This window comes from Pyrus communis, chromosome 14, assembly GCF_041283825.1.
Source record: "Pyrus communis isolate YQ-2024b chromosome 14, ASM4128382v1, whole genome shotgun sequence".
NCBI lineage: Eukaryota > Viridiplantae > Streptophyta > Magnoliopsida > Rosales > Rosaceae > Pyrus > Pyrus communis.
Genome location: NC_142578.1, coordinates 24,668,143 through 24,728,830, shown reverse-complemented (window position 1 = coordinate 24,728,830; position 60,688 = coordinate 24,668,143). Strand labels below are relative to the sequence as shown.

At 35.8% G+C, this 60,688-nt stretch overlaps 5 protein-coding genes and 1 long non-coding RNA gene across 12 annotated transcripts; 4 read left to right on the top strand and 2 right to left on the bottom strand.

The window, feature by feature from the left end:
- The first annotated feature begins 7,204 nt into the window (after positions 1-7,204).
- On the top strand, positions 7,205-8,375 carry LOC137713345 (FBD-associated F-box protein At5g56380-like). The gene is made up of 4 exons (XM_088684034.1): positions 7,205-7,451; positions 7,545-7,823; positions 7,994-8,250; positions 8,337-8,375. The coding sequence occupies exons 1-4, from the start codon at positions 7,205-7,207 to the stop codon at positions 8,373-8,375; spliced, it is 822 nt and encodes a 273-aa protein (XP_088540160.1).
- A 3,162-nt stretch (positions 8,376-11,537) lies between these two features.
- On the top strand, positions 11,538-14,769 carry LOC137713471 (F-box/LRR-repeat protein At4g14103). Of its 2 annotated transcripts, XM_068452771.2 has the most exons (5): positions 11,559-11,697; positions 12,065-12,136; positions 12,389-13,449; positions 13,814-13,993; positions 14,362-14,769. In XM_068452771.2, exons 3-5 carry the CDS (start codon positions 12,430-12,432, stop codon positions 14,656-14,658), a joined length of 1,497 nt encoding a protein of 498 aa, XP_068308872.2. In that variant the 5' UTR covers positions 11,559-11,697; positions 12,065-12,136; positions 12,389-12,429; the 3' UTR covers positions 14,659-14,769. The 2 variants fall into 2 exon arrangements, with proteins under 2 accessions (XP_068308871.2, XP_068308872.2); XM_068452770.2 differs by lacking the exon at positions 12,065-12,136 and having other exon boundaries at positions 11,538-11,697.
- A 5,688-nt stretch (positions 14,770-20,457) lies between these two features.
- On the top strand, positions 20,458-25,843 carry LOC137713486 (E3 ubiquitin-protein ligase RGLG1). Of its 5 annotated transcripts, none has more exons than XM_088684691.1 (14): positions 20,977-21,169; positions 21,280-21,432; positions 22,623-22,818; positions 22,939-23,023; positions 23,107-23,247; positions 23,338-23,451; positions 23,555-23,652; positions 23,806-23,852; positions 23,933-24,038; positions 24,142-24,269; positions 24,487-24,541; positions 25,143-25,199; positions 25,279-25,374; positions 25,549-25,843. In XM_088684691.1, the coding sequence occupies exons 3-13, from the start codon at positions 22,684-22,686 to the stop codon at positions 25,360-25,362; spliced, it is 1,050 nt and encodes a 349-aa protein (XP_088540817.1). In that variant the 5' UTR covers positions 20,977-21,169; positions 21,280-21,432; positions 22,623-22,683; the 3' UTR covers positions 25,363-25,374; positions 25,549-25,843. The 5 variants fall into 5 exon arrangements, with proteins under 5 accessions (XP_088540816.1, XP_088540817.1, XP_088540815.1 ...); XM_088684689.1 differs by lacking the exon at positions 20,977-21,169 and adding an exon at positions 21,702-22,001 and having other exon boundaries at positions 21,293-21,432; positions 23,356-23,451; XM_088684688.1 differs by lacking the exon at positions 20,977-21,169 and adding an exon at positions 21,702-22,001 and having other exon boundaries at positions 21,293-21,432; positions 23,818-23,852.
- Positions 25,844-29,228: 3,385 nt separating this feature from the next.
- LOC137713346 (UPF0481 protein At3g47200-like) lies at positions 29,229-30,686 on the bottom strand. The gene has a single exon (XM_068452637.2). The coding sequence runs from the start codon at positions 30,684-30,686 to the stop codon at positions 29,229-29,231; it is 1,458 nt and encodes a 485-aa protein (XP_068308738.2).
- Positions 30,687-50,099: 19,413 nt separating this feature from the next.
- Positions 50,100-51,831, top strand: LOC137713974 (uncharacterized). 2 transcript variants are annotated; one of them, XR_011065348.2, is made up of 3 exons: positions 50,100-50,423; positions 50,808-50,952; positions 51,532-51,831. It is a non-coding gene; the product is annotated as an uncharacterized LOC137713974 (long non-coding RNA). The 2 variants fall into 2 exon arrangements; XR_015955848.1 differs by lacking the exon at positions 51,532-51,831 and having other exon boundaries at positions 50,808-51,261.
- A 43-nt stretch (positions 51,832-51,874) lies between these two features.
- On the bottom strand, positions 51,875-54,272 carry LOC137712864 (UPF0481 protein At3g47200). Its single transcript, XM_068452041.2, has 2 exons — positions 52,354-54,272; positions 51,875-52,192 (listed from the first exon to the last, which is right to left on the bottom strand). The coding sequence occupies exon 1, from the start codon at positions 54,089-54,091 to the stop codon at positions 52,721-52,723; it is 1,371 nt and encodes a 456-aa protein (XP_068308142.2). The 5' UTR covers positions 54,092-54,272; the 3' UTR covers positions 51,875-52,192; positions 52,354-52,720.
- Between the last annotated feature and the right edge of the window lie 6,416 nt (positions 54,273-60,688).

Here is a 60,688-nt window from a genome sequence, read left to right as displayed (position 1 = left end):
CATATTTTACGGTCTCTTAACCATGCGTCCACCCTTAAGAGAAATTAGGTGGCAACTGGGATCGACACATGCTGTAGTCTCACCCCACTTTGAGTCTTTAACTGTAGAAAAAAGCAAAAGAATTTTACTAATTAAAAAGCTAATAACACAACTTTCTCTTTTCAAAATTTTAAAAGATAATTATCTTCTCTCATTGTCATTTACCTTTTTACCATTTATTTGTTTGGTTAATTGTCTTGGACGTATCGAACTCTTATATATCAAAATCCTGACTCATTTTGTCACCTTATTCATTACTTAAGATTCTTTTTCTTCTCAACTTCGCAACGTTCTTATAACTAAACTTTTGACGTTTCATGTGTTTTGCAAGTTTGAAATGAGGCGTTTGGTGTTGAATAATCCTTGAGGTAAGCAAATATATCCCTATCAAATTAGTCCTAAGTACTTGATTTCATGAATCTTGTTTACCAATTTATTTTTAGTAATATCAAAAGATTTGAAATTTCATTTAGGAGTGTTCAAATTTTGAATCAATTCCCACAAACCTACAAATCAAATGTAATTCAATGTTATCTATTTTTTATTGGTTTGTATAGGCTTAAATCCCTACATTTGAAAATTGACATGATTAGATTAGATGATCGATTTCTTGTGAAGATCCAATCAACTGTGGAACCATTTTGTTCAATCTCAAAAACCCTACGCTATTTGCTCAGAAGACATGATGCAAAATCATCTCCAATATTACAAAAAGCAAAAACCCTATCCTTGCAATTAGATGGTGCAGAGAAAACCCCTAAACTACAATAAAGTAGTTAAAGGTCTCGTTTGGGAGCATTTCTCCTTGACGCTTCTGTTAGAAGTGCTTTTATTATAAATATAAATATATAAAGAATTATTGAAAAACTAAGCACTTGGAACTGCTTCCTCAAGAGCAGGTGATTCTTCAAAAACCACTAAAGAGTCGGTGATAGGAGCATATTTAGGCGACTTACTTAGCTTGTTTTCGTGCATTTATATTGTTAATTCATAGTTGTTTTAGTAGTTTAAGCCATTTTCGTGTGTTTTTAGGTTCATATGGCTAAGGAAGCAAAAAGATGCATTTTGGAGCAAAATTGGACTTGGAATGGATAGCTTATGTTTGGAGCAAAGGGAATGGACGAAATTGAAGGATTCCTAATCCATTGCAGCCACATGCACTCCCATTCTTTAATCCATTGCAGCCACATGCACCCATAATCATTCACACCTTGCAGCCACATGCATTCACTCTTCATAAATCAGCCACATGCACATTCAATCATTCACACCAAAACCTTGCACATGCTTTCCCATTTCATTATTCATTCACTTTGCAACCCACATGCACCCTAGATTCTAATCAGCCACTCCACATTCATTTCCAACCTAATCCACATGCATTCATCATCATAACCTAGCTGTCATTGCACATGCATTCACCCTTTAATCCATTGCAGCCACATGCACCCCCATTTTCTCCCAAAACATTGCGCATGCATTTTCAGCTTTCCACCAAGTTCCTAGCTGTCATGTTCCCTCTTCTTCACCTATAAATAAGCATCCATTGCAGCCACAATTCATTCATTCTTCCATTCACTCTTCCATATTCAGAAATTCATCCATTTCCCCAAAACTCACCTTAGACCTTGTGCTACAACAAAGAGGAAGAGAAGCGGGCCTAAACGTTCATACAATTCAAGTTTGAGTTGTTGGAATGTTTAGGTGTTTCTTTTCCTTTGAATTCAATGTTTAATTTCAATTCCCTTTGTTTTGTACGTATGAGGAACTAAAACCCCCTTGGCTAGGGGGGGATTCGAAATATATGTTTATGCTTGCATTATAATTTGATTACTTCTAATTGCGTTTCATAAGTTGTGAATTCAATTTGTTTAACTATTTGATAGATAACTTATTTATGTATGTTTATTGAGAATGCACGCTTAATTTTCATGCATGAATATGACGCTAGAATATAAGTGAGTTTCGCCTAATCGTTACAAACTTATATTCACAAGTAGTGGAGGTTGCTTATAAACAATCGCGTTAAATGAATTCTTGGCAAGAGTTTCATGCAGTTCATAGTAACGAATGCTTCGTCAATGCTTATGGTTTTCAAAGAACGTAATGATTCTTGCTTGTATCTCTATTATGCAGTTCATATAGGGAACTTGTGGGGAATGTTTTGGGTTGTCGTATGCAATCATCCAATTCAATAACGTTAGGAAAATCTGAGGGTTAATTAGTGCAATTCACGGTTAACTTGGGGTGTTGAGAATTAATGGTTTATTGAAAAGCAATTGGAAATCGTTTTATTATGCAAGTATAACATGTATGGAGATGAACCCCTTAGCTAGCCTTCATTCCATTCAATTCTATCACACATTCACATTTACATTTTGCTTTAATTTACAATCTGTACATTTAGTTTAAATTCGTCAAAACCTAAATCCCCCTTTACTTTATTGTCCAATTTAGTTAGAAAGTATCTTAGTTTGTGTTTATAAGAGTTTTGATTAAATTTATTTCCCAATTTCGTCCAAATTCATCAAAGTGCTCAAAACTGCCCAGAAAGTGTTTTTAAGGCAGTTTTGAGTGTTTTGGGTGATGTTTGAGTCTTTTGGTTTGTTTTAGTGTTTTAAAGTTTAGTTTTGCATTCTTTGAGTCTAGTATAGTGTTTTATATTGTGTTTTTACGTTTTTGAGTCAAATCCAAGTGATTAACAATCTCTCCTAATCCCCGGTCCAGAACGATCCCTACTTACATACTTACTACAATTTGACAAAAAGAGGGTTTAATTTGTGTGCGTATAAATCTCGCATCAGTCGGAAGGTAGTTTTCTACCCAAAACGAAGTTAGAAGTGCTTTTGGCATCATAAAACAATTTTAGTCATTCCATAACAAAATCCCAAACAAGCCCAAAATCTTGTTGCAAAAATGCGTGTTGTACATACATTTCTTATAACATTTCAAACGAAAATTCATTTTAATTTGCTTTTCCGGCATTCTTCTTACCTTATCACTCTCATATGGGTGTTAAATTGAAATCATTTGAATATTTTCTTTATTGGGTAAAATTTAGTTTTGATTTTGAAAACAAAAAATTGTAAGTAAACCCTAATATAAACAGAATCAACATGAAATTATTTTAAAAGAATTACTTAGATCAGGAACACCCTGCTCAATCAAATTTCATAAAAAAAAAAAAAAAAAAAAAAGAAGGAAAAAAAGAGCTAACTCAACGCAGCAAATTAGCACTTGAAACAATAATCAGAATCAAACTTGACAACAAAACAAAATTTACACTGAAAATTAATAAAAAATCGAACAAAATTAAAAGCACATTAAATCGCTGCGTTTGGTTACTGAGAAACCAAATTGAAAGAGAAATTAACTTTCCCTTCCAGTAGTTTTTCCGTGAGAGTCAAACAGTGCGCTTTGCATTCGAGTGAGAGTTAGGGATTCGAGATCTTACTTGACTGCGGGAACGGATATGTGGTCGCAAATTTCCGTCTTCTCCTTCTTGGACGAAAATGCACCTGCAAAACAATTAACATCTTAGATTAAGGCCAAGAGCCTCACGCACCCATGATGAATGGGGATGGGCTTTGGCCGAAGAACCTCCGATGTCAAAGTTAGAATTTGAGAGAGAAAGTGTTTAGAGAAATTTGGGGAATTTTAGAAGAGAATTGGACTTATGTTTTTGGGAGAAATGGGAGCTATGTGGCCGGCCCCTATTTGGAGAAAAGGGGTCCGGCCACTTATGGTGGTTTTTTTGGTGTAATTGCAAGATATTATGTCAAAATAATATCTTGCAATCAATTAGAAAATTAATCAATTAATTTAGGTAATTAATCCTAATTTGAATGAATAATTGAGGGTTACCTTGTGGGGAGGATTTGATGATGATGGATGAAATGGGTTTTGAATAAATACCTATTTTGATCACTTTTGACCTTGATTGAGTCGTGATTGTCCGCTGCTTGGGCATGGGAGTTCCAGTGTGGCTCGAGGGTAATTTTGTCATTTTACTAATTTTCCTAATTATTTTTTATTGCACAGGATCGGCCGGAGAATCACGTCGAAAGAGAAAAATGGGTTTGGAAGGTTGAGCGACAGAAAGGGCAGGATTCCAAGCACGGCAAAAGTGAAATGATGAAAGGGTTTTGGAGTGGAGTATCTATGAAATCTAGCTAAAATTTGACCCTTAATTTCAAAAATATCATATATAGCCAAGAATGAACTTCAAAACACTTAAATGCCCTCATCTTGTATGAGCTCCTAGAATTTTTCTCTCCGTACCCAATCATGCAGATGCGGTTTTTTCTATTCCTTCAATTTTTTTCATGTTCTTTTTCATTTTTAGGGTTTTGATTATTTCCATATATATCAATCCAATAAGTAGAAAAAAAAAATTGAAAAAGAACATGTCTAATTCAAAAAAATTGAATTAGACATGTGGAAATAATCAAAAGCCTGAAAATGAATTAGACAAGTTGATTGCACGATCTCTTTTTCAATTTAAATGCCCTCATCTTGTATGAGCAATCAACTTGTCTAATTCATTTATTAATTGACAACACCTACAACTGTATATTCTTGCATAATAATCAATTGATATTTTTTGAAAATTTCATGGACCTGCAACCTCTGCGTATTTTCAAAATAGAAATTTTCATGTCTTCTTTTGGATGGAAATCTCTATTATACGGTTCTACGGTATTATGCATACATAATATTAATTTGGGGAACACACACTTTTGCATCAATCTAATTGTTGTTTCGATTGCTCCCCATAAATTCTAATAAATCTATTTCTACTACAATATACTTATAATGCGTTCTGGTTTCACAATGGTGCAGTCGACATGCATTCATGGTGTTTGGCTTGTTCGACCAAGCATGCAATATCCCCGTGTGCCACTCCCCTCCTCATGAACAACGATGAATAAAATTTAAGACTGTTGGCTTTTAGTTTTAGTTGTAATTAGGTTTTAATTTTGAGGGCAATTGGATATATTTAAGTAGAATTTTGGATACATTAGAAATTCTTTATAAAAACTGATATTTATGAATTCAAAAGGCTAAATTTTGGTTATTAATGATAAGAACTCTTTGGAATGTGTGAGGGTTTAATTAGAGTGAGTCCGAAAAACTTTTCAGTAGGTTAGGAACACGACTCGATACATTTTTTACAATCTCATGACCATGCGTCTACCCTTTAGAGAAATGAGGTGGAAACTGGGACCAACACATCTCATCCCTCTTTGAGTCCTTGACTGCAGAAAAAAAAAAATAACTAGCAAAAGAATTTTACTAATTAAAACGCTAATTTTCCCTTTTTAAAATTTTAAAAGAATAAGTATCTTCTCTCATTGTCATTTACCTTTTTACCTTTTATTTGTTTGGTTAATTGTCTTGGACGTATCGAACTCTTATATATCATAATCCTAACTCATTTTGTCACCTTATTCATTACTAAAGATTCTTGTTCTTCTCAGCTTCGCAACGTTCTTCTGACTAAACTTCTGACGTTTCCTGTGTTTTGCATGTTTGAAATGAGGCGCTCGGTGTTGAATAATCCTTGAGGTAAGCATATATATCCCTATCAAATTAGTTCTAATTACTTGATTTCATGAATCTTGTTTACCAATTTATTTTTAGTAATATCGGAAGATTTGAAATTTCATTTAGGAGTGTTCAAAATTTGAATCAATTCACGCAAACCCACAAATCAAATGCAATTCAATCTTATCTATTTTTATCGGTTTCTATAGGTTTAAATCCCTACATTTGAAAATCAACATGATTAGATCAGATGATCGATTTCTTGTGAAGATCCAATCAAATATTTCCTTGTTCGTTTTAGGAAATGTGTTTTTGCTCTTATAAGTCTTTTATTTTTATTTTTTATAAGTCTTTCAAATATTTTCTCAGTATAACGATAGCGACTAGGGTTGGTGAGTTAGATAGTTATTTGTTAAGAGAGGGGAAATCAGTGAGGATCGAACCTGCACTAGGGTACTTAGGCATGATTGTTTTTCCATCATTGCAGTAAAACGTCATCTGCAATCTTTGAAATTGAATAAACTTGAATTATTAAGTCTTTGTGTGATTATGGTATGTTTACTTAACATGAATGACAAAAAGTAAAAAATCGGGGAACTTAAGAATATGGGAAGTAAGGAAAAGGGAAGTAAGAAACCTACGCTTACCAATGATGGTCTATAATTCTAGCATTTATAGCCTATGCCCATGCTCATGACATTTCGTTTTACCTTATTATCATTTTTGTTGATCTTTCTGTCTTTGTGGGTTTTAGTGTCATCCCCTGCGTGTATTTATTTTTTTATATTTTGTTGTGCTATTATTATTAATAAAAAAGGGTGGGGGAGGGACGGACGTGGGGTTTCTAGGTGATGGTCGTTACCCCTTCGAGAAAAGATAAGTGCCTCACACACAACCATTGCCAAAAAGCTAACGCCTTATCTTTCTCCATTTCACTTAAAAAAAGATCAGATAATCTAGAGATGTTTAGCCAACAAGAACGATGAGAGAAGAATCAGGAAACTTAGGATTTAGGAATATAGGAAGTAAGGAAAGAGAGTCGAATCAACTAGTTTCCCTATTTTTTAACATACGAATCTACACTAAGGGGTAGGGGAGTGGACAAAGCCTCAAAATGAACTAGTCATAATAATGTGTTGGACTTTACATTTGACGAGAATTGAATTTAGGAGTTGGTTGAGTTCATTTTAGCTTCGTTTTTAGCCAAAACCAAACACTAAACTGAAATTACTATTGAGTTTGGTTCAGTTTGATAAAAGGGAAAACCGAACAGTTTCAATTCCGTTTTTTTTCGATTCTGTCCACTTCAGTTTCGGTTTTTCCAATTTTTTTTTTTTTTTTAAATTAAAAGTTGGAGAGAAAATGAAGAGAAAAAAAATCTAAGGAATTAAGAATTGGGCTTGGATTGAAATATCAACTATAGGATAGGCTTGGATTGAAATCAGGCCGACAGCTAGCTAACTTCGAATTGGGCTTGAGAAATGAATACTCTACACAAATAAATATACAAAATATAAAACAACTAAAATTTTCTGAACGCTAGCTAACTTCGAATTGTTTCATGTATTGCTTCTTGTAGGTAAGGTTACTGTTACACAAACAAAGGAACCAAAGTATCATGGAACTCATCACTAAGTCATTGGCAACTGCAAGTACTAGTTCTCCAGCTCAAGGAGCTTTTAATACTGGGAGATTAATGGACAGATTCAGTAATCTTCAAGAGGAAATGGTACATCATATTCTATCCTTCCTCGCTCAAAGAGACCTCGCTCGAGTGGGCTGTGTGTCCAATAGATGTAGACAGTTTCAGCTGTCAACTCCATCATGGAATTTCGACGCAATGCCTTATGCTCATTTTACGTGGGGTAGATTGAGGTTGTTGAATTATTTTGACAGGTTCTTGATCCAACGCGGGAATAATCATATACAACGCTTTCGTATTTGTTGGGTCTTTACAGGCCACTTGGTAGGCAACTGTGATGATTATTTTCGAGTCATCACTTGGATCCATAATGCTGCAAGGTGTAACGTTGAAGTGCTTGATCTTGACTTCCATATCCATGACGACAGGATAATAGAAGTAGAATTGCCAATCTGCCTCTTTCGTTGCCAATCTTTGAAGTCACTAATGTTGGACTTGAAGTTTAGCATTCTTAAAACCCCATCCCTGGCTTGTTCCACCACTCTCCGAAGCTTGAAGTTGAAAAATCTTACGATCAACGAGGAGTTTTGCAAATGTATCTCATGTTCCTGTAAATGCCTCAAGGAATTATGGCTTGAACTTGTTCATGGGTCACAAATTATCACCACCGAAAGCTCGTCTTTGGAATCGTTGCATATTCATCCTGCTATTTTTACTAAGGTTCTCAATATGTTGGCTGTGACATCTTATATCTTAGCATCTCAGGTGAAAAGCTCGAAGACATGCATTTGGAGTGGAAAGCTGTGTCCAGCAACCATTTGATAAATATAGACGCTCCAAAACTTAAACATTTTAAATGGTTTGGGAAGTTGGCAAGAATCCAAAATATGAGGAACTCTTTGTGTTTAGAAGAAGCTGTGTTTTGTCTCCGTGCTAGGGTTCATGATATTGACAAAGTAATGGGGATCCTTTCCAGTATTCGCAGAGTTAATGCTCTTGTTCTAAATGATGATACCTCAATGGTACATAAAATATATATATGGGATTTTGAGGCCCTTCTCCTTTATCTGTCTCATATACATGTTGCCTTATGAATTATAATTTGCAGGCTCGACTATTCAGGAGGGAGCAGACAGGGCGGCCCTGAGAATTTAGGGGCCCTAGGCAAGTCTTCGAAGTGGAGCTCTAAAATTCTTTGATCTCCGGTTCTTTGTATATTGATTTGTATAACAAAGAATTCGCTAAATGCATAAAAAATTCTATTTTCACATCAAATATCATTAAAAATTAATATCAAAAGAAGATAAATATACAAATATTACTTAAACATTACACGATTCACGTTTTTAGACACAAATATACTAAATGTTTGCAGTCAAGAGTCTAAGATTGAGAGTGAAGAATAATAAAATTTGATGATCAAGAGAGTAAATAACAATAAAACTTGATTGATGAGTATAATAAATTCAACACCAATTGTTTCTCTTGTGTTTTTTTTTTGCTTCTTCTAAAATCAACATCACACTAACGAATTGAATATTAAAATAATCCATTGAATAAAAAGTTATTGAAAAGAAAAATAGAAATTCAAAGTTTTGATTACCTTAAAGTACAATCTTTAAGACCATATAATAATTGGTTTAACAATTCAATAGAAATGGAGAGAATGGGAAGTTGGTTTAAACATTCGATAGAAATGGAGAGAATAAGAAGTTGAAAGAAAAAAAAATTGCAAAGAGACTTGAGTTTTATAACTTTATATGCATTTGGACAGATGGATTGTCAGTAAATTTGAAAAACAAGAAAACTCTAGAGACTGAAAGGCACCTTCATGTTTCGAACTCAACCACCCCAAAGAAAAATGAAGCCAACATTTCCACTACACTAACAAATGAATTATAATATTTCTTACTTATTTATTTATTTATATGTTAATTACAAGATATAAAATATTTTTGAGGGCCCTTCCGAAGTGGGGACCCTAAGCGGGCGCCTACTTGGGCTACTCTCAGGCCGGCCCTGGGAGCAGGATTCAGTGCCAGAACTATTTCATCACCTTTCTCACTTCCGTACATATACACGTCTGAGTAATTTCTTAGTCCGCAGAATGGCTTCTCTTCTTAGAGGAATGCCTAATCTGAAAACTTTGGACGTAAAGTATGTGGCAACTTTCCGACCCTTGCTTCTTAGGATAGTGGAAGTTACCATGGTAAGTAAAACTAAGTTTACTCACATTTACATTCACCTCTCTCTCTCTCTCTAAGAAATTCTCATTTGGTTTGCATGCATGTTAACTTTCTTCAGCAAGCGGGTTTAGTAGGAGATTCTGGAAATCCTAAAACCTGGCTTGTATTAATTATCAGCTTGAAGAGGTAACAACTGAGCTTTCTTATGGGGGCAATGAATTGGAGTTTGCAAGGTATATCTTTGAGGAAGCCAAGAATTTGAAGAAAATGGTCATACTTTATTTACCCAATCAATCAACTCTTATGAGGACGGTAAATGAAGGGGAGATGAATTCTGCAACAGTTGTCTTTAAGGAAAAGCAGGGAATGCCTGAACTCCACCGTTTCGTTCTGCGTTAGCTGGGTTGAGTAAAGTGATCGGTAGAGATGCTTGGTTTAAATCTCATTTCAGAAGGATTTATTTATGATTTAATGTTGAAACCTAAGTCTTGATGTTGATATGTTGAATAACATTTTCTGTTCGTTGAAATTACTCAACTCTTGATGTATATTGGTCTTTGGGCTTCAACCCTCCTGTCACTTAAGAAAAAAGAAAATTAATGAAAAAAGTTTAAAAACTTTGAGTTTTAACGAAAATGACAAAAATGTACCGTAAGTAAATAATACAGGATTGACTTTTTAGAGTAAAAATATGATTTTTCGTTAAAATGAATAGTACCGATAACTTTTCGTTAAAACTCTCTTAAGAAAAAGAGTTTTCATAGTACCGATAACTTTTCGTTAAAAGTGTTTTAAGAAAAAGAGTTTTCATATGCCACTACTTTGGAACGGAAGCAAAGCACCAAAAGAATTGCAAGACCCAATTAGATAATGACAAGTGGATAGTTTAGGAATTTTACCTTTATCTGAGCTTTTGGTGCTTGTTTTTATGTTTTTTTCATTTATACTACGTATTAATAGAACACCCTTTGTTAATAAAAAAACCAATGAAAATATCATACACAAAATGTCATGGATATTAAAGTAATTTTGTACAAAAATTTACTTTTTTTTTCTTCCTTCACCCATATATCATCAAAGCATGCCTCTTACTTTAAAAAAAAAATAAAATTTTAGACTTGGTAACAAAACTTTTTTGTTTTGTTTTTTTTTTTTTTTTTTTTTTGATGAAGAAACTTTTTGGTTTTGCAGCACTCAGTTTTTAGATTGTAGTTCATTTTTATATATGTTGACTTGTTCAAATTTTCAACAATAGAACCATTATCAGAGAGTAGGCTAGCTTCTAGGAAAGTTGAAGCAACCCAAAAGTAGTATTCATGATGTGTAATGACAAGTGTAACGTTAGGAAGATTAAATTTTGGAAACTAAATGATATGAAAGTTGACGATTGGATTATTACATAAGTGTTGATTAACGTGCTTATTTCTTATTGGTGACACATTATTTAGTTTGCAAATTTAATATACCTAACATTACTCTAATGCAAAACCAATTATGCTATGCATTTCTAGATCCTTTTTGCTACAAAGTGATGGATTTTCAATTTTTTTTTTCTGTTAATGATGAATTCTCAAATGTAAATCTTCATTATTTGAAAGGTAGGAGAAACAATAGAAAAGTCACATCATAATTTGAAGAAACAAATAAGATTTTTGGTTGACCTTACGTATTAGCACTTGAGAGTGTAAGGTGTGAGAATATTATGAAAAAAATATATGAGGTATATTAAGATAAATTTTTAATTAAAAAAATAAATGTGAGGCCTATTATGTAAAAGAATGTAGTCAATTTGAATTTCAGATAATTTTAATAGATTTTTTTAAGTGCCAAGTTCTCTTATGTCTAAAGGCTATAGGGTGTGAAAAAAAAAATCAGAGGGGAACGGATTCTTAACCAAATCTATCAATCCCTCACTTATTAGTGTTCTAGCAAGTTTTTGTTGTCCTCGCCACACGTAAACATGTGTAGATTTTTTTAAAAATTTTAATTAACTACAGTTGAATTTAAAATAATTTAAAATTCTTTAAAATTCTAATTTGACTACAATTTTCAAGTCTTTTTAATTCTTATTTTAAAATTCTAATTTTAAAGTCTATTAATAAATTCTATCAAATTCTAATTTTACCGAAAATGTTAAGTGTATTCGACAATACGCGAACATTTTAAGGTTTTACTTTCGAGCAAAACACTAAAATCAGATCGGCTGGCGGGCCGCTGAGAGAGACGCCATTCTCCGCCGTCTGGACACCACTCTTCGCCGTCTGGACGCCACCGGATGTGTAGGTACGAATTGATTTCCGATCCTTCAACCCCCAAAATTGCATGCCATTTCTGATTCCATTTATCCGTTTTCCCTTTCGAAATTCTTCATCTTTACTCATCCGAAGCTATTAAGTACTTCGATCAGGTTTTTTATTCTTTTAATGTCTATTTTTTTTTTTTTTACAAATTTTTGTTGGTAATTGTTAATATTGGGAGATGTTGAATTCGAATGGGGAAAAGATGCAGTCTTTTGCTGAGAATTTTCTGGGTTCGTTAACCTACAGCAAACCCATGAGGGTTAGTTGCAGATAATTCATATTTTCATAAAATATATGTATATATAAATTTTTATATATAAAGTTTAACTCTTTGATATTGAATGTAACAGATGGTATGTAGGTCGTTTCCTAATGTATTGCAGTTTAGTTGTCGTAGCGGGTCTCATATTTACCACTCAAAGGTACAATTTGAAAATTGATAAAATTATGTTCATGTTAGAAATAAATGTAGAGTTTAAATTAGCTGACGGAGTGGTGAAAATAAATGATGCCTATGCACCTTGGTGCGAGTTTGATTCCCACTTATCCTCTCCCCTAACAACTAACTATTTAACCCACTAACGCTATTGTTCGTAAAATAAAATGGTCTTAGTTTTGTACTGTTGATGTCGTGTATTTACGTAGTTGTGTTCTCATGTTCTTAATCCTTGCAGGTCTAAGTTATTATTAGAAAAGCGAGAGGAAAACAAGTATCATGGAACATAAGAGTAAGTTATTGGCAACTACAAGTTCAGAGGCTCAAGGAGCTTGTCCTGAGCGCACGAACGATAGATTTAGTAGTATGCCAGATGAAGTTGCACATCGAATTCTTTCATTACTCTCTATATTGGATCTCATTCGGTTTGGCAATGTATCCAAAAGATGCAGAGAACTTCATCTATCAACACCCTCTTTGAACTTTGATGAATTTAACAACTGGAATAAATCATCTTACAGTAAGCAATTTAAGCTGTTGAATTCTTTGGATAGGTTCTTGGTTCTTCGTAGGGACAGTAAAATACAACAGTTTCGTATTCGTTGGAGTCTCGCTTATGGAAAAGGTGCAAGTCTCTATAACGAGCTTTACCGAGTGGTCACATGGATTCATATGGCAGTAAGGTGCAACGTTGAAGTACTTGATCTTGAGTTGGGGATACCTGAGACGACTGAACTAGAGTTACCATCTTGCATCTTTCTTTGTGGATCTTTGAGGTCTCTATCAGTGCACTGCAATAAAATTCTTACAGTGCCCTCCTCGGTTCACTCCACCAATCTCCAATACTTAAAGTTGAGAAATGTTACAATAGATGAGGGGTTTTGCAAATGGATCTCGTGTTCTTGCAAATCGATTAAGGAATTACACCTTGAACATGTCCGAGTAGAAAATATCACCATTGAAAGCTCGTCCTTGGAATCATTTAGTTTTGTGTTTTCCTCTCACAGTGACCTCTGTCATCTTAGTATCTCATGTGAGAAACTTGAAGCTATGCGTATAAACTGGAGATTTGATTCGCCTAGCAGCAGATCCTTCAAAGTTTTTGCTCCAAATCTTAAGTATTTGAAATGGACTGGGAGTTTGTTGAATAACCAAAATCTTGGGAATTTTATGTGCTTAGAAACGGCTGAAATTTTTCTGAACCATGAGGGAGATAACAATGACTTTGGCAATGTACTTGAGCTTCTTTGCAGTATCCGCAGGGTTAAAGTCCTTATTCTTAGCGGAGAGACAGCCAAGGTAAAACTTTAGAGAGATTATTTTTTAGCTAAAACATGATGGTTTGCACTATGAATTTGTGTAGATTATGTCATTTTTGGATCTTTGAAAGGATGTTGCAAGGAATGTATCTTCACTATGATTCTATGCCATGGAGATAGTAGGGATGTTTAGTTTATGTTTCTGAAACTTAAGAAACCAAAACCAAGCGTGGCATAGTGGAATGAAAATTTATACTGGTGCGGAAAGTTTTATTTTTGAAATCAGTGCATGAATTCTGGAAATGGGTCGCCCTTGGCTCAAGCCGCTCAACTTTGTTTGTCTTTTTTACTTATAGTGTATGTTCTATTTCAAGACTCTGCCTCTCATCTTTATAATATTGCAGGCTCTGTTGAGGGAAGGTTCTATGCCTGCACCGTTTGATGATATATCGTACCTGGGTGTGCATATTGAGAGCTTGGTTGATGACATAGTCCCAACAATGGTCTCTCTTCTGAGAGGAATGCCCAATTTGAAAACTTTGTATGTAAAGTGTGACCCACCCTCACTCATCCAGAAACCTAAAGTAAGTTCAACTCTTTCTCTCTCTCTCTCTCTCTCTCCCCCCAACGTAGTTTACTATGTGATGTGTCCCAGCAATGGTAACTAAAATTAGTTGTTCCAAGGGTTTAGGATATTGGTCCATCAAAAAAATATTGATCTCGGTCTCTTCTAAGATTGTTTCTGTGCTCTAAGTAATGGTATCTTTAGAGCTTCAATTATTGTTTCCAGGGCGATGTTTAACCCTGTTATGCACTAGTATACTCATATGTAGGTAGTGCAGTTCAAAGGAATGTCAAGTTATATACTCAATATCTTTGTCACGCCTCATCTCGGGTTGGGGATGTAACAATCTATAATAAATTTTAATTTATTTGCTCGTTTCCTTTCCAGGCATGTGGATTTAATAGGGAATTCTGGAAATCTCAAAACTTGGCTTTTATCGATCAGCTGAAGGAGGCAACAATAGAGCTTCCTAGCGGGAACAATGGAATGGAATTAGTGAGGTATATGCTCGAGGATGGTAAGAATTTGAAGGAAATGGTCATACTTCATTCACCCGAGCAGTCAACTCTTTTTCAGGTGGTAAATGAAAGTAAGCGGAAATCTGCTGCCAGAGTTGTCTTTCAGGAATACAAAGCAAATGAAAAGAGGGAATTAGGCAGGTTTAATATTTATGTAAAGAAATAATGTGTTGCGACTTCAAAACCGTAGTCCGGATGTTGATGGATGCAGTTCGGTTGTAGTACTTACTGCCTTGTGCTTGTTAAGCTTAATAAGTACTAAGATTTTTTGTTACTAGTCCATGTATGTTATTGTATAATATTGCGGTTATCTTTTACCAGGTTAACAATAGTTTTTTGGTTTCAACCGAGACCTATTGGTTGGCGATTAGGGGCGGAAACTCTCATACAGGCGATTGAGGAGAGAAAAGCCTTGGCCTTTTGTTTTGGGATCTGTTAAAAAAGGATCGATATTACACGAAACGTATCTTTGCTATGGGATTGTAACATGCCGATAATTTGGTATTCTTGAAGTACGAAGTTGTTTTAAAATTGGTTGAAAATAGGGAGGTTTGACAAAACACTTTTGGTACTGTTCATTTTTAACGAAAAATCATATTTATACATTTTTTTAGTACTATTCACTCTACCTTTAAAAATGATTTTTTATTACAAGGGTAGTTTTTTAACTTTTCGTTAGTTTTCCTTCCAAAATATAGGAAGTAATGCCCGTATGCAGGGCGGAGGGTAGATGGGCGGAGGAGAGGGACGAAGAATAGATTGCATTGTTATCTATTGTTCCACTTATCTTCCTTATGTCTCTCATGTCTCTCATGTCTCTGTTCAAGGAAGTTCCCATGCCTGCGCCGGTCGATAACATTTCTTACTTGGGTTTGGGCATAACAAGCTTGAGTGATGATCTAGTCCTAGTCAATGGCGGAGTCAGAATTATTCGGTGAGTGAGTTAAGTTCAAATTATTTTTACAAAATCAAATGCTTAATTTTTTTTTTTTGTTCTCCACAAAGTTATGTAATAAACCTGAAATTAATATTTTAAAGTAAGAACTTCTATAGTTTTTATTCTAGACTTCTAGTCTTTAAAATTTCAAATGAATAAAGTAAGACAGGTATAAAAGTTTTAAGTTATTACTATTAAATTTAGTATTGGTTAAATTGATAAGTTTATTTTATACTTATTAACTCTTATTTCCCTAAAAACAGATTTAAGATTTAAGACTTTTTATTTGATAGGTGGGATGCGACAATTAAAAATCATGATTTATTAAAGGGTAAATTGTCGTTTGACCCTCTGAACTCTTACTCCAGTTGAAATTAACCCGCTGAACTATTTGAAATAAACTAATTAACCCCTTATCATTAGATTATGTCTATTATTCTGCCAAATTCAAGGGCAAATTAATCTTTTTTATCATCGATCTTTACATGTCACTTATAACCACCAATAAAATTATGACATGTGGATGTGTAATGATAATATGAAATGGTCCTTATGTAAATGTTTCGTTTCTTTAAGTTTCTTATTATGCTATAAGTTTTTGAATTATTTCATGTTCATGTGTCATTATTTTATCGGTGGTTATAACAGATAAGTAAGAATTGATGATGAAAAGATACATTTGTCCTTGAATTTGACGGAATAGTGGATGGAGTCAACGTCAAGGGGTTAATTGGCTGATTTTAAATAATTCAAGGAGTTAATTTACCAAAAAAATAATTCACATGATCAATTTCAACTGGGATAATTGTTTAGGACGTCAAACCACAGTTTACTTTTTATAACTGCACATAGCAGTTGAGAAAAAGGGTGTGCAGTCTAGTCCCAGAAACCAGGTAAGGATGAGCTCTTGTAGCTGATGTGCTCTCTTTTATTGGACAGAGGCTTAACAGTTAACAGGGAAGACATGTTTGGGTATTTATTTTTGTGCCTTTTGGTGACAAGTCGCAAAAAGAATTTGAATGCTGAAGTTTAAGACAACTGTTATCGACAATAAAAAAAAAAAAAAAAAGTCGTTATGTGTAAAAGCAGAAGGAAAATTTGTATGGAGATTAGTGTAACTGTGCAAGATGACATTTGAAATGCAAATAAAATATTAATAAAGTTGCCTTGATTTTTAACCAAAAAAAAAAAAAAAATTTGTTGAAAAATAAGAGTATTTTACATTTATTAAAGAAAGGTTGGCTTTGTTCAAAGTGATTTTTTTTTTTTTTTTTTTCAGAAAATAAAAAGTTCATGAAAGTGGTGGCATCACTGCCATGCTTGCCAACATCTACAATCCTACTACTAAAAATAAAAAAACGAGGCAAAAGAAAATGTGTTTAGCATTTCTATTTGGTGGAAGAACTCTCTTCTGATTCATTTGGATCAACTCACAAGAACCCAAAATGTTTCGTGGTTCGCTTGAAATTGGACTACGTCGACGTTTGATGTCGTTTTTGTTTTACTATGATGGTGTGGGTTACATTTATATAGAGTTTGAGAGTATATTCTGTCATGCCCCACACTTGAGATTAGTTAAAAAAGTAGCCGCGTGCCCAATGTGCAAATAAACAAAAAAATAACGAAAATAAAACTTGTATATTAATAACTCCAAAACTTTTTATAGGGTTTACAAAAAAAATAAAAAATAAAACCCTTAAATTCCTCATCAAGCATTTGTCTTGCCAAACAACTCATTAGATGAGGACTGAGCAACAACCATCGTTGCCCAGTGAGAGCTTATATCAAATCATCTCTTTACGTGTTAATTATATCCTTCATCAAATGTAACTCACCACATGATCCCTAATGACATTTCCGCCCTAATCCCTGTGTGCCGTTTGCATTTATCAATCGGAATAACGCAACAATAAAGTTCTCATGCTCCATGAACATTTTCAAATAATCCACATATCACCATATATAATAACTCTAAAAGCATTTCAACAAATCTAACATGCTTGACTTGAAAATAGATTAAGATCTGAAATAGAGAAACCCCACGATAGTTTGTGGTTTTCATTTATCATACATAAAAAATTTTGCAACACATTATATAAATCACTCACCTTGATCGATAGCAAGAACCTCGACAAAACAAAGCCCACTAAAAATCTCCAATTAACATTAAACTCTCTTTCTTATTCTCCCCATCTTTTCGCTACGTAATGCATGCATAGCATGCTATCTTCATTGATAACCTAAAATAAATCATGATGATCCAATACAAAGTCTGCAAATCCCTTTTATAGTAGGAGAATGACAGCAACAGCATAATTCCTATTGAATGAATGTGGCGGCTCCAATCTCAACCAAGTTGCTCATCAAATTCTTTATTTATCTTTCTTTCTATAGGATCACTCTTGCCGTCATGCCGCTCCTAACCGCAATGGCGTAGCATTGTTAAGGGCTTTCCGTAAAAAATTAAAATTTTACATGTAATTTTTATTGATTTTCGAATGTAACCCATTATATATTTAGTCATTAATCATAATCCATATAAAATTATATAATACAGTTTAGAAATAATTTCTTTTTGTTACATCCTTTTTCTCACCGCTTCTTGTACATGTCCAAGTTTGGATTAATTTGTTTGAATTTTAACACATATTTGTTTAATAACAAAAATTCTCGGCTCATCTTGTGAAATTTTCTTAAGCTAGAGCATACTCTAAAAAATATAGTATCAAGTTTCTTTGTTTTTAAAGATTAAATCTTTAAGCTAGCCCATCCGGTGAAAATTTCCTAGCTCTGCTATTGCCTAAACGGACTGTGTTTTCCTATTATTTTTATGAGTGATGATAGACCCACCTTTTTAAAATTACCCGAGCTTGAATTTCTTTCTCCTCAATAAAAATGATATGAAGGCCCATAATTGCTAGAGATAAAATGGCTGACATAAGGATTTTACAAATTCTTATTGCTAAAATGATCAAAATCAAATAACGACGACATCACACATCGATCAATTTCTCAAAATCAAATAACGACGACATCACACATTGATCAATCTATCTAATATTCACGAAATATCAACAAAATCTCGAAAAGTAATTATTTGAACCATTTGAATTTGTATTTTCATCATTTTTTCAATTTCTCAAAAATATAACCTTAGGAAATAGAGAGCCCAAAACCAGAAAGAGATCCTATCCGGATCTCTTCCTCCAAAGTCCAAGGATCAAGTGATCCGGACCTTTGAAATTTGATCAACCAGCCAAAAATTATTATAGCTTTTAAATTTTTTTACTAACTTATCTGTTTTTCGCCGTTGGATTTAATTTCAAAGGCCAGGATCACTTGATTCCTGGATTTTGGAGAGAGATCCGGAGAGGATCTCTTTCCCCCAAAACCCACCCCAAACACACAAGCTGTAGGCCCACCCAACCAATTTCTCCTTCTATGTTTGATGGGTGGGACTCACGTTGGTTTTATAAAAAAGTTTAAATTATTTTTACTCTTAAAGGAATTTTAGTTTTGTCAATTAAACTACGGTGGAGTGGTATTCCCTTCACTTGTAGGTGAAATATTTTAGATTCGATTATAGTCAAATGTGAATTTAAATTATATTATTACTAGCTCATTGTGAGGTAAAACTTACCCCCTTCCCATTCGTATAGATAATATTGATTGTTAATAAAAAAAATAGGATTTTATTTTATAAAAAAAATTTATTAACAAAAAAAAAAAAAAAATTTTTTTTAATTTTTTTTTCTTTGTGCCTATGTGACGTATTTGTGACATACACTTCAACATAAATGTAGGTTTTAAGTTTGCCACATCACTATTTAAGGTCAAGTTAACGAATCCATTAACAGGTATATGAGTAGGGGTGGGCAAACGGGCCTGGACCTGCGGTCTAAGGCGGGTTCGAGGCGGAGCCTTATATTTAATACACGAAACGGATCAGGGCAGGGTAGGTCTAAGTATATGGCGGGGCGGGTCAGGTCCAATTTCTGAGTATACACGGGCCCCCAGCCTGGACCATATACACATGTATTCATTCATTCTTTCTCACACACACACATGTCTCTGCAATTCCTCTCTTGGTTTCTCCGGTTCTCCTCATTCCTCAATCGTATTCGTCGATTCTCAAACTCGGAGACTTTCCTCCCTCTCGATCTCTCTCTCCCAGATCGTCTTCGTTGATACTTAAACTCGAAGACTCTCCTTATCTCAATCTCTCTCTCCCATATCATCTTAATCGATTCTTAAACTTGGAGACTTTCCTCCCTCTCGATCTCTCTCTCCCAGATTGACCAACTCTCGGTCTCCCAGACTGACCGAATTCTAGATAGTTGAGCCCCCTCCTCAGCCCCTCTCAACTATGACCACCATGACGATCCATCTCAAAGCCAAATCTTCAAACAAAAAGTATTCAAATATGACGATCCATCTTGAAATTTCCAGTGTGTAGTACAAGCTGTTGTAAGAAGCTTGCTCATATCAAAATTGAATTGTTTTTTTTTTTTTTTTTTAAATTTTTATCTAGGTTGAAGATTGCATTATTATATATGTGTTTTTTGGGTTCTTGCTAATTTTGTAGTTGATTGGATATATGAGTTTTTGTTATTTGCAAGAATTTGAGCTGAAACATGCATGTAAGGACCTGGGAACTTGAAATTTCTTGAAGCTTCATAGATCTGTTTGCTGCTCGTTGCAGGTCAAGAGAAAGCACAACAGGGAGAAAGACCCGTGGACCAGTAGACCCGTAGGAACCGGCCCGTTTTAAACAGGCCGAGTTAGGTCCGGGTTCCAACTTTTATTTTTCTGTTACCCTGTTCGGCCCACCCCGTTTCATTTTCCAAGGGGTCTAGTCTGGTTCCTTCAATTTTCGGCCTGATCCGGCCCATGCCCACCCCTATATATAACATTGAAATGAAATAATAAACATATGTATGAGATTGAAATGTTTTAAAATATTGTATAAAATGCCATTGAACACAAATATAAAGAAGTAGAATGCAACTTACCTTATCTTTTTACTTATTTAATATATCTATATCCTAGATTTTTTTTGTTGTTAATTACCTATATCACAAATGCATAAGTTTTAACTACCTATATTATAAATATCATTTGCTCTTGATATACTCTTCAAAATTAGTTCGATTGAGTTAACCTTTCTGTGCCGCCCTTCACAAAAAACAAAACAAACCTATCTGTACCGCTTTTTACCCGATAAGTAATGAACTTCCCTTTTTACCGCTCAAGACCAGAAACAGAAACGGCAGCCGCCGGCACGGACAACCCGATTACTCCCCTTCTACTGATATGAACTCTCTCTCTCTCTTCCCTCTATCTCAGTTTCTCTCTCTATCTTCCGGGGCCGAAAGCACTTAAAGGAAAAATGAATCCCAGTTTATACTGAATCTGCCGCTTAATTACCCGTTGCCGAAGTATTTCTCTCTCCACTAATACCTTATCCTAGGAAGATAGAGAGAGAAACCGATCCGGAGGGGAGAAAGAGAGAGAAGGAGAGAGAAAGATTCCAGATCTGGGAATGTGGAGTGTGTTGCCGGAATCGGAGCTGACGCCGCCAAACCCCTCCCCCCGCCTTCCTGACCTCCACCCAATGCAGACAACAGAGCGAGAGTCCCCTTCCTCTCTCTCTTTCGTTGGCGGAGGACATGAACGGCAGCGCCGCGGGAAGGGAGGTGGGCTACTGCGGACGGTGAACTTCTTCCCAAAGGTTTTTCTTGTACGTGCCCTATATATTGGAATGCGTAATTTACGAAGACAGGAATTTACACGTGTCATCATTTAAAGGGAAGGATAGTGGGCCTGAAGATCTTTCCCCTGCTTTGGCAGCACCGTGAAAGCATGCATATTGTCCACATTGCCCCGACGGACAAAAATCCGAAACCACGAAAGAGGACATAACAGGGTTTTGGGCCGTGTTCGGTGTTCCATCACACTCGATCGTTAACTGCTGTTTTTGGCTGATTAGTCCAAGTGAAAAAGGTATATATTTATCGCTTCAAATTTTTCTACTTATAGAAATTAAGATTGAGCAAATCACTGATCGAAGTGATGAATTCTATGTTTTGATTTAATTGGGATACTGAAAGATCGATGTTCTTATATGATATGTGATTGAATGATATGCTGTATATTGTGCTGTGGTTTTGTTTTTTGGGAAGCTAAAGCTTACACTTATGCTGTTTCTTTATGATTTGTAATGAAAATTCAACCTTTTAAACTTTGATGAGGTTCTGTTGAAATTCGGACAGATCTTGACTTTGGTTCGGAGCTGTAGGCCACCCAGAAAACCGTCCTGGCTCCGACTTTGGCCACCCGGAAAAGCATCCTAACTGGCTTTATGACAAAGCCGCATCCTGACTGCCCTTAATTATCTACAGGCCACGTAGTTCTTAGTCATCTCATCGGTTAAGTCGCTAATTGGAGATTACGTGACTGTGAATGAAGGCACATGTTATGTCGCTGAATAGAAAAAAACATGAATCAATCATATCCAACACTACCTTTGGTGTTTGGTTTGCAAGAAAATTACAAATTTTCAAGGAGATTTCGTAAGCTTCCCTTATCTGGAATTCTATGTGACCAGTCTGTATGTGTGTTACTTGCAGTTTGGATTCAGGGTTTTCTTTTTCTGGGTTTTGTGGTGGGATCTGCATTGTGAAGTGACGGGAAGGGTGCTTCGTCTGAAATTGGAGCGTGTGTGTTTTTGTGAATTCTTGTTTGGATACAAGGTTTTCCTTTTCTTGGTTTTGTGGTGGGTTCTGTATTGAAAAGTGACAGGAAGAGTGTTTTCTCCAAAATTGGGGAATTTCTGTGGACAGTTGAGTTGATGGGGGGATGCATTTTGAGGCCACCGTTACAGGGGCAAAATTCATTTCGTTCAGAGGGTGGGTTGACAGAGTTAATCCTATCCCCGAGTCGGATTATGGTACTTGGATGTCTACTATGTTGCTAATTGGAGATTACTTAACCGAGAAGGCATATGTCTGTCAATGAATAGAATCTGTAATTCAATATCTTTAGGAGTCTGTCAATTTTTTGAAAATTTTGGGGGTCCAATCTTGAACATGTTTTAGCCTAAAATTAGTCAAATGTTCGTAAATGCTTGTGTTTGTGTCTATTGGAGCTTTGAATTCAAGTTTTTCATCTTTCTGGGTTTTGATTTGTGGTAGGGTCCTCCTGCATTGTGATTGCCAGTCTAGAATTGGAGAATTTCTGTTAAGAGTTGAGGTAATGGGTGGGTGCATTTCAACAATGCGGGGGAGGGCGAAGTTGTCTCAATCAAGGCCTTCTTCAAAGAGTGGATATCCCCAAGCCCATTTGCCAGCTTCTGAAGAAACTCAGAGCTATTACAATTCCCTGATTGAGGTAAGATTGGCACTGTAATGCAGTATTTTCTGCAAGCTTCCCTTTGTTGTTGATATTTCCTTACACTGCCATAAGTGTTCAGTTTTGCTGACTCAAATTTGTTTATTTTTCTGATTGCAGGTGACTCAGGCTCTGGAACATGCTCGTCTCAAGTCTCCCAATCTTATTGTGGGTATAGATTTCACAAAGAGCAATGAGTGGACAGGTTAAGCCTTCAATCTCTTGAAATATATGGACTATGCTGTGTGTTGCAGCAGTGAAACATGCTGAAATTTGTTCTGTAAATAGGTGGAAGGTCATTCCACAGACGAAGCTTGCACCACAGTGGGGATTGTCCAAATCCCTATGAACAGGCGATATCCATTATTGGAAAAACCTTGGCTGGTTTCGATGAGGATAACTTAATTCCATGTTTTGGCTTTGGAGATGGTAATTATTAAATGATTACTTACCTTTTTTTCTCTACGATTTTATTCTTTGGAACATCGGGTCGAGAAACACTGTTTTTCTAACTTTCAGCGACAACCCATGATGAAGATGTCTTCAGTTTTTATCCGGATGGAAGACTTTGCAATGGATTTGTGGAAGTATTGACAACCTACAGGAAAATTGTTCCTTCTCTACAACTTGCAGGTTTTACCGTTGCATTGCATCCTCGGTTTATTTATTCTTCGTATTGTTCAAGAAGTCTTTATATTCCTAACTAGTCATTCTTCGTAATTCTTATTTCTGGCAGGTCCAACTTCATTTGCACCTATAATTCGAATGGCCATGTCTATCGTTGAGAAGAGTGGTGGCCAATTCCATATCCTGTTGATAATTACGAGCGGTCAGGTATTTTACCTAAATATCGTTTTCTTTAGTTGAACATGCAACAAGAGGGCCATTCATGCTATAAATCAACTTGTTTTTAGCTCAAAACACATGCTTGCTTTCTGCATTTTATGATTTGTGACTAACTAGAAGTGTTGATAATATGTGACAAAGCTTGGTGTGCAGAAGCAGAAGACAATTGATGCCATTGTTGAAGCAAGGTGAGTAGTAAACTTTGTCTTAATAATAAATGTTTGCTCGCCCAAGCATTTTTTGATCTGGTACGCTTCTTTTATTGCAGCAATCTCCCTCTATCAATTATATTAGTTGGTGTTGGTGATGGACCCTGGGACATCATGAAGAGACTTGGTGACTCTACTCGTAGTCGGGCATTTGATAATCTCCATGTAAGATCTCAGACTTTCATTCATTCTTGTTTCTTACTCATGATTTTGGCTTATTGATTATTGGAAAATACTGAATAGGAAAGAACATCTCTTTTGTTTGTAGTTTGTGAATTTTACGGACATTGTGACAAAGAATGTGCCCCCTTCACAAAAGAAGGCCGAATTTACACAAGCAACTCTGATGAAAATTCCTTCGCAGTATAACGCAACAAGAAACTTATCTATGTCAGGGTACTAGTGTTCTCGATATTTCTCATCTGTTAAAGCATTTGATTACCTGTTGACACCATTCTTCATGTGTAATTCCTTCTTTTAAAACTGGCAGTGGTTGGAATGGCAATTTTACCAAATGGTTACCCTCGCGATGTTCTCTATACTTCTTATCCGTGAAAAGCTGTTGATTACCTGTTGACATCATTTTCATATATATTTTCTTTTAAATGAACAGTGGTCAGACTTTTAAGAGGGCTCCACCTGCTGTTAATTCTACCAATGAGAATGAGGTATACAGAATTTTAAGCTGACACATCTAAATTTTGTTCACACAGTTCTTCTAAAGAAACTGGTACTTGTATTATCAAGGGAATTTTAGATTCGGAGGTGAAAAACCTCATATTGCACATTCGAAGTTCATTTTAATATATGCAGATATATTTTGATGTGTTTATGAAAGGGGTACTCATGAACAATAAAGTAATAACCTAAACTTAAATGTGGTAACTGCGAGTATTTACTACGTAGATGTTTATAGTTTTGTAGTAGCTGCTTTTGTGTTGAATTCAAAACCCTGTAAGACAGGCGTCACATGAGATTAAGCTTAGGTCTATTGTTGCTGCCGGTCTTTTGTGTACGGCATAGTTTGACTGGTTTTTTTATTGTTCTGTTCTGTACAGTCCTTGTATTGTAACCAAAATGTGAAAGTAGTAACTACGAGTATTTAGTGCTTTGATGATTGTAATTTTGTAGTTGTGACTCTTGTGTTGAATTTGAAACCCTTGAAGCTTTTATGTTCATTTTTATGGGTAATTTCATGTGTTTGCAACTTTATGTTACGATGATTCTACGATTTATTACTAGGATAACATTTTGTACGGTCTTGTACAGGATTGTACGCTGTGCGTTGGTAATTCAGTGAACATGGTCTTGTATTGCGGGCATCAGGTGCTTTTTTAGTTGAGTTTTCAGTACAGATATGTTGTGATTGCTGAGAAGACATTGATTTTTCTTCCCCTCGGTGCAGATATGTAGCAACTGCAAACCAAAGATTTATCATTGTCCATGGTGTCGGATTCCTGTGGGCACCAAAGATTACAAATTGATATAGGGATCTGAAAAGGTTTAATTGTCTACCATCTATTGTTATATGCATATGCAATTGCTTGCTTCTTTCTTTTACTTACTGTGTTTTCAAGTGTTCATTTACATGCTGTTGAACAGTTTTATTGGTCATACTAATCGGAGAGAACGTTTTCGCTATAGTTTTCCTTATACAAATCATCTGTTGGTGCAGACATGATTCGGATGCAGGCGAGCCCTTCAGTTATTGCCAATATGCAGAAGCAGCCATTTACACGATCATGTTTTGTAATTGAATTGTTGCAGAAACTACACGAAAGTCAAATAGTACGTAGTTGGAGACCGATGAAAGAGGAATATTTGTGTCAATAATAGACGACGCTTTGTAACCTCCAAGATCGGATGTAATTTGGGTGTATAGAATCAAGTACATGGCTAATGATTTTACATAGAGATACAAAGCAGGGTTGGTTGCTATAAGGTATCATCAATATGATTGCTTATTGCTATTTGATTGCTTCTGTCATTTCCTACCCAATTTGGCTGGTTTATTAACCAAATTTGAAATTGAAGAGGTTGATCCTACAAGAAACTGAAGAAGTTGAGGTTTAGCCATAAAACTAAATTTGAAACAGAATGAGTAGATCAACTTCTTATAAGCACGTGTAAGGTTCATTTCTTGATGTAGGACTCACCTCTCAATATGCCTTGTCACGTGTGGAAGCCTAACATGTATACTGTGGTCGAGAAATGTGTAACCCGCTAGGATATTATGAAGGAAGTTAAAATTTCACTATAAAACAATTGACAATATAAAAAGTAGTCCAACTCATTATGACACGAAAGATCTTTTACTTTCCTTGTATAGAATGCACTCTCAACATTACTCGTTCTGTAAGTAAGCTCAACATATATCGCTTTATCCATTTAGGCAAAAGCCCCAGTGGGCTTGGTTTGATGAAATTGTGCCCGGCTTTATTCTGTCTTGGCCTTGATGCCTATATTGCACACTTTATTGATTAAACATTAAACATGATTAGTTACCTTAGTCTTGCTCCATGTGGATTATATTCTTTGTCACTGGAAACTTTACAGCCTCTTGTCCAAATATTCTTCCAAAGTTTAGGGCCGTTTGGTACCCTATTTTACAAACAAAACTCAAAAACATTTAAGGATCCATACGGTATTGTTTTACAAAATAATTTTTGGACAACTATTTTATAAAACAAAACGACAAATAAGATTTTGCATTTTTATGATCTGAGAACAATCTGGTAGTTTAACCCAAGAATGATCTTTTGATCGCATCTGGTAGTTTAATCCAAGAATGATTTTTTGAAATGAAAACATTAAAAACGTGTCTAGTACCAATATCTAAAATGTGACATCCCACATCGTTCAGGGGAGTGATCCTTAAATGTATATTCCCATCTCTACCTAGCACGAGGCATTTTGGGAGCTCACTGGCTTCGGGTTCCGTAGGAACTCCGAAGTTAAGCGAGAAGGGGGCTAGAGTAATCCCATGATGGGTGACCCACTGGGAAGTTGCTCGTGAGTTCCCAAAAACAAAACCGTGAGGGAATGGTAAGCCCAAAGCGGACAATATCGTGCTACGGTAGTGGAGTCGGGCCCGGGAAGTAATCCCGCCCGGGCCGGGATGTGACATTTGGTATCAGAGCCTAACCCTGGTCGTGGTGTGCCGACGAGGACGTCGGGCCCCTAAGGGGGGTGCATTGTGACATCCCACATCGTCCAGGGGATGATCCTTAAATGTACATTCCCATCCCTACCTAGCACGAGGCCTTTTGGGAGCTCACTGGCTTCGGGTTCCGTAGGAACTCCGAAGTTAAGCGAGAAGGGGGCTAGAGCAATCCCATGATGGGTGACCCACTGAGAAGTTGCTCGTGAGTTCCCAAAAACAAAATCGTGAGGGAATGGTAAGCCCAAAGCGGACAATATCGTGCTACGGTAATGGAGTCGGGCCTGGGAAGTAGTCCCGCCCGGGCCGGGATGTGACATAAAATGTCAAAGAAAAAAAGTAATAAATTTGTATTTGATAGTAATGTTTTTGTAAAACTATTAAAATGGCAGCGGTGGTGGTAAAGATGATGGTTGCAATGATAGTGGTGTTGGTAGCAATGGTGATTGAAGTGGTGGTAGTAATGGTGACAATAGAGATGTTAGTAATGGTGGAATATTGGTGGTGGCAATAACGAGGTAGGGGTAGTGGTGGAGGGAGTGGTGGTGGTTGCGGCAACTATGGCAGAGGCTGATGAGTTAACAATGGTCGTAAGGGATGTTTCAGAAATGGTGGTTGAGAGGTGGCGAGGATTGTGGAAGTGGTAGTGGTCATAATAAGGGTGATGGCGGTGGTGGTGGAGGGGGGTGGTGGTGGTGATGTAGGTTGTAGCGTTGAGACAATGAGAGGGTGGAGGTAGGTGGTGGTGGCCCTGGTGGCGAGAATGATGACGGTGAATAATATGGTAGTAGTGGTGGAGGTGGCGGTGATAGTGAGATGGTGGAGGATGCGGTGGCGATCAAGGGCACTGGTGGTGACAATGGTGAAATGGTGAAGGTGGGTGGTGGTGGTCATGGAGTTAGAAATGTGCCCTAATCATAAGATGATATTTTACGACATTTCAAATATTAAATTGATTTAGTTTAATCCAAAGGCAAAAATTATTGTTTATAGCTCTCTCATTAAATGTTATACACTTAAACAATAAGCCCAAGAAATAAGCAATGGAGGGAATGTAAAATTAGTACATATTAGAAATGTACTAATCCAATAAAATTAGTACATACTATATATTATGTCTTCTCTTTAGAGAGTGATTAATAGAAGGTGAGTTCACTAAATGCAATTAAACATGATTTCTCGTACTCATGTCACATGACAACTCACTCGTTTAGATAATGTAAAATAGTCATTTGATCTGAGACACCATAGATGCCTTATGGATATGTCTTTGACCATTTTGACAATATGTCATAACCACATGGTTTCTTATGCGCATTATTGAAGTCCTAGACTTATTTATGAAACCATGTGAGTGTAAAATAAGAGATTTCTAACCTTCAACTTAGAAGGAGAGTACTATATGATATGATTCAAGAGTCTTTGATCATAGCACATAATATGATTTAGGAAGCACGTTTAGAATAGAGATTTACATTAGATAGTAGACATGAATAAATTACCAACCAAACAATATGATTAAGAATATTAATTTTATTGATGTACAAATTTGAGTTAATCTTGAGTCAATGTAAAATGTGATGAAGTGCCATTCGCAAAGGCGGTTTGATCGAGAGTAGGCGGGCAGAAATGAAGAACAAAACGAGCATTTCCTGCCATCCTTATGACAAAAGATTAAAGAATGCATTCCTTATCACATCACACAAATGACAAAAGGGTCTAGGGCGTATCACACTCACAAGGTAACCACCGAAATAATCCAAAGATAAGAACAAAACGAGCAATTCCTGCCACCCTTTGACAGTCTTATCCTACTGAAAAACTCAAATTTTCACTTTAATTTCTGAAAACTTAATAAGCACATATACAACACATACAAGTGGTGTCACAATGCCATATACATGTGAAGATATTTTTTAAATCACACTAATTCATGATTTTTTTTTTATAGGAGTAATGTAAATTTCATTAATAACATAAAAACATACATAAAGCTGACAACTAAAACATAATTGACTATGAAAAAAATTACCCAGATAAAACCACGTGAGAAAATTCCTGTGAAGGAAAAAGAGTCACACATTCCACCACAATGCACAAATAACAAACAAATAACCAAAGGCTCTAGGCCGTTTCACACACACCCACAAGGTTCCCAGGCGGATAATCCAAAGACAAGAACAAAACGAGCGGCTTTACCCACATGCATTCGTGCAATTCTTACTACGGTCGTTTATGTAGCTCAAGATAGACATGGCAGTTTGGCCCCCAGTTAAAACAAGAAGGACGATGGCGTAGAGAACTGAGATGAAGGACCATGGCTTGCTAAAATAAGTTCGGATGAAAGTAGCCCAATGGCTGCTGTAATATGCCTCCACATCTCTGAATTGCTTGGAGAGGTAGCATTCCCTTATGTTGAAGACAGCCTTTTCCCCCAACTTTTTGAACAGCTCCGCTACGTTGTGGTCATTGTATAAGAAGCCACTAGTGATGATCCCATCAGAGCAAAGGAGTGTGACGTCTCTAGGTGAAGTGATGAGGCTGCTCATGAAAGCAATATAGGTGGTGAACCACGTAGGACTGTTTTGGTAGCATTGTTCCCAGGCCATGCAGTTAATGAAGAGGGTAGTGGTGAAGTCGTTAATTGCTATAGGTGGGATTTGTAGTACCTTACATATGCTACCGTGGAAATTGATGTTCAAGAAGCTGTCCGCTCTTTGTGGCTTGAAGTTGATCCCGGAGGATCTTAGTTGTACGGTACACTGGATTGATTCGGAGGATGGACGGTATTTTGGAGAAGGGTCATTTGGATTTTTTTGTTCTTTGGTTTTATTGGTCGATGGATCATTTGGATTAATACTTTGTTTTTGGGGACGGAAGCTCGAGTAAACCAAGTCAAGTAAGTGCTTGGGGTCCTCTGACGGTTGTGACTTTTTAAGGACGTCAATAGGTCGATGCAACAAATTATTGAACAAATTCAGCGCAAGAAGGACTAGAGAATAGCCCTTTTCTTTCTCTTGAAGTTGATTCGTGGAGACAAAGTGTAATTTTTGGAGGACGGAGAAAGGGATTTGATTTTCAAGCTTGAGGAGGTCCCTAGTAACAATTGGAATCAACCATGGCCTGCTTAAGATGGGATCGTTTTTCTCCATGGGATCTTCCGTATTCATACGATGAAAAAGCTCAATGATAAAGCACCCATCAAGCACCATCATTTCAACAAATTCATCTCCCTTCAACTCGGAGAAGAACTCACAATGATGATCTTTGGAGTAGCAACTTCTTGTGCTTTCGTTGATAGTTCTCAAGGCTTCCAAATAGTCTTTTTTGTTACGCTTTGTTCGATCAAGGAAGGCAGTTTGATACAAACGCTTGGTGCTCTCAAATTCCGATTGGCTTCTCTTGTCGCAGTGCCATGGCCCAACGAAGACCATTTCAGGCTCAGTGGCTTTCCGACTGATTTCAGCGAGGCTGGCAGGAACTTTGTATATGGACACCGAGTTCCCATCCCTTGTTCTTGGAATTTCTTCTTCTTCATTCTCCGGGTGCCCTTCTGTATTGCTACCCTCGGGAATTATTTCTTCCCCTCGGTGCCCTCGTGCGGTAGCTGCAGGGCTAGGCTCGGAAGGTCCAGTTTCAATATCGCCCGGCATACTGTCACACACACTGAACAAGGAATGGCTAGCTAATTTGGTCAAAATATGAAAGAGATGTTCACCAAGTATCAATCCCTCTCTTTCTTCTTTTTTCTAATGCTGTGAAATTTGAACACGAAATCTTTGGTGGTACGTTATTCAGGCTAAGCTATGACGCTTTATACATAATTAGATAAAAATTGTATAGTTGTATAATGGATATCAATTTCCATTGAGCTTCCATTTCTCTTGTAGCAAGTCAATTTCTCCTCCATATAATATTTGCAAGGGCCAGGAGGAAAGTGTTCCGTAAGTAAACTGATGGAATCATTTAGATTAAGTAATACAATGCTCTTTCATTGTGCTTGAAGAACTTGAGGTTTAACCGCAAAACTAATTGACAATTATTTTGAGAGTCACATGTAAAAGTTCAGAAACATTTCTTAGACATATATAATTACCTTACAAATTAAACCATATTGTTATCATTCATAATTTATAGAACAAATAACAATACAAGTTACACTTGTCCACGACATGTTTTCATATTTCGAAAACGCTGCATTATATATAGTTTTATTATCAATGGATAAAAAAAAACATTGCTCTTAATATAAAAAATCATGCTATCACTCAACCACTGATCTCCCATTCGCTTATGCAATGGGCTTTTCACAATATTCATAGTGGAAAAGGCTATCTCCAGTGAAGCAGTAGCAACTGATAATATCAAAGTCAATGTAATTAGCAAATACACATGATTCTATACTATGTTCTTCCCGTCTTAACCAATTTTTATTGCAAGACTAGTAATTCCTTTCAATTGAGAAAATTCATTACTTGAATGCATAATAGAAATAATGCCCAAATTGATATTTAAAAAATAATAATAATAAGAGCGGCAACTCCTTTTTGAAGCATTTTATCAAGCAGTTTGAGGGCATTTATGAAAGACACTCTAACATCGAAAGGCAGCACCCGAGTCATCTATTAAGATTCACCGGAATTCAGGGGTTCAATTGACCCCCCTTAACCCTTAATGGATCCACCTGTGAATGTGAAGAGCAACCCAGTTACTTATAAGCATATACAAAGTCCTTTCTTTCCCCATATAAGATTGCTACTCAACAATACTTCCTCGAGTTTTCAAAATTAACTACAAGAGAATCATGCATACTTTCAATTAACGTATGGAAAATTCACAATCAAATCACCTTGAATGATATTAGGGAAATACTATGGCGGCCTTTGTTTTAATAAAATTACATTATAATAATTAAAGTTTATTATCTACGTCACATACTAATGGTAAGGTTATGGAATGGTATTGTTTATTACACTGCACTAATGATGATTGTTACACCATGAACATTTTGTTACATTATATGTGCAAATAATTATTAGTAGATGTCATAGAATTATCCGGCCTTGACCTGTAAATCTGCTAACGTAAAACGAGGAGTTAAAGCTTGAAACAAGGAGTAAAGAATAATGACACATTCATTCTAATTCAATCCTTTATGCCAAATGAGGCCGCCTGTATGTCTGAATTTTTTCTTTTCTTGTCATTCTTACTTTAATTAATGTTTTGTTTATCACGCACAACGTTGTTTCATGGTTCACCCCAAAATTGTCACAACGCCCAGAAAGTGTTTTCATCTTCAGTCTTAATCGCATGATTTTATTTCTCTTGCAAAGTGCATATAACTGGTTTACAGTTAGAAAAAAAGTACGAAATGAAAAATGATATATATAAGGAAATTGTAGGAATTGTTAACTTTAATTCAATGGAATAATGGTATTTTAACTAAAAATTCACGATAATTGATCCCTTAACTCATCAATGCATGCAACTATGACCTTTTTTGTCAACTCCGTTAGAATTTTCGTTAAAATGAGTCACGTTCCACACATGTGAGAGTGCATGTTTGCTCACTACCATTTATGTGGTGTATGCTCATTATCCTATTTATCACTGTTAAATGAGTTTGAATTTTGAGATTTGTGCTTATCCATTACACAAATCTCGAAATTCAAACTCATCTAATGGTGATAAATAGGGTGGTGAGCATACATCACACTAAATGATGGTGAGCAAAAATGCTCCCACACATGTGAGGATGAAACAATGGGTAAATAAGAAAAATTGTAACAATGGTCCCTCAACCCTAACCTAATCGGAGAAATGGTCCATCAACTTTACCCCAATTGGAGCAATGGCAAGTTAACTTTAATCCAAATGTAGAAATGATCATTTCCACATGACTCATTTGACAGAATTTTTGACAGAGTTGACGAAAACGACCATATCTATACGTTTTGATGAGTTAAGGGACCAATGATCATAGATTTTTAGTTATGGGACCATTACTCCAATTGGGTTAAAATTGAAGGACCATTGCTACAATTTTCTATACATATATATATACACACACACACACACATGTATATATACACAAGCGTATATTGTTAGTGCCAGTCAACAGAATTGTTTTAGTGTGTAATTAGGATTCTTTAATTCTCTTGTACCATAAGTGTAGCCTTGTATAACATAACAGATTCAAAATCAAATTTGTCTTAGTATGAGAGCAGGTTTCGACCTGTGATCTTCTTCCAATCCCTAGCCGCGGACGTGAAGTTTTTGTTGCCTTCGAACCTTAAAATCAAAACCCTAGTCTCGAGACAGAAGACTCAACCCAGAAACTAAATTCTAAATCTCAAATCCGCTGCTACAATGGCTGAGGAAAAGGTTCTTAACCCAATCATGGGCCAGACCTCTGCTCAACCGAGTCTTCCAACATCCATGGCTTGCCTATTGGGTTCAAGTTGAATGATATAAACTACAAGGTATGGTTGAGGATGATGGAGGTCCATGTTGAAGGCTTGAACAAGGTTGAACAAATGAATGGACAGACCCCGGTGATTAATGAGACGAATCCTGGCTTACTGAGGACGCAATTGTACGAGGTTGATTGATGAAGACCATAGAGTTGCATTTGCTTGGGTTCTTCATTGAATTGCCAACAACCAAGGACATTTGGGATAAGTGTTACCCAATTATTCCATGACAGGGCTGATGAATCTCAGTACTATGAGTTGTGATGCAATGCAACGAGGACAAAGCATAATGGGCACCTAGTAAATCTCTACTACGTAGAGTTGATAAATGTGTGGCAAGTTATGGTTAAAAGACGTCCATATAAGGCATTATGTGCGGCTGATTTGAAGACCAGGAAAGATGATCTCCAAAAAGATCGTCTGTATGATTTTCTCACAGAAATCGATGATGTGTTTGATCCAATTCGCAGCAGTCTTCTATGGATAAAGCCAGTCTTAGGGATTAAAGAGTGCTTCAATACCATTCAGTGTGAAGCACAATGACAAATTACCATGCTTGGCGACAAGAATGCTTATAGTAGTCCATCAATGGCTATGGTCATCAAGTCTCTTTCAATAGGAACTCCATGTTCCTCGGAGGATTTGGATATAGCTAAGAAGGATAAGCTTCAGTGCAGTCATTGTCGTCACACAAAAGAAACGTGTTTCAAAATCCATGGCTACTCGGATTGGTTCCTGGAAAGAAGGAAGCAGGACAAGGGAAATGCTTACAAACGCTTAGCACAAGCCAAGCTCCCAGAAACTGAGCTATGAGTTGCATTTTTAGCTGCCAATCGTATCTGTGAACTCTTGTGGCATCAGAACTCACGGAGATATGATTCAAGCTCAAGGAGCCTATGATTTTATTTTGTGATAATCAAGTAGCACGAGAGATAACTAATAATCTGGCACTACATGATTAGACTAAACAAGTTCAAGTGGATCGACATTTTATCAAGGACAATTTGGATGTTCAACTAGAGAACATTTCATTCTTGAGGTTGGACTCACTAACAGATGTTCTAACTCATGGAGTTTCTACTGGAGAGTTTCATGACTAACTTGACAAATTGGGCTTATGAAATATCTATGCACCAACTTGATCGAGAGTTTTGGTGTGAGTCAACAGAACAATTTTAGTATGTAATTAGGATTCCTTAATTGTCTGTGGTACCATAAGTGTATATATATATATGGGTTCAGATCCGTGATACAACGCTTTGCACACAACTTTTGGCACATATTTTTGTGGGCGCAATCCGTAATGTATTTCAATGATCCCCAAATGTATATCTTTTAGGTATTCCTTAAAAAAAATCATGTCTATTAAAATTCACCTAGATCCGAACCATATGACCAATGGATTAAGGGTTTAGGGTTTCTTCTGTATTCGTCAATTTCATTCACTACTTAATAGTTTTGTATTTTTCTAACTTTTGCAAGGATGACCTATGAATGATGTTCTAAAGATAGACAGTTCGGATAGTTAAAATATATTAAGGAGTGGACCCCACAAAAGCTTATGTCAAAAGTTGGGTAAAAAAAATAGTGTCACGGGTCCATCCCCTGTATGTATATGGGGACCTACTTCGTAATGTATTTCAATGATTTGACCCATCTATTCTTAGATCTTGCTCATAGATCATGTCTACCAAAAATACCCAAATCTGAAACGACATTTGAATTAAGGACTTAGGGTTTTTTTGTAGAACCGTATTCGTCCATTTTCTTAACTCCATTGAAAGATGAAAAACTTAACAACATTCAAAACCTATATTTTTCTTATATATATATATATATATATATATATATATATGTCCCATTTTACTTGAGAGTTCTTGTCGTATGTATATTATTCATACATGCAGAAAACAATATTGACGAGGCGTATTGACAAAAAAACTTAAAATTATCTAGAATAAGCTGTTTAAGCTTAGCTGTTAAGTGACAACGATGGCAAGTGACATGAACAATGAACTGGAACATGTGAAACCAGAAATTGTAGCCTTCTGCCTTTTCACCCAAAATCTTGTACAAAATAATTGTCATATTTTGAGGTCAAGGACTAAGAAAGATTCACACGAAATTAAAGAATAAATAACCTATTAACTACGACACAACCAAATTCAAAATGGGGTGCTGGGATGCTTGACACCTAATTATATATCCAAGTTTTAAAATTAAACCTAAATTTAAATTACAATTAAAGACTAAATCGTGTCCAACGTTAAATCTAGCTATTTTTTTCCATAAGCAGTTGAAATGTCCCACCATAACAAAAGAAAACAAAAGCATAGTATAGGAGTTATCATTCCGTCAAGAGTGCCATGCATATATATGCAAGTAAAACTGTAACAAAAAACTTAAGTATCTGCTAGTATTTGCTCCCCTCTCTCGCACACGCACACGGCACAAGACCTTATACCATGTTGATATTTTTTTGATTAATCTGATCCAAAACTATTAAAATATAGTATTTTCCTTGTGAGAAAATATATGCTTTCGACTATTTTCCAAAAGTATTATACAAAGATATTACCAACTAGTTTTACGGTCTAACGGTATCCTTCTTCATTTACAAGTAAGATGTCTCAAGTTTAACTCAAATAGATAGTGACAGTGTTAGAACCAGGTGTAAAAGCAAAGAGCTTGACAGAAACAAAGCACGACAACTTCAATATGCAGGGAGAATCTTTCTTATTGAATCAGAAAGCAAACACAGCTATTAAATAGCTTTACACAAACGAATTGAATGGGAAATAACAACCACGACTTTACAGCCCTAGAATCGTGGGAAAGACTAAGTCCACAAAATAAAAGATAACACGTCCCTTAAAGCTAGGGATTATTATGCATGGCCTTCAACCACTACGACCTAGAAACAAGGAAAACCTAACTCTATCAGCTAGGAGATCTTTAACAACTTTAACATCCTCCCTTAAACTGAATGCTATCAGAATTCAGTTTATCCCTGGGTATTCACAGATACCCATGAGATCACGCATCTTCACGAACACTTCGAGTCTTAATGGCTTTGTCAAGATATCTGCAATTTGCTCTTGAGTTGAACACTGCACTAATTCAACAACTTCATTTTTGACAAGATTTCGAAGAAAATGAAATCGTACATCAATATGTTTGCTTCGCCCATGCATGACTGGATTCTTTGACAATTTAATTGCTGAAACATTATCACAATGAATCACCGTTGGTTTGTACTGACCATGATTGAGCTGCTCCAAGATTCTTCTTAACCAAACAGCTTGACAAGCACTAGATGCTGCAGCAATGAACTCAGCTTCGGTAGTTGAGAGAGTGACTACTGGTTGTTTCTTCGAAGACCAAGAAACTGCTCCTGAACTCAGAGTGAAAACATAACCAGATGTGCTCTTTCTATCATCTTGATCACCGGCATAATCACTATCTGTGTAGCCAACTAGTTCTTCAGTTCCTCCCTTTTTGTAGAACACTCCAAAACCGACTGTACCCTTCACATACCGTAGTACCCTTTTCGCTGTTTGCAGATGTGTTTCTGTAGGTTGTTCCATATATCTGCTGATCAAACTCACCACAAACATTAGATCAGGACGAGTGGCAGTCAAATACATGAGACTTCCTACTATTTGTTTGTAGTATGTCCCATCCACTCTTACTCCATCTTCATCCTTGGTTAATTTGGAACCAGGGACAATCGGGTTGTACACCGAATTGCATTGATCCATACTGAACCTCTCCAGAACCTCCTGAGCATACCTCCGTTGATTGATAAAGATACCATCCTCCCTTTGCAAAACTTCAATTCCAAGGAAATACCTCATCTTTCCAAGATCAGTCATATCAAATTCATCCATCATGGATTGTTTAAAGCTTTCAAACATGGTTTTATCATTACCAGTGAATATAAGGTCATCAACATAAAGGCATATAATCAATAATTTACCTTCATCGCCCCTTTTAATGAACAAGGTGTGCTCATAAGGGCATTTCTCAAAACCTTCCCGATCAAAGTAAGCTTCTATTCGGCTGTACCAAGCTCGAGGGGCTTGTTTGAGCCCATACAGCGCCTTCTTCAGTCGATATACCTTAGCTTCCTGTCCCTGTTGTTCATAGCCCGGAGGTTGATCCACGAACACTTCCTCATCTATTTCCCCATGCAGAAATGCGGATTTAACGTCTAGTTGGTAGATGTTCCAGCTCTTGCATGCAGCAAGTGATATGACTGCTCGAATGGTATCCAAACGAGCTACTGGTGCAAATACTTCGGCATAATCTACTCCATACTTTTGACTATACCCTTTCGCGACCAGTCGAGCCTTATATTTGTCTACTTCACCTTTTTCATTGAGCTTCGTTTTGAAAACCCATTTGACTCCGATTGTTTTCACTCCAGGTGGAAGTTCAACGAGTTCCCATGTGTTGTTCTTCACGATAGCTTTGATTTCTACATCCATGGCCTGTCTCCATTTGTCACTCTTTACTGCTTCCTCATACGTCATAGGATCACTATCAGAAAATAGGGCAAGATGCACCATATCGCCAAGTTCTTCATCAGAGAGACCCTGACCACTTTCATAATCCTGCATCCATGTTGGTGGTCTTCGACTTCGTCTAGTATGAAGAGGATTCCCATCAACTGAAGGCTCTCCTTCTTCGAGTGAGTCACTTAGAACCGACCCCATGCTTCCTTGTTCATCACTTTCTTTGTCAAGGTTTGCATTTGTACCGTGTTCTTCTTCTTCCTCCCATTCCAGATCCGCTAAGATAGTTTCCTTGTGACTGTCATCCCAGTTCCACCTTTGATCTTCTTCAAACACTACGTCTCGACTTACAATTATTTTTTGAGCAACGGGATCAAATAATCTGTAGGCTTTAGACTCTTCACTTACTCCAAGTAGTATACATTTCAAGCTTTTGGCATCAAGCTTGACTCTCTTGCTATCAGGTATATGGACATGGGAAATGCATCCAAAAACCCTAAAGTGACTTACTGAAGGCTTGTGACCACTCCAGGCTTCTTCAGGAGTCTTGCTCCTTACAGCAAATGTTGGACTTCTATTCAAAACGTGCACTGTCCAGTTCACTGCTTCAGGCCAGAAATTCTTTGGAATTTGTTTCTCTGACAGCATGCTACGCACCATATTCATAATGGTACGATTCTTCCTCTCCGCGACCCCGTTCTGTTGGGGTGTATATGCAGCTGTTAGTTGCCGTTGAATGCCATTCTTATCACAGAAGTGAGTGAATTCTTGTGAAGTAAACTCCCCTCCGCGATCAGTTCGAAGGTTCCTTACGAATGCACCAGTTTCTTTCTCAACCCTAGCTTTGTAAGACTTAAAGCTTGCAAATGCTTCTGATTTTTCAACCAAGAAATAAACCCAAATTTTTCTGCTAAAATCATCGATAAAGGTTATGAGATACCTTTTTTTGCTGTTTGATATTGGATTTATTGGCCCGCATATGTCTGCATGTACAAGTTGAAGTACTCCAGATGCCCTCCATACGCTTTCCTTTGGAAAAGGATCGCGATGTTGTTTTCCAATTAAGCAGTCTTCACAAACATTCAAGGGAGCCTTCAACTGTGGCAGTCCATGCACCATATTCTTCTGTTGAATTACCTTGAGACCAGTCCAACTGAGATGACCATAACGACGATGCCAGAGTTGAGTTTGATCTGCAGTGATTGTGGAGAAACAGCTTTCCTCCTTTGGTGGACATCGACCAATCACAGGAAACATTCTATTGCATGCCATCTCGGTCTCCATTAGTAAGCCTTTTTTAGGATGGTAGATCTTGCATTTCTTGTGTTGCATGACGACCGTGAGACCCTTCTCTTGAAACTGTCCGATGCTTAGTAGGTTGCTCTTCAACTCGGGTACAAAGAAAACTTCAGTAATCACTTGCACGATCCCACCATTCACCTCCATGCGAATGTTGCCCTTTCCTTGCACAGAGAGACTTGTATCATTACCCAACTTCATTGTTTCCCTGAAATTATTGTCGAACTGGGAAAACAACTCTCTTTTCCCACACATGTGATTGCTACATCCCGAGTCAAGAAACCACAGGTATTCCCTTCTAACATTAGTGTCATCTACATATGCCATTAAAAGCATCTCTTCATTGGTCTCAACAAAGTTGGCTTTTGTATCTCTTGCTCCTTTGGGACATTCCCACTGAAAATGACCTAACTCATGACAATTGTAACATTCTAGGGTAGATTTATCAAACCTACCCCTTCCTCTTCCTCTTCCTCGGTACGAACTTCTTCCACCACTTCTTCCTCCTTGCTGTGGGCCGTGAGTGATCTGAAGAGCTTGTTCTTCCACAATGTGGCGGCTGATCCGTTGTTCGTGAACCAACAAACTACTTTGAAGCTCATCTATGGATAAGGTATCCACATCATTCGATTCTTCAATCGAACACACCACATAGTCATACTTGGAAGTCATGGATCGCAGTATCTTCTCAATAATCACCACATCTTCCATCTTTTCGCCATGAATTCTCATCCTATTGGCTGTGGTGAGGGTTCTCCCAAAGTAATCATTCACCGATTCCCCGTCTTTCATGTGCAGCACTTCAAACTCTTTGCGAAGAGCTTGAAGTTGTGCACGCTTGACTCGTGCTGTCCCTTGATACTTCTGCTTCAAGGAATCCCAGATATCCTTCGCTGTATCCTTTTTCAGTATCGTCTCCAGAATGGCGCGATCAATGGCTTGGAACAGATAGTTCTTGGCCTTTAGATCCTTCAGCCTTTGGTCTTCAATCCCCTTCTTCTGTCCCTCAGTGAGATCCGTCCCATCTGCTACTGCAGAGATCCCAGTTTCTATCAAATTCCAGTATTCTTTTGAACGCAGAAAATTCTCCATAAGCATACTCCAGTGATCGTAATGACCATCAAATCGTGGGATTGCCGGCTGCACAAAACTGCTCTCGCTTGTCATGTTTTTCCTTCTTGCTGATTGCTGTGGTACAAACTAATGGTCAGGCCCCGTGATGGGGCTCTGATACCAGATGTTAGAACCAGGTGTAAAAGCAAAGAGCTTGACAGAAACAAAGCACGACAACTTCAATATGCAGGGAGAATCTTTCTTATTGAATCAGAAAGCAAACACAGCTATTAAATAGCTTTACACAAACGAATTGAATGGGAAATAACAACCACGACTTTACAGCCCTAGAATCGTGGGAAAGACTAAGTCCACAAAATAAAAGATAACACGTCCCTTAAAGCTAGGGATTATTATGCATGGCCTTCAACCACTACGACCTAGAAACAAGGAAAACCTAACTCTATCAGCTAGGAGATCTTTAACAACTTTAACAGACAGCCTATTATATTTGTGTTGAGTTTGATATGGCTTGAGCCCAATTCTCTCCCCCTTTTAGAATATCGTTGCATACAAAAACGATATATTGAGATAGGGGATTTCGTCTAAACAACAAAATTGGTTAACTATAGTTAGGTATCAAACTCATGATCTAAGTCAGTTGAACGTTAAACATTCCATTTACTAGTAAGTCAAATGTACGGTCTGTCTATAAGTATTTTTGAAATAGTTAAAACCGCTTTAAGATCACCAAAAGCTATCCTAACCATGTTTGGTTAAAAAGTTAAAAGTGCTTTTGGATTAAAAAAGACACTAGTTATGTGTTTCTTTTAATAAACACTTCAAGTCTTTTCCAAGAAGCACTTGCATTTTTTATTAAAAATATCTTAGGCTTCTAATGGAACCATTGTTACTAAAGAATTTTCAAACAGATCCTTAATTAATCGTTGAGCTAGTGAAAACCACTAATCGAATTTTATAAGTGGGGTAAATAAAGCGAGATGATTTCTTTTTAATTATTGAAAAAATAAAATACAAGAGTGCACCATTTGAATGCTTATTATCATATATAAAATAATTTCAAGACCACAAAACCACATACAACAATACTAATTTGTCTCACCATATATATGTTCAAGGTTGTGAATATTAATAAAGCCTTGTAAAAGACGCCGAATATTGGCCAGCAAACATATATGATAATCTCGAAGGAGGATTAGTGTTAACCGTGGATCAAATTTATGAAAATATAAGTCACTCTCAATATATAATGACAATAAGCTTTCGTGGAAAATCAAATTTTTATTAGAGAAACAATTTAGATGTAGTCTACAAAATATGATCTTCGTATCATCACCCTAATCCGAATATTACTCAAGAAGAAGAAGCAGCAACGTCTAGATCATGGGAGATGGACAATCACGACCAACTTCCATCCAGACGATAAGATCTGAACAAAAATATAGGATCATATTGGATCGTTCATGTTTAAGTAATGTTTTATCAATGCCATGGAGTTTCAGAGAAACTGTCATTATTCGCATTATACGCGGAGTAACACTCTTTTGTAATATAAAACTGTTTGCCTGTGTGTATATATATTACCGTCCGCAATCTTCATCCCATGAGGATCCTATTTCTCCGATACAGCGCAGAACTATAAAAATGTTAGACTAACTTAATATAAAATAAAAAAAATAATGCAACGGGTTTGCCTCTATGTGTGGCACTATTTTTTTACATAACTTTTGACACACGTTTTTGTAGAGCCTACTTTGTAATGTATTTAAACAATTTGAATCATTTATTTGTAGTGAAGTTTATCAAAGAATATGATTTTACAAAGAAACCCTGATACTTTTTTCCAACCGTCATATGGTTTCAGAGATGAGTGATTTTTGTGCTAGTATATTTGCTACCGTCTCTCACACACGCACACAACACCACACCTTATACCATGATATCTCGTAACTGATCTTGATCGAAACTATAGTATTTAATTTCCATGGTTTAGGGATGCCCATACACAATTAATACTTCTAAAACCACATGCAAAGCCAGATTCAAAGATTGCTCATCGCCTGACCTTTATTATCCAAAGAAATTCCAATTTTAACTCCAAAGCTTCTGCTTAGGAAAAATGGAATGAATAAGAAAGCACAACCGACATTCGTTGTTTTGAAAACAAAATGTGAAATAAAAAGAGACAAAAGAGAAAGTAGGAAGAGAAATTAGCTAGATTGTATTCTTCTCATTAATTATAATGCATTTTTATAAGTTTACGTTTATCTGGAGACAAAGCCTTCGTTTGGATTTTTTTTTTTTGTTTTGTTTGTTTGGGTTTGGGTGTTCGTGAACCTGGTGAAGTTGGGGCTGGCGTCGTGGCGCTCATAATCTCATTTCGGTGTCGAGAAGAAGTTGAGCGGAATCCTTCCTCTTTTGGCGTTTGGTTCTGACCTAAAATCTGAGCTAAGTTGCATGCTTGCTGGGTTCCGTTGAGGCACTGGAAACTCGCGATGTAATTGCTTTGCGAATTGCATGTTGATTTCGGCTTCTAATGAGCTGGGTATGTTGTAAATTTTTGCTCATTGTTCTTGCTTTGATGTGTGTCTATTGATCTTTAGTTTGGCATGAACCCTATTGGTATTGGGGTCATGGTTTGTACTAATTTCTGTAATTAGTCCATATTTAAAGGAAAGTTCTGAAAAAAGAAAAAAAAATAAAACACAAGTGTTTAAATAGATTCTTCTTTTTCCTTCCAGCAATGAGATGTGGGTTTTCTGGGAGACCTATTAGAAATTAAAGATGAATGATATTCATAATATTATGCATATCAGAAATTTAAAAAAAATAAATAACTCGAACCAAACCAAATCGAACTAAACAGTAATTGTGATTCGATTTTCGATTTTGGTAAAAAACTGAAGCGAATAAAATCGAACCTACCCTTATTATTTGATACAGTTTTTGTTTCATTACAGTAAATTAGTCACATCTAATATTGAATTTTTTTATACAACAATAGATTTATAGCAAGTAATAGAGGAATAAATTGATATCGAACTTATGGATAATGACTAACTTGACAAATTGAACTTTGGAGATATCTATGCACCAACCCATGGAATTTCATTCTTGAGGATGGAAGAGCAACTGATAGATGTTCCAACCCATGGAGTTTCTACTGGAGTGTTTAATGACTAACTTGACAAATTGGGCTTTGGAGATATTTATGCACCAACTTGAGCGGGATTGTTGGTGTGAGTCAACAAAACATTTTTAGTATGTAATTTTGGATTCCTCAATTGTCTCTTGTACCATATATATATCCGTGACACAACTTTTGACATAGATTTTTGTGGGCGCAATCCGTAATGTATTTCAATGTTCCCAAATGTTTATCTTTTAGATCTTCCCTAAAAAATCATGTCTACTAAAAATACTCAAATCCGAGACCATATCCAAAACCATATGATCATTGGATTAAGGGTTTCTTTTTAGAACTGTATTTGTCAATTTCCTTCACTACAAATGGATATTTTAATAGTTTTGTATTTATCTAATTTTTACACGGATGACCTATAAATCATGTTTTAAAAGATAGATAGTTCGGATTGTCTAGTTTTTGCAAGGATGACTTATGAATGATGTTCTAAAAAGATAGACAATTCTAATTTTTTTTTTTTTGAACAAACGATATTATCTACAATAAGAGGGAGATGGGTAGGTTTAGCCTCACAATAGGCTAGCAATAATGTGGTTCAAATTCGCCTTTGGCGAGAATTGAACTTAAGATACTTTTCACTTACAAGTGAAGATGAATACCACCATACCATAACATTAAATGGCATACAGTTCAGATTATTAAAATATATTAAGGAGTGGGCTCCACACAAAAGCTTATGTCAAAAGTTGGGTTAAAAAATGGTGTTACAGATTCACTCCTATATATATGGGGACTCACTTTGTAATGTATTTTTACAATCCGAATCTTCTATCTTTTAAGTTTTCCCTCAAATATCATGTCTATAAAAAATCATCAAAATCTGAAACCATATGACATTTGGATTAACAGTTTAGTGTTTCTTTGTAAAACCATATTCCCTTAACAACAATCAAAACCTATACTTATATATATGTGTGTGTGTATATATATATAGGGAATTGTTATTGGCATTCTAAAAATCTCATTCTATACTCCAAACTTTCTATATTTAGAAAGAAAAATACGCTTGTGAAGAGTGTAAAATGAGATTTTTTGAGTGTCAATAACACTTATATATATATATATATCCCATTTTACTTTAGAGTTCTTATCGTTGATTATGTATATTATACATGGGAGAGAAAACCATAAGCATTGACAAAATAATAAGTTGTGACCGAAAAAATATAAAATAACTTATAGTAGAATAAGCTGTTTAAGGTTAGCTGTTAAGTGACTAAGGACGGCAAGTGACATGAACAATGAACCGGACCACGTGAAACCAGAAATTGTAGCATTCTGCCTTTTCACCCAAAATCTTGTACAACATAATTGGTCATATTTTGAGGCCAAGGACTAAGAATGATTCACACGAAATTAAAGAATTAATAACTTATTAACTACGACACAAACAAATTCAAAAATGGGTGCTGGGATGCTTGACACCTAAATATATATATCAGTTTTGAAATTATATCTAAATTTAAATTATATTTAAAGACTTAATTGTGTCGAAAGTTAAATCTAGCTATTTTTTCCATAAGCAGTTGAAAAGTCCCACTATAACAAAAAAAAAAAAAAAAACATAGTGTAGGAGTTCTTGTTCTGTCAAGAGTGCCATACATATATAATTATATATGCAAGTTAAACTGTAACAAAAAACTTAAATATCTGCTAGTATTTGCTCCCCTCTCTCGCGCACACCACACAACACCTTATACCATGTTGATATTTTTTTAATTAATCTGATCCAAAACTATTAAACTACAGTATTTTTCATGTGAGAAAATATATACTTTCGAGTATTTTTCAAAACCATTATAAACGTTATTACCAACTAATTTTACGATCTAGTATGCATCTTCAATTATAAGTAAGATGTTTCGAGTTAAACTCAAATAAAGGGCAACAACCTATTATGTTTATGTTGAGTTTGATATGGCCTAAGCCCAATTCTCTTCCCTTTTTAGAATATCGTTGTATACAAAAAACGACATGGAGATAGGGGACTTTGTCTAAACCACAAAATGGGTTAGCTATAGTTAGGTATCAAACCCATGATCTAAGCGAGTCGAACCTTAAATATTCCACTTACTAGTAAGTGTAATACACGGTCTGTCTATAAGTGTTTTTGAAATAATTAAAACCACTTTTAGCTAGATCACCAAATGCTAGTCTAACCATGTTTGGTTAAAAAGTTAAAAGTGGTTTTGGGGTCAAAAGGCGCTAGTTATGTGTTTCTTTCAAGAAGCACTTCAAGTCTTTTTCAAGAAGCACTTCAAGTCTTTTTCAAGAAGCACTTGCAATTTTTATTAAAAATATCTTGGTGCTTCTAATGGAAGCATTGTTACTTAAGAAGTGATTCTTAAAGAAGTATTTTCAAATGGAACCTTAATTGTTTAGCTAGTGAAAACCACTAATAAAATTTTATAAGTAGGGTAAATAAAGCGAGATGATTTCTTTTTAATTTTTGAAAAAATAAAACACAAGAGTGCACCATTTGAAAGCTTATTATCATAACATAATTTCAAGACCACAAACCACATACAACAATATTTGTCTCACCATATATATGTTGAAGGTTGTGAATAATGAATCTTAATAAAGCCTTGTAAAAGACGTCGAATATTGGCCAGCAAACATATACGATAATCTCGAAGGACGATTAGTGTTAACCGTGGATCAAATTTATGAAAATCTAAGAGTCACTCTGAATATATAAAAGACAATAAGCTTTCGTGAAAAATCAATTTTTTATTAAAAAGATAATTTAGATGTAGTCTACAAATGTGTTCTCCCAATCATATACCTAACGAGAATATTACTCAAAAAGAAGCAGCAGCAACGTCTAGATCATAGGAGACGGACAATCACGACCAACTTCCATCCAGACGATAAGATCTAATAAAAAATATAGGATCGCATAGGATCATTCATGTTTAAGTAATGTTTTATCAATGCCATGGAGTTTCAAAGAAACTGGTATTGCTCGCATTATACGCGGAGTAATACTCTTTTATAATATAAAACTGTTTGTGTGTATACATTAGCGTCTGCAATCTTCATCCCATGAGGATCCTATTTCTCCGATACAGCGCAGAAATATAAAATATGTTAGACTAAGTTAATATAAAATAAAATATAAAAAAACAGTGCAACGAGTCTGTCCTTATTCGTGGCACCACTTTTTTACAAAACTTTGGACACACGTTTTTATTTAAACGATTCGAATAATTTATTTGCGGTGAAGAAAATCGATAAAATTGATCTTACAAAGAAACATTAAAACCTTAATCCAACGGTCATGTGGTTTCAGAGATGAGTGATTTTTGTTAGACATGATCTTTAAGAGAAAACCTAAAAGATAGATGGTTTGGATCGTTGTAATATATTACAAAGTGGGCCTTACAAAAATGTGTATCAAAAGTTTATCTATATATATATATATTTGAAACACTTAATTTGAATATATATACTTTGTACATGTTTTCTTATTCTTATCTTTCTTCTCTTATACAACGATATATTTACAAAAGTTAATAAAATAAGGGGTTTTTGAACTTTAATCTTTCAAGAAGATTAAAATTTAATAAAAACTTGGCGTTAGATTGGATATTGATTTTAATCCCTTAATGTGTACTTAATTCATATTCATATTATATTTTTGTTTTAATATTTAATAGATATCTTATTTAATTAATGTCATTACATTAAATTTAAATTCATTATTATACACATTTTAATTCATTAATTTTATTTAACTTCCTATAATTAGTGTACCTAAATGTCCGTATCATAATATATTTTACTAAATTAGTGTATTGAAATGTGTGTACCTAAATATATTGTAGTGAATTGGTGGCACATAAGAAAATATGCAAAAAAATAATTGTACCAAAAATTTCATACATAACTATATATATGATACTAAACTAGTGTACCGAAATGTCGGTACCTAAATATATTATACTAAACTAGTGTACCAAAATGTCTATACTTAAACATATTATACTAATCTAGTGTACCAAAATGTTCGTACCTAAATATATTGTAATGAAATTAGTGGCACATAAAAAAATATGCAAAAACATAAGTGTATTGATAAATCTCTACAAAATATTTTCTTATATAAGATATTCACCATAATGAGAATTAAAATTTATAATATGTTCATAAAATTTAATTTATGAACACCATAAAATTATAAATAAAAAAGAGAGAGTGCATACATATGCTGGCATTAAAATATAGTCTAGGGACTAAAATCAAATTTTAATCTTTTATAAGACATTTTTCTAAACTTCATCTTATTTAGGGATTGAAATCTAGTTTTCTATAAAATAAATTACTATTGAACTTCTCACACAAGCACACAACACCACACCTTATACCATGATATTTCATAATAGATCTTGATCGAAACTATTAAAATAGTATTTAGCCCTAATTTGGTACTGAGGTGATTTTGAAAAAAGTGGTTATAAAAAAAAGTTGGGAGCTTTTTTATGTTTGGTAAACATTCAGCTTCATCTTCTTTCATAGTTTTGGGTGAAAAAAAGCCAAAAACACAAAGTTGCAAGACCTAGCTTTGAAAAACTAGCTTTTTTCACATCTGTTTTACATAAAAGTTTATCAAACACTATAATACTGCTTTTTTTTTTTTTTTTTTTTTTTTTTTCAAAAGCACTTTTACAAAAAAAGTTTACCAAACACTATGCTGCTTTATTTCACAGCTGCTTATTCTCACAGCACAACTGAAGCAGTCTTTTTTCAAAGCACAGCAATACCAAACCAGTCCTTAATTTTCATGGTTTAGGGATGCCTATGCACAATACTTTTAAGAAGACAAAACCAGATACAAAGATTGCTCATAGCCTGACTTTGATTTTTATTTTATTTTTAAACAACCGATATTCTCTACCCTAAGAACATTTATAGTTATATTTGCCTTCCGATATATATGTTTACTGTTGTGAGTAGTAAAGCTTGTCAAAGATGACGAATATTGGCCAGCAAAGATTTATGATAATCTCCAACGAGAATTAGTGTTACCCTTGAACAAATTATCAAAAATCTAAGAGTCACTTTAAATAGACAAGTTGTTTTGCCCAAAGAAATTACATTTTAACTCCATAGCTTCTGCTTAGGAAAAATGGAATGAATAAGAAAGTATGATCGACATTCGTTGTGTTGAAAATAAAAATATAAAACAAAAAGAGAAAGTAGGAAGAGGAATTAGCTAGATTGTATTCTTCTCATTATAATGCATTTTTATAAGTTTAAGGTTTATCTGGAGACAAAGCCTAAGGGCTCGTTTGGATTTTTTGTTTTTTTTTTTCTTTTTTAGGGTTTGGGTGTTCGTGAACCTGGTGGAGTTGGGGCTGGCGTCGTGGCACTCATTTGCGGTGTCGAGAAGAAGTTGAGCGGAATCCTTCCTCTTTTGGCGTTTGGACCTGACCTAAAATCTGAGCTAAGTTGCATGCTTGCTGGGTTCCGTCGAGGCACTGGAAACTCGCGATGTAATTGCTTTGCGAATTGCATGTTGATTTCGGCTTCTAATGAGCTGAGTATATTGTAAATTTTTGCTCATTGTTCTTGCTTTGATATGTGTATCTATTGATCTTTAGTTTGGCATGAACCCTATTGGTATTGGGGTCTTGATTTCTACTAATTTCTGTAATTAATCCATGTTTAAAGGAAAGTTCGCCTAAAAAGAAAAAAGTAAAGACATATGTTTAAATAGATTGTTCTTTTTCCGTCCAGCAATGAGATGTTTTCTGGTCCTTCTGGGAGACCTATTAGAAATTAAAGATGAATGATATTTATAATATTTTGCATATTAGAAATTTAAAAAAAAAAAAAAAAAAAAAAGCTCGAACTAAATTTGAACCAAACCGAATCGAACCAAACAATAATTATGATTTGGTTTTTGATTTTGGCAAAAAACCGAACCGAATAAAACCTAACCCACCCTTATTATATGATGCAGTTTTTATTTTATTACATTAAAATTAGTCACATCTAATCTTGAATTTTTTTATACTAACAATAGATTTTCAGTAAGGAGTAGAGGAATAAATTGATATCGAACTTGTGATTCAAACATAAGACCTCATTTGTTTTTGTAAACAACCTAAGCCCTCATGTAATATTGGTTTTTAATATAATGATTGTGGAATATCAAGACAAACATAACTATACATTCATAATATTGCAAGTATTAATCAGGGGCGTATCTAGGATTTGAAGATGGGGTGGGTTGGATCTTAAGCTAATTTTTAACCTTGTTCAATTAAAATTCTTGCTTAAATATTTTGCATGCTAACATTTGCTTTTTAAAACACATGCAAAACAACAAAATTTACAAGACATTAAACAAATTTCTACGATACAAATTATTATATATTACAGCGCAATGAGAAAAAATGAAAAATACTGTTTTTAAGCACAGTGAAATGACTAAAAAGCCAGAATATACGTGTTGCTTTTATATGATAGTGCGCTGTCATATTTTGTGCGTGTCGTCTCCTCTCTAATCGGTTTACCTTCTCAGTGACCGAAACCCTCGCTGCCTTTTTGTTTTGTTCACAGCCATTGCAAAACCCTCCCCCTCAAAATGTCACACCAGCAAATTCGATTTCCCAAGTTCTCACACCCAATCTAAACCCTCACACCCACTGCCATCGCAAAGCCCCCATCAAATCTTACAACCAACAAATTCAATTTCACAACCTTTCACGCCTAATCTAAACCCTCGCGACTTCACTATCAAGTGTTGAAGGTATGGATTGAACTCTGAATCTTCCTGCATCACTGGTCTCCGCAACGTTTTCCAAATTGAAGGTAAGCTTATTTGGTATTCCGGATTATAGTGGAATTGAAATAGGTTTGCTTTCATTAACTTTTTGGGTTATTAAATTTGTATGCTCTGATTATTTTGGAATTGTAGTTTGGATTCGAATTTGATTTTTATTAACAAATTTCTGATAAAACCCCAACAAGAAATTTAGGAACGTGTATTTTTTTTTTTTGGGTCTTCTTTCTTCTGATTTTTTGGGGTTTTCATCTGGGTTATTTTGTGAACATGCTCCATTTCTTTTACGCTTGGTTTCGCATACCTACAGCAGTCAAAGAAATAACCTTGCAGAACCAGAAGCCACTCGCCATTTGAGTTTATAATTCTGTTTTTGAAGGATTTAATTGTTAATTGTTATGTTGCATTTCAAGGCACGAAGCCAGGACAGAGTTTTCGTCTGCACCAATAAGTAAAAGATTCAATATTTTCACTCTGGAGACTCTGGATGGCATATGTGTAGCCATTAAAGGGTTCATAAACGGGCAGAGCACTTTCGAAAAGGGGATTCCGTCTGAGGTAGTACTCGATTTTGCTAATATTGCTCTTCTTTACTGATTTCGGTTGACGTTGTGAATGTAATTTGCTTTTGAATGTTTTTGGGTACAAATTTAGTTTCCAGTTTTGGGTTTGCCTGGATATGTTGAAAAATATATGCATTTGAGAGTGTTGGGACTCACAAAGGATGTAGGTACTGAGTTTTGGGTACCGTCTTTCAGTTCAGATTCATATTGGGATATTGATGCTTTGAACAATCTGTTAGTGGTAACTTTGTATATTAGCTATGAATATTGGCATTAAAATATAATTATGGAGAATGCGAAATCACCCTTTTGTTGGTTTTACAAGTATTAGTGAATGATGAGCACTGGACCCAGCAAAAACCTTTGGTTTTCAACCAAATTAGGTTGTTCAGCTGAAAAGAAGCATCTTTTGATTTTTATTGTTATGCCTCTGTCAACTTCTTTTTAGTTTAAATGCACTCTTCATCTCCTCAAGTAAATTTGATTATCTATTAATTTCCCCCATTTTTATTTTCAAATTTATATCGATTGCTTAGATTGTGGGAGGGTGTATGGGTTTGGGTAATTTTCATAGGAATAGAACACCAATTGTGGTGACGATGGAGAATCCCTTCTTTGCGGTGGAAATTGACGGTCCATGTGCAGCATTCAGCCCAGTTTATAAGGGACAATGACATGGGGATTTGTTTAATTTTATCAAGTTTTGTACTGAGGTAAAACTCTCCCCATTTAACATAGTTTAAAATGCTGATTAGTATATGCGTAAATAGTATTGTGAGTATGGTTGTATATATGTAGTAGTAGAATTAAAAACATTTTTTGTAATTATGTGTAACTAGAGTTGTAAACCCGCGGAATCGCACAGGCTTTTTTCCTTGTGAATCCTATCACAAAATATAAAAAATATACACTCAATCGAGGGACATTGGCCTTACCACTCAAAATGCATTTATACATAAAATGAATTGGAGCATTGACCGCTAAATTATGACTTGAGTTTCAATTTGATCCTCAAACTATTTACAAGAGCCTAAAGGCCCACTTGGTATTCAACTCAAATCCAGAGTTTTAAACTCAAAAACACTTTTTGAGTGTCAGGCTGAAATTTCTCGTTTGATTGATTCATTCTCAAGAACACAACTCAAAAACACTTTCAGACATTTTTATTCCTTGTTTTCTTCTTCCTCTGTTCTGCACGCTCATACCCCATGGATACGCCACTGGTGTTGATTGACCTAAAACCAAAATCCATTAAAGTTATAAAAAATTGTCATTTTACGTTTCAAAAAGAAGATGCAGTTCTTTAGCTAAGCAGTTTTCTGATGTTTTCTTTAAACAAAATATTTGAATTGAATTAATTTATTTTCCTAAATGAATAAATGCATACGATACTTACCATCAAGAATCCATGGCATATGATCTTTCAATGTATGCCTTGATGTGCATGCCTTCAATACTTGGACTCAGAATCTAGGGCACTTGCCGCACGCCCAAAACTATAACTGATCTATCACAGATCAGTTTTTATAAAGGTCGATGACTAAACGAAGTTCGGCCACAAAATGTTATGAGCAAGACTTTCTTCAAAACCTTGAGTAGCTAAAGGAGCCCCCTTTACCAAAATATTGAAGAGATTACTACAGGTCCAGCAAATCAAGCAGACAAATCACGTATCTTCAAATATCACCAGTGTTCTTTCTCCTCTACCTTGTCAAAATTTCAACATACATACTCGGCGCATGCAATTTTCTCTTCATGTTCTTTTAATTGTTGTAGTAGCTCATGATGGCCATAGCAGTTTGGGCACCTACGAGGACAAGGAGGATGAAGGCGTAAAAAACTGAAATGAAGGACCATGGCCTGCCAAAATAGGTCCGCATGAGAGTAGCCCAGTGGCTGCTGTAGTAGGACTCCACATCTCTGAATTGCTTGGAAAGGTAGCAGTCTCTTATTTCTAAGCCGACATTTTCCCCCAACTTTCTGAACAGCTCAGCTACGCTTTGGTCGTTCAGTGAGAAGCCGGTACTGATGATCCCATCAGAACATAGTAACTTGACATCTCTAGTAGAAGTCAGGAGACAGCTCATGAAAGTAATATAAGTGCTGAACCACGTACCTGTGTATTGGCGACATTGTTCTAAGGCCAAGCAATTGATGATGAAAGTAGTGGTGAAGTCATTGATGGTTAAAGGTGGGATATCTACAACCCAATTTCGGAAATTGATCTCCAAGAAGCTGTCCGCTGCTTTGCGTGCCTTGAACTTGATCCCTGAGGATCGTAGTTCTGTGGTACACTGGATTGACTTCAAGGATGGATGACATAACTTTTGAGAAGAGTACTGATCATTTGAAGTGCCTTGGAGTGGAAGGAAGGTTAAGTGAAACAAGTCAAGCAAGTGCTCGGCCTCCATCATTCTTGAGTTTTTAAGGACTTCAGGAGGCCTAGGCAATGAGTTACTGAAGAACTTAACCGCAAGAAGGCTTAGTGGATCCCCACCCTTACGATGATCCGATGAGATGTCGAATAATCTTTCGAGGATGAAGAAGGGGAGTTGATTTTCAAGCTTGAGGAGGTCCCTCATGAGAATTGGAATCAACCATGGCATGGCTAAGATGGGGTTGCCATCCCGATCATTTTCATCAACAACGTGATCATCGTCACTACTTTCACAAACATATCGAAAAAACTCAATGATAAAGCACCCATCAAGAACCATCATTTCAACAAATTCGCTAACGCTCAACTCCTGGTGGTCGGAATAGCAACTTCTCGTGCTTTCCTCCAACCTGCTCATGGCTCCTATGTAGTCTTTTAGGTCGCGCTTTGTTCGCCAAAGGAGGCCGTCAAGAAACCACCATTTGTAGCTCTCGAATTCCGATAATTCCTTTTTGCCGCGGTGGTATGGCCCGATGGAGACGATTTCAGGCTGAATGGATTTTGGGCTGATTCCGGTGAGGCCGGGAGGAACTTTGTATATGCACACAGATCTCCTATTTTTTGTTGTTGGAATTCCTCGTCTGTTTTGCTCAAGACGACTTCGCATAGCAGCTACAGATTCGTCGATATCAATCACCACTTCTTCAGCAGTACAATTTTGCTCTGCTACTGCTTTGATGCCGTCACTGCAAGCCATCTCTCTCTCTCTTTCTCTCTACAAGTTCGTGAATATGAAAACTTGGGTGCAATTAGACTATTATTAGAGATTAAACCTTCTGCACCCGATGCAACGATACTTTATGCACACGGATTAAAGACTGTATTATTAAAGATCAAATCTTCTGCATTTATTTTATATGTGGCTTTTCTGTAACCTCTATCGTTAATTGAGAAGTTATTTAATGTTATAAGGAAAGGTGCATTATTGTGGACTAGTGGGAAGTCAATGTCATGACTCATTATCTTTGCAACTTTGCAAGCACGCGGAACTTTTACAAAGCTGTTCGACGTGTTATTTAAATTATAGTATAGTGCTCCTTTCATGGCTTTTTCTTAATGCTTTCAAGACTAATTACAAAAGGTCCGACAAATAAAAAATTTAATTACAAAAGGTCCCAACTGGAAACAAGAAGAGTAGGCGAAATTACCGGCTTGGATAACGTATTTATTGGCGAGAATCTAATGCCCCAAAAACCTAAGGGTCAAGAAAACAAATATATTATAACTATTTGTATATGGATGAATTATTAGTGTATTTTAAATATAAAAACGAATAATCTTTACACCTATTCTCTATGTCTTTTTCGTTGTGTATATATTTTTTTATGTTGATTAATATTGTCTTCAAACTTTCTTTTGAATCTGTGATACTTGTGTAAGTTATTACCACAAGTCCACAAGCTTTAAATAATGGGGAATGTTAGAGAGACAAAATTTAGAGACAAAATTTACAAACTAAATAATATATCACTAATATGGATGAGCGCGCTTATCAACACTTAAGTAATAAATCAATTATCAACTTTCATGTCTTTTAATTTTTAAAATTTTATCTATAAATTTAAGCATTACCCTTAAATAATTGTAAAGTTCCGTAAGCTCAAATCAGTTCTGAAGCGATCACATAATGACAGCAACTCAGATAAAAAATGATCTGGACCGGCCTTCACAGACATTCGGGAGCGATGCTGGCAGAGGGATAATCCAAAACTCGAAATCTGGGGGTAGGATAAATGCATGCTTAGGGTGGGTAAGATAATCCAAAACTCGAAATCTGGGGGTAGGATAATCCAAAACTCGAAATCTTGGGGTGGGTAAGAACTACCAGTTGTATTTACACACAAAAAATAAGAAGATAATCTTGCGTCAAACCAGACCACATCTTGATTAGTTTAGTTTGGTTCCGTCTGGTCTATAAGGAAACGACCTAAACAAGCCACACCGGTACACTTGGCATTTATTTATTGGTTTACAACATGGACAATCATGTTTCATCTCATTGATAACACTGATACTGTCTCTAATTTGCTAATTATCACTTGTACAATCCTTCAGATGTGTGGTTTTATCACAAAAAGCTTCAGTATTACTTGGAATGAAGTTAAGGTATTCACGTTTTTTTCTTAGAGACACGGCCGATGAGATATTTTAACACCTTCCCCATGTGGGACCCAATTAATGGTTCAGGAGATAACAACCGCAGTTGAAGGGAAGATGTATCTGCTGGGTTTTTCCTTAGTCTTTCCCCTTCCCCTTCTTCTCGCTCGGTCTTTTCTTGCACTATTATTTCAAGAAAAGCTGATTTGCTCTTTCTCAAACTCTTCTATTTTTTTGCCTGCCCAAGTTCATTTCCAAGAGATTTACACCTTTCACAATTGTGCTTGTTTAGAAATTTAGCCATTGTTGGACATACAAGAGAGTTCCCTGAGATCTGTAGATTCCAAATAGAGTTGGTGGCGGGTGCGGAGGCTAGGGTCTAGGTGGGGGTGAAGGTGAGGGATGCCAAATAGAGTTGGTGGCAGGTGCGGTGACTAAGGTCTAGGTGGGGGTGAAGGATGAGGGAGGTCAAGGTAGGGATCAAGGCCCACGTTTTATTTTTTAATTTGTTTTAAATTTTAGAATATTTTTCTTTTTAAATTAATTTTTCTTAATTTTTTTACATCTACATTAGCATAAATGTGGAACCGCAATTACTACATCACCATTTAATGGTTAACTTAACATGAATTTTAACAGATGTATGAAATTGAATTCAAATAATAAGTAATGTATGAAAGCGAAATTTAAAGATGTATTAAGTTGCAATTGATCCTAAACCTGAGCGGGTAAAATGTAATTTACTCACTTTTATTAATAATGACACACCCCGACTCGAATTTTAGTAGGCAGCAAAATTGAGGTGTGCTAACCATCACCCAGATAGGTGATGAAGCCATGATATGCATGAAAGTATAACTAAAATTATCAACTAATTAAATTTATCGAAAATTTGGCAGAATTTTCTTTAAAATAGGGATAAGACCAAACTAAACACTTGCAAAAAGTCACATTCATATCAAACACATCCCTGCAGGGCCGCACTTAGTGGGTCTCAGGTCCTCAATTATATACACAATAATAGTTCAGAGCACAATTGTCTAATACTCGTTTACAAATAACGTTGAGCAGATAACATACTCAATAAGGATGTGTCAATGCCTGAAAGGATTCCTCGACGTTAAAGATGGTCACATCAACTGCTACTGATTTCGGTTTACACTTAGAACTAATCGATACATATGTACTAAACTAATACTTTCTGGTGGCCGCATCCAATATCATCCACTAACAATAACTAGTGGAAGCTGGATAATATAATCATGTCATTGCCGAGTAATCTTGAGGCAAGGACAAGCTGAGAAAGTAATTGTGTAATCATGTCATTACTGAGCTAGTAATCTCAAAGTAATGACAAGTTGATAGTATAACTAGGGGTGGTTCGGTATGGGATACCATACCGAAACTAGTATCCCGAATCCCAAACCGAAATTTTTCGGGACGGGAATTTGAAGACCAATCCCAAACCAAATTTTCAGGAATCCCAAATTTCGGGAATCCCGAAATATTTTCGGGATTTTGGGACAAATCGGGAATCCCAAATTGAAATATGAAAGTATGAATTGTTCTTCAAATATATAATTCAAGAAAACATTCATGAACTAGGAATTTCATTTCATTCACACTACCATTTAATTGAACACTGTCATGCTTGACTCTTTTTATCATAGTCAAAATTCAAATTAATTAAACTCTTTTTGCAATCTGTTGAGAGACAAAAGAATCAAACCTTCTGAAATCATCAGTTATGGCAGCAGCAATAATAAAATCCACATGAATATCAAACAGAACATGAAAAATATGCAAGGTGTAGGGCATTCTAGGTTGCTGAGCATGAATTAGAAACTACTAGCATCAATTATAAAAGAATAATATATATATATATATATGTATAAATATATATATATATATAATAATTAATATTATATATTTTCGGTTTGGTATGGGATTCCCGAAATATCGAGAAGCCAATCCCGAATCCCATACCGAAATTTTGGGATTGGTTCGGGATAGCATCCCGAAAATTTCGGGAATTTCGGTTTGGGAAATTTTTGGTTTGGGATCGGGATTTTTTCGGTTTGGTTCGGGATTTTCGGGAATTTTTTCCACCCCTAAGTATAACTATAGTACCCCAATACATGTGTAAGTTGATATATAATCATCCACTAGCCGTAGCTAGTGGAAGTTGGAAATATAATCATCCACTAGCCGTAGCTAGTGGAAGCTGAAAATATAATCATGCCATTGCCGAGTAACCTCGAGGCAATGACAAGCTAGAAGGACATGTCCACAATGAGGACAAGCTGGTTATACTCATACATGTGCAAGTTGTGTCTTATGGCCGTGGACTTGTACAATACTTTAAGTCTGTATAGGTGTACGTGTACCACAAGATAAGTAGTAATGAATCCAACATTCATAAATCGTTATCGTCATCATAAATCATAAGGCATAAATCATAACTCATAAATCTAATAAAGTATGTATCAAGATCGAATCATAAAATATCACATCCCGAACTCGGAGGCATGATACACCATTTAATTTTATATAATCTTATATATAGTTGCATCTAACTTTTGAGCTAGACTGCCTATATACTCCGTAAAGAGATTGAGTCAATCGTAATTGACCCTCCATAAGAGAAATTCAACATACGCTACTTAGATCCATTTCCCTATCCCATTTCCAAAGTTAACAATCATGCAATACTGGAATACTTCCATTTTATAATTTCCCCAACAAGTCTAACATGAATAAAATTAGCCAACGTAATGGTGAGAATACGAAAATCTTAACATCAATTAATTAAAGTACAAAAAACTACCTCAATTATTGGTGTTATGACACTTTTATACCTTATCTTTTAAAATTGACAATGTCACACCTTATCTTACGAATTTGTGCCAATTTTATACATTCCATTAGCTTGGCATAAATTTCTCAGTAAAATGCTGACGTGGCTTGATTCGGGACCCATTTTCTATTAAAAAATTAATAAAAACTAAAAAAAATCATTTAATAATTTTTAAATATTAAAATAATAAAGAAAAGTAAAAATAAATAAATAAATAAAATAAAAAAAACCCTCACGTTCCCTTTCCCCACGCCCCCCCCTTCTCTCTCTTCTTCCCCATCTTCATCTTCTTCCCCCTTACAGCACCCTTCCTGCAACCCAAAAAAAAGAAGAACGAAAAAAAAAAAAAAACCAATTTATCTTCCCCCACCCCCCCAAACTCGCGATTTTCCCCGACCCCCCTTCCTTTCTTCCCCCTGTCCCGTCTTCCCTAAACCCGCACCCACCCTTGCACCCACTACCTGCAACCCAAAAAAAAAAAACCCAGATTTCATTGAGGTGGAATCAGGAAACCTTCATGATGGGGTGGGAGTGGTGGATTTGGGGTTGGCAGGGGGTTAGGTTTTTTTTTTGGGGGTGGGGGGCTGAGGGGAGAAGGAATGGGGTTTGGTTTGGGGTTCTTCTTCTTTTTGGGTTGCATTGTTTTTTTTTTTTTTTTTTCCCTTCTTCTTCTTCTTCTTCTTCTTCGGGTGGGGGGCGTTGATGGGCTTTCAAATTTTTTTTTTAATAATTTTTTTTTTGGTTGAAGAAGTGAGGGGGTTTTTTTTTTAATGTTATTTAATTTAATTTAATTTTTTTTACTTTTGTTTTAATATTTAAAAATATTAAATAATTTTATTTTAGTTTTTAATAATATTTTATTAATTTTTTTTAATGGAAAGTGGGCCCTGAATCAAGCCACGTCAGCATTTAACTAAGAAATTCACGCCAAGCTAACGGAATGTATAACATTGGCACAAATTCGGAAGATGAGGTATGACATTGTCAATTTTAAAAGATGAGGTATGTAGGTGTCATGACACCAATAGTTGAGGTAGTTTTTTGAACTTTACCCTAAAAAAAATTATAATTGTCTTACTAAACTGTATTCTATTTCAGACAAAAGAAATATATTCACAAGGCTATACTTAGAAAGATAGGAACGAATGCTTACATACATGCTCAAATGGGGAAAATTCGCGAACCCATTACAAGCAATTTCGAAACCCCAAATGGAGCAAACCAAGTGAATTTGACCAAACAACAAAAAGGGTTAGCTGCAAAACTAAAACAACCCAGCACCTAATAACCAAAAAGATAAACAAAACAATTTCTAATTACAATTTTATAAGCCCTAATTTAAAGGATATGAACAACACAAATATTTATCAGCACCACCATGAAAAAAAATGAAGATATTTATTTGGGGGAACATTATATTAACAGATCAAACTATAACAGTATATTGGCAGATAATGAAATAAAATATGAAATTAACTAGCAGAGGCATTAAACTGTAAACATAAGGAAAGTTGGATTCAAGATAGGAATATGGATTACCTGCTTAAAAGTGATCTGAGATTTAGAGAAAGGAGGTTCTAGAGAGAGATATGTGGTTATGACCATGACAAAGTGATTATATAAGGTGGTGGCAATAATAGTGGTGGAAGTGTCACATTGTGATTTTCAACAATATGGTGGTAGTAAAGATGGTGTTTTTGGTGGCGATAATAATATTAAATGTGGAAATAGTGGTGCCAACATGGTGTTGATGTGGTGGAGGAGTATGGGTGGCGGCGGTATGCTGTGTGACTATGGTGGTAGAGGCGGTCATAATAAAGGTGGTGTCGGTGTAATCATTATGGGGTGGCGGTTATAAGTTGGTCGTAGGAAGTTGTGTTGGCAGTGAAGGTGGCGGTAATGGTAGTGGTGATGACTACAATAATGTGGTCATAGGAGATTGGGCTACAATGGTGATGATCGTGGCAAGTGGTGGTGGTGATGGGACCGTGGTGATGGTTATAGTAAGGTGGTAATAGTCAAGGTGGTGTGGTGGTTGCAGTATCGATGTTGATAAGGTGGTGATGATGCTCATGGAAATGATGGTGGTGCAGTGATGATGACAATGATGATGTGAGAGTGGAGGAGATAGTCATGATAAGGTGGCGGTGGCGACATGGTGGTGGTGGAGTATATTATTAAAATTGGAAAAATGAAAGCCATCAAAATCTTAGGGTAGGAGGAGATGTTAGATTTGATATGACAAAAAACTTACTATAAAAGCACTCAAGGGGTCAGAGGAGATGTTAGACTTGATATGACAAAAAACTTACTGTAAAATATTAGGGCTGTAGGAAATGT

Bases quoted from the DNA above. Each gene is read 5' to 3' on its own strand.
- LOC137713486 (XM_088684687.1), top strand. From the start codon at position 21,892: ATGAAGGCACATGTTATGTCGCTGAATAGAAAAAAACATGAATCAATC. The intron at 23,452-23,554 runs GTTTTACCGTTG...TATTTCTGGCAG, and splicing joins TCCTTCTCTACAACTTGCAG to GTCCAACTTCATTTGCACCT. The intron at 23,853-23,932 runs GTGAGTAGTAAA...CTTTTATTGCAG, and splicing joins GATGCCATTGTTGAAGCAAG to CAATCTCCCTCTATCAATTA.
- LOC137713471 (XM_068452770.2), top strand. From the start codon at position 12,430: ATGGAACATAAGAGTAAGTTATTGGCAACTACAAGTTCAGAGGCTCAA. The intron at 13,450-13,813 runs GTAAAACTTTAG...ATAATATTGCAG, and splicing joins TTAGCGGAGAGACAGCCAAG to GCTCTGTTGAGGGAAGGTTC. The intron at 13,994-14,361 runs GTAAGTTCAACT...TTTCCTTTCCAG, and splicing joins CACTCATCCAGAAACCTAAA to GCATGTGGATTTAATAGGGA.
- LOC137712864 (XM_068452041.2), bottom strand. From the start codon at position 54,091: ATGGCTTGCAGTGACGGCATCAAAGCAGTAGCAGAGCAAAATTGTACT.
- LOC137713345 (XM_088684034.1), top strand. From the start codon at position 7,205: ATGGAACTCATCACTAAGTCATTGGCAACTGCAAGTACTAGTTCTCCA. The intron at 7,452-7,544 runs GTAGATTGAGGT...GGGTCTTTACAG, and splicing joins TTATGCTCATTTTACGTGGG to GCCACTTGGTAGGCAACTGT. The intron at 7,824-7,993 runs GTATCTCATGTT...TTAGCATCTCAG, and splicing joins CAACGAGGAGTTTTGCAAAT to GTGAAAAGCTCGAAGACATG.
- LOC137713346 (XM_068452637.2), bottom strand. From the start codon at position 30,686: ATGCCGGGCGATATTGAAACTGGACCTTCCGAGCCTAGCCCTGCAGCT.